Source organism: Cucumis melo, chromosome 9 (assembly GCF_025177605.1).
Source record: "Cucumis melo cultivar AY chromosome 9, USDA_Cmelo_AY_1.0, whole genome shotgun sequence".
Taxonomy (NCBI): Eukaryota; Viridiplantae; Streptophyta; class Magnoliopsida; order Cucurbitales; family Cucurbitaceae; genus Cucumis; species Cucumis melo.
The window spans coordinates 5,601,780-5,673,868 of NC_066865.1; the positions used below are offsets into that span (position 1 = coordinate 5,601,780).

Here is a 72,089-nt window from a genome sequence, read left to right on the forward strand (position 1 = left end):
CGAGCCGAGCCGCGAGCCACAAGTAGATCCGAGCCGAGCCGCGAGCCACAAGCAGATCCAAGCCGAGCCACGAGCCGAGTTGAGCCGAGTCGCGAGCCGAGTTGAGCCGAGCCACAAGCCGAGCTGTGAGCAAAGGCCAAGCCGAGCCGAGCCAAGGGTGAGCCGAGCCGAGCCGAGCCAAGGGTGAGCCGAGCCGAGCTGTGAGCCGAGGCCAAGCTGAGCCGAGCCGAGGGTGAGCCCAGCCGAGCTGTGAGCCGAGGCCAAGCCGAGCCGAGCCGAGGGTGAGCCGAGCCGAACGCCTCCAAGCCAAGACGAGCTCCCTGTTCACCGAGCCACCTAAGCCTTCCTTCCTCAACTCCAGGTCACAGTGAGTTTTTGGTAAGGATTGTTTTGATGATTTTCCATAATGTTGCTATATCCGATTCGAGTTGAATATTGGAATAAGCTTTGGTCCTATCTTCCATCCCTTGGAGGTATTAAAGAGTTGACATTTAAGTTCTCGGATTCCGCGGCAGGCTTGTTCGGAGATAGCTCTCCCTTCCTTGGGTAAGTCAATGGATGTTGCTTAGGACCATTTAAAATGACTTCTACTAGTATCATCGATTAAAACCTTCGTGTTTTCGTTTAGGTGGATCCGTTGAGCGTGGACTCGACCGAGGGGCATAACCAAGTTTCAGGTAAGGGTTTTCCTACTACTGGACCTCGGATCGAGGCTGGAAACGTAGTAATCCACAGGGGATTACACGTTAGTAACTGTACCGAATAAAAGTATTTGTGTTTGACTTTTAAGTATTGTTGCTATACTCTTGTCTAATGTAAAGGTAACGCGACCGCTAGTTGTAGCTTGTGTGCTATCGGGTGTAAGGAGTTGCTTGCGGATAGACCCCGATGCTAGATGTTCGGTATAGGGTGGTTATGTTAATGGGCTACGTTGTAGATTGGAATTTTATGTCGATGGACACTGAAGTTTACGATTAAGTACGTGGTAGTCATTGGTCTGGTCATTGATCACGGAGTTTGGTCGGGAAGGACGGTGAGTCCGATTTTGATTGATTAGTAGACTGGGTCTACGGGTTATTAATGGTGTGCGTATTGGAAATGCGTATAGCAACTGCGGGTGTAGTTGTTTAAACCTATACTATCTGACTGGCAAAGCCTATGGCGGAACTGTAATATGAATGTTGTTGGGGTATGACTGCTGTAGACGGTTTAGTATGGACTGAGGGGTAACGGTTAGCTTCATCCATGGGGTAGTGTGCCTTACGGATATGTGCATCCTTCGGGAGCACTAGACTGATATGTGCATCCTTCGGGAGCACTAGACTGATATGTGCATCCTTCGGGAGCACTAGACTGATATGTGCATCCTTTGGGAGCACTAGATTGATATGTGCATCCTTCGGGAGCACTAGACTGATATGTGCATCCTTCGGGAGCACTAGACTGATATGTGCGTTCTACGGAACCACTAGACTGTTATGTAGGATACCCCTGAATAGGAAGTTAACTGTTGTTCCCTAACGGGCCCAGTAGTGGGTCCCTTACTGGGTATGTTTATACTCACCCCTTTTCTCTTCTTAAACTTTTCAGGTAAGGGCACAGCGAGGGGCAGACTGACGAGAGGCAGGAAGGACGCGTGAAGGCCATATGGACGCGTCTGGTTTTCTTATTGCTTCCGCTATGTATTTTGTTAGAATATTTGGTTTGTGATTTTGAACTGATGACTTGAGCTTTTATTTGAAACTTTTGTGACTGTGATTTAAAATAGGGTCCGAAACTTTTTTTTTGTTTTGTAATGTTTCTAACGTTTTTAATGAATCGTAACCGGTCCGTTTTGAATTTTGTGTTTTGGGGTCGAGTCTTAGCACTGAGTAGTGACCTTAGCTTAGTCCGGAAAGTTGGGTCGTTACAGTTGGTATCAGAGCCTAAGTTTTAGGTTCTGTAGACTAACTTATAATGTGAGTCTGTGTTTTGTGTCCTTATGGCTAAAACGATCCTTGCCACTCGTCAGGTACGCTCTCATGAAAGTATATGTATAACTCTATATGCATTACCTTACCTAAGTTAAACTGCAAAGTTAATTACCATTTATGACTAAAGGGATCATTGGTGGTTGTTAGGGAAATGCCATCAAGAAGAGGTGCACGTAGGGGTGGCCGAGGAGGCCGAGGAAGGGGAGCAGGACGCGTTCAGCCTGAGGTGCAGCCTGTAGCCCAAGCCACTGACCCGGCTGTGCCAGTTACTCATGTGGATCTAGCTGCCATGGAGCAGAGGTTTAGGGATTTGATTATGCAGATGCGGGAGCAGCAGCAGCCTGCCCCGCCAGCTCCAGCGCCAGCTCCAGCACCGGCTTCTGCTCCAGTACCAGTTGCGCCCCAGGTTGTGCCGGATTAGTTGTCAGCAGAGGCTAAGCACCTGAGGGATTTCAGGAAGTATAATCCCACGACATTCGATGGGTCTTTGGAGGACCCCACCAGGGCTCAGCTGTGGTTATCGTCTTTGGAGACCATATTCCGATACATGAAGTGCCCTGAGGATCAGAAAGTTCAGTGTGCTGTTTTCATGTTGACTGACAGAGGTACTGCATGGTGGGAGACTACAGAGAGAATGCTAGGTGGTGATGTGAGTCAGATCACGTGGCAACAGTTCAAGGAGAGTTTCTATGCGAAATTCTTCTCTGCTAGTTTGAGAGATGCCAAGCGGCAGGAGTTCCTGAACTTAGAGCAGGGTGACATGACAGTGGAGCAGTATGATGCGGAGTTTGACATGTTATCTCGCTTCGCTCCCGAGATGATAGCGACCGAGGCGGCCAGAGCTGATAAGTTTGTTAGAGGCCTCCGACTGGACATTCAGGGTTTGGTCCGAGCTTTCTGACCCGGTACTCATGCCGAGGCACTGCGCCTGGCAGTGGATCTCAGTTTACAGGAGAGGGCTAACTCGTCTAAGACCGCTGGTAGAGGTTCAACATCGGGACAGAAGAGGAAGGCTGAGCAGCAGCCTGTTCCAGTGCCACAGCGGAACTTCAGATCAGGTGGTGAGTTTCGCCGCTTCCAGCAGAAACCTTTTGAGGCAGGGGAAGCTGCCAGAGGGAAGCCGTTGTGTACCACTTGTGGAAAGCACCATCTGGGCCGTTGCTTATTCGGGACCAGGACTTGCTTTAAGTGTAGGCAAGAGGGCCATACAGCTGATAGATGCCCGTTGAGACTTACGGGGAACACGCAGAATCAGGGAGCAGGTGCTCCACATCAGGGTAGGGTCTTTGCTACCAAAAAGACTGAGGCTGAGATTGCAGGCACGGTGGTGACAGGTACGCTTCCAGTATTGGGGCATTATGCCTTAGTTTTGTTTGATTCGAGATCGTCACATTCTTTTATCTCTTCCGCATTTGTGTTGCATGCCCGCTCTGAGGTAGAGCCTTTACACCATGTTCTATCAGTATCTACTCCTTCCGGGGAGTGTATGTTGTCGAAGGAAAAGGTGAAAGCATGCCAGATTGAGATAGCAGGCCATGTGATTGAAGTAACGCTGTTAGTCCTGGATATGCTCGACTTTGATGTAATCCTGGGTATGGATTGGTTGGCCGCTAACCACGCCAGCATAGATTGTTCCCGTAAGGAGGTAACGTTTAACCCTCCCTCGATGGCCAGTTTTAAATTTAAGGGAGAAGGGTCAAGGTCGTTGCCTCAGGTAATCTCAGCCATCAGGGCCAGTAAACTGCTCAGTCAGGGTACGTGGGGTATCTTAGCGAGCGTGGTGGATACTAGAGAGGTCGATGTATCCCTGTCATCAGAACCGGTGGTGAGGGACTATCCGGATGTCTTTCCTGAAGAACTTCCAGGGTTACCTCCGCACAGAGGTTGAGTTTGCCATAGAGTTGGAGCCGGGCACGGTTCCTATATCCAGAGCCCCTTACAGAATGGCCCCCGCAGAGCTGAAAGAACTGAAGGTGCAGTTACAAGAATTGCTTGATAAGGGATTCATTCGACCGAGCGTGTCACCTTGGGGTGTGCCAGTTTTATTCGTTAAGAAGAAGGATGGATCGATGCGTCTATGCATGGACTATAGGGAGTTGAACAAGGTAACCGTAAAGAACAGATATCCCTTGCCCAGGATCGACGATCTATTTGACCAGTTACAGGGAGCCACAGTGTTCTCTAAGATTGATCTTCGGTCGGGATACCATCAGCTGAGGATTAAGGATGGTGATGTACCGAAGACAGCATTTTGTTCTAGGTATGGACACTACGAGTTTATTGTGATGTCTTTTGGTTTGACGAATGCTCCGGCAGTGTTTATGGATTTGATGAACAGAGTGTTTAGGGAGTTCCTAGATACTTTTGTGATCGTTTTTATTGACGATATCTTGATATACTCCAAGACGGAGGCCGAACATGAGGAGCATTTACGTATAGTTTTTCAAACACTTAGGGATAATAAGTTGTATACAAAGTTCTCGAAATGCGAGTTTTAGCTGAAGCAGGTGTCCTTTCTTGGCCACGTGGTTTCTAAGGCTGAAGTCTCTGTGGATCCAGCTAAGATAGAGGCAGTAACCGGTTGGACCCGACCTTCCACAGTTAGTGAGGTTCGTAGCTTTCTGGGTTTAGCAGGTTATTATCGACGGTTTGTGGAGAACTTTTCTCGTATAGCTACTCCTCTTACTCAGTTGACCAGGAAGGGAGCTCCTTTTGTTTGGAGCAAGGCATGTGAGGACAGTTTCCAGAACCTTAAACAGAAGCTAGTTACCGCACCGGTTCTTACTGTACCTGATGGTTCTGGCAGTTTTGTGATTTATAGTGATGCTTCCAAGAAGGGTTTGGGTTGTGTTTTGATGCAACAAGGTAAAGTGGTCGCTTATGCTTCTCGTCAGTTGAAGAGTCATGAGCAGAACTACCCTACACATGATTTAGAGTTGGCAGCAGTGGTTTTTGCCTTGAAAATATGGAGGCATTACTTATATGGTGAAAAGATACAGATCTTCACGGATCATAAGAGCTTGAAATACTTCTTTACTCAGAAGGAATTGAATATGAGACAGCGAAGATGGCTTGAGTTAGTGAAGGATTACGATTGTGAGATACTGTATCATCCAGGCAACGCAAATGTGGTAGCTGATGCTCTTAGTAGAAAGGTATCACATTCAGCAGCACTTATTACCCGACAGGCCCCGTTGCATCGGGATCTCGAGCGAGCTGAGATTGCAGTGTGAGTGGGGGCAGTCACTATGCAGTTAGCCCAGTTGACGGTACAGCCGACTTTGAGACAAAGGATCATTGATGCTCAGGGTAACGATCCTTATTTGGTTGAGAAACGTGGCCTAGCAGAGGCAGGGCAAGCGGTTGAGTTCTCCATATCCTCTGATGGTGGACTTTTGTTTGAGAGGCGCCTCTGTGTGCCGTCAGATAGTGCGGTTAAGACAGAATTATTATCTGAGGCTCACAATTCCCCGTTTTCCATGCACCCAGGTAGTACGAAGATGTATCAGGACCTGAAGCGGGTTTATTGGTGGCGTAACATGAAGAGGGAGGTAGCAGAATTTGTTAGTAGATGCTTGGTGTGTCAGCAGGATAAGGCACCAAGGCAGAAGCCGGCGGGTTTATTACAACCCTTGAGCATACCGGAATGGAAGTGGGAAAACGTGTCCATGGATTTCATTACAGGACTGCCGCGAACTCTGATGGGTTTTACAGTGATTTGGGTTATGGTGGACAGACTTACCAAATCACCGCACTTCGTTCCAGGTAAATCCACCTATACTGCTAGTAAGTGGGCACAGCTGTACATGTCTGAGATAGTGAGATTACATGGAGTGCCAGTGTCGATTGTTTCTGATAGAGATGCCCGTTTCACTTCCAAATTCTGGAGGGGTTTGCAGACTGCTATGGGCACGAGGTTAAATTTTAGTACAGCTTTCCATCCACAGACTAACGGTCAGACTGAGTGTCTGAACCAAGTCTTAGAGGATATGTTGCGAGCGTGTGCATTGGAATATCCAGGTAGCTGGGACTCCCACTTGCATTTGATGGAATTTGCTTATAACAAAAGTTATCAGGCTACTATTGGCATGGCACCATTTGAGGCCTTGTACGGCAAATGTTGTAGATCCCCGGTTTGCTGGGGTGAGGTGGGTGAGCAGAGATTGATGGGTCCTGAGTTAGTTCAGTCTACTAACGAGACGATACAGAAGATTAGATCACACATGCATACCGCTCAGAGTAGGCAGAAGAGTTATGCAGATGTAAGGTGGAAGGATCTTGAGTTTGAGGTAGGGGACAAGGTGTTCTTAAAGGTAGCACCTATAAGAGGTGTCTTACGATTTGAAAGGAGGGGAAAGCTGAGTCCCCGTTTTGTTGGGCCGTTTGAGGTTCTGGAGCGGATTGGCCCTGTAACTTATCGCATGGCGTTGCCACCATCACTCTCGACAGTTCATGATGTGTTTCATGTCTCTATGTTGAGGAAGTACGTACCAGATCCATCCCATGTAGTGGATTACGAGCCACTAGAGATTGATGAAAACTTGAGCTATACTGAACAACCCGTTGGGGTGCTGGCTAGAGAGGTGAAAGTATTGAGGAATAGAGAAATTCCTTTGGTTAAAATCTTATGGCGGAATCACCGGGTGGAAGAGGCTACATGGGAGCGAGAAGATGACATGAGGTCCCGTTACCCCAAACTGTTCGAGGAATAAAACTTTCGAGGACGAAAGTTCCCTAAGGAGGGGAGAATGTAACGCCCTGAATTTTCGAGGTAAAATTTTTGTCATATTATGTAATCTTTCGGAAATTTAAAATTTTTGTAAAATGATAAAATAATAATATAATATTAATTATATTATTATTGTTAGGTATTATTATTTAATATTATTATAATCATTTAATATTAATATTTTATTATAAATTATTATTGTTTTATTTAATATATATATATATATATATAAATAATTTTTTTTAAAAACCCTAAGCGCGCGCGGCACACCCCCCCTCGTCCGTTTTCGTTTTCTCCTCCTTGCGCCGCCGCCCTCCCTTCTCTTTCGGTTTCTCCTTCTTCTTCGTTCTCTTCTCGTCCGACGCCGCTGCCGTCTCCCAGTTTCCTCTCTTCCGAATTCGCAGTCGCCATCCAATCTCTCCGTCTCCCTCTCTCTGAGGTGGTACCGTTTCGTCTCCGTCGTCAGAATCTCACCGCTCAAGCTTTCGTCCGCCGCGGCCATCCATTTTTGAACTCCCTCTCGATCTCATGCACAGGGCGCCGCCGTGCGTCCTTCATTCCACCGTGTCCGCCGACGCCCTATCATTCTCCGCCGCGTGGAAGCGGAGCCGGTCGTCGGACTCCTCCAAGCCGCGGAGCGTTTCCGTCGTCGAACGCCGAAGACCGATGTTCGTGCTCGCCCCGGTTTCAAGCTGACCCAACCCGCGATTCAAGCTGCAGATCCGAGCCGAGCCGCGAGCCACAAGCAGATCCAATTCGAGCTGCGAGCCGAGCCGCGAGCCGAGTTGAGCCGAGCTGCGAGCCGAGTTGAGCCGAGCCACAAGCCGAGCTGTGAGCCGAGGTCAAGCCGAGCTGAGCCGAGGGTGAGCCGAGCCGAGCTGTGAGCCGAGGCCAAGCCGAGCCGAGCCGAGGGTGAGCCGAGCCGAGCCGAGCCGAACGCCTCTAAGCCAAGCCGAGCTCCCTGTTCACCGAGCCACCTAAACTTTCCTTCCTCCACTCCGGGTCACGGTGAGTTTTCGGTAAGGATTGTTTTGATGATTTTCCATAATGTTGCTATATCCGATTCGAGTTGAATATTGGAATAAGCTTTGGTTCTATCTTACATCCCTTGAAGGTATTAAGGAGTTGACGTTTAAGTTCTCGGATTCCGCGGCAAGCTTGTTTGGAGATAGCTCTCCCTTCCTTGGGTAAGTCAACGGATGTTGCTTAGGACCATTTAAAATGACTTCTACTACTGGACCTCGGATCGAGGCTGGAAACGTAGTAATCCACAGGGGATTACACGTTAGTAACTGTACCGAATAAATGTATGTGTGTTTGACTTTTAAGTATTGTTGCTATACTCTTGTCTGATGTAAAGGTAACGCGACCGCTAGTTGTAGCTTGTGTGCTATCGGGTGTAAGGAGTTGCTTGCGGATAGACCCCGATGCTGGATGTTCGGTATAGGGTGGTTATGTTAATGGGCTACGTTGTAGATTGGAATTTTATGTCGATGGACACTGAAGTTTACAATTAAGTACATGGTAGTCATTGGTCTGGTCATTGATCACGGAGTTTGGTCGGGAAGGACGGTGAGTCCGATTTTGATTGATTAGTAGACTGGGTCTAAGGGTTATTAATGGTGTGTGAATTGGAAATGCGTATAGCAACTGCGGGTGTAGTTGTTTAAACCTATACTATCTGACTGCAAAGCCTATGGCGGAACTGTAATATGAATGTTGTTGGGGTATCACTGCTGTAGACGGTTTAGTATGGACTGAGGGGTAACGGTTAGCTTCATCTATGGGGTAGTGTGCCTTACGGATATGTGCATCCTTCGGGAGCACTAGACTGATATGTGCATCCTTCGGGAGCACTAGACTGATATGTGCATCCTTCGGGAGCACTAGACTGATATGTGCGTTCTACGGAACCACTAGACTGTTATGTAGGGTACCCCTGAATAGGAAGTTAATTGTTGTTCCCTAACGGGCCCAGTAGTGGGTCCCTTACTGGGTATGTTTATACTCACCCCTTTTCTCTTCTTAAACTTTTCAGGTAAGGGCACAGCGAGGGGCAGACCGACGAGAGGCAGGATGGACGCGTCTGGTTTTCTTATTGCTTCCGCTATGTATTTTGTTAGAATATTTGGTATGTGATTTTGAACTGATGACTTGAGCTTTTATTTGAAACTTTTGTGACTGTGATTTAAAATAGGGCCCGAAACTGTTTTTTTTTTTGTTTTGTAATGTTTCTAACGTTTTTAATGAATCGTAACCGGTCCGTTTTGAATTTTGTGTTTTGGGGTCGAGTCTTAGCACTGAGTAGTGACCTTAGCTTAGTCCGGAAAGTTGGGTCGTTACAAATATGGATTTGAGAAAGTCAAGAACCAGGTTCTTCTTCAAGTAATGTCTCTATATCTTCAGTGCAAAGACTACTACTGCCAACTCTAAATCATAGGTAGGGTAATTCTGCTCATGGCTCTTTAACTGTAAATCATAAGCAACTACCTTACCTTGCTGCATCAGAACAGAACCGAAACCTTTCTCAGAAGCATCACTGTAAATCATAAAACTCCCTGTACCATCAGGTACAGTAAGAACCGGTGCAGTAACGAGCTTTTGTTTAAGGTTCTGAAAACTATTCTCATAGGCCTTGCTCCAAACAAATGGAGCTCTTTTCCTGGTAAACTGAGTAAGGGCAGTACCTATATGAGAGAAGTGCTCCACAAACCATCTGTAATAGCCTATATCTTTAGGAAACCAGAATGTTTAAGGTTTTAATACTCGGTTGGGTTGTTGGCAGGCCGAGAAGAATTAAACCGAACTTATAGACCAAGAATCTAGCCCAAGACTGTGAGTGATAAAACCAACTTTGAAATATTTTCCATAATTGTTATTATGATTGAATGCGATAAATGTTTATTTACGAAGCCATGAAAGGTATTTGAATTTCATGACTATTTTCAAGTATACATTTGGAGACTAGATTTCTTAAAGAAATTTATGCTAGCACGTAGATATTAAATGTTTGGAGAGTATTTAAACCACAATATTTTAAGCAAAGCATAAATTAGTATGAAGTTTTGTTTTAAGAACTACAATTTTCCACGAAAGAGCTGAGTAAAGTTCGAGCTTTGTGTAAAATTTATAAGCAGGTATGTTTTAATATTTTATGATGATTTATGAAATTTTCATTAACTACATGACTGAGATCTTGAGCCTGAGGCTAGAGATTACCGTGTGCACACTGGTTAGATTTCGTTGTTGACGTTGAGTGTACTCCGTAACAACGATGCTGTCGTGAGTGCTGGGCGGGCCCCACTACATCGTAGTGCTTGTAAACGTTGTTGTACTAGGTGTACCCTACACAACGTAGATTCGTCATGTTAGTTAAAATGCTTCGATATACTTGATATGCCTTGCTAGATTTCAATGATGAACATGCTGAGTATTTAAGGAAGCTATTCTTACTATTACACATTTACATTTACGACTTGTATAAACAGATTTATATGTGTAAAGTTTTCACGTGCTCTTATCTTTAAATTCATAGTTTTAAACTGAGTCACTCACTGAGCTCCATAGCTCACCCTTTCCAAAATGTTTTACCCATTTTCCAGGTAGAGATCGACTTCCCGGTGCCTGATAGACTGCCTTAGTCTGCGGAAGCTTCATTATCGATTGCCAGTACGTGTTTTGAGTTGGGCATAAAGTCTGTTGTGTTGTGATGTATTCACACCCTTGTATGTTATAGATACTCCATAGTTTGTATAAGCTTTAGGAGCTGTAGTTGTGTAAATTTTGTTGGTTATATTTTGATTAAGGTGTCTTTAGGTTTACTCGTGAAATTGGTAAATTTTGAGGTACACTTCATGTATGTGTTTGACTAGCTGTGTTTGACTAGCCTAGGATCCGATGTGTTTTGTGGCATGTACAATGGTTTATATACTAGATTGGCAAGTTCATCACATGAAAGTTTTAAGCAGAGTCGACAGATACAGGTACAGAATAACGTTGTACGTCGGCTTCATGCCATCTTTCGGTCTAAGGTAGCAGGTAGTCCGGGAGGGGGTGTGACAACTTGGTATCAGAGCAGTTTGCTCCATGGGAATTAAGGTAGAGCGGTTAGCTCTAAGAAGAAACTGGAAAGTAAATAATTGAACGTCAAGTTAGCTTAAAGGGAACTAGTGGAGTATGGTCTAGGTAAGGGTAGAAGTGAGTCCAATTATTATTAATACGTGAGTAGACATTTAGTATCATGCATTTGAGTTAAGTATTTATAGTATGTCTAATGTGTTGACATATTATAGGAGTCATGCCACCACGTACTGGTAGACGACGCCGGCAGAATCAGGACGGGATGCAAGGTCCTACCCAAGGTCCATCTGTAGGGGAATCTAGTACCCTAGGAGTTCGAGGTGGTGCAGGAAACGAGCAGTTTGCGAGAACAACACAGGAAATAGGAAGGACAGATAGAGCAGAGCCTAGTGATCCAGAAAAGGCATACGGAATTGAACGGCTGAAGAAGTTAGGGGCTACAGTGTTTGAAGGTTCCACAGATCCAGCTGATGCAGAGAACTGGTTGAATATGCTTGAAAAGTATTTTGATGTGATGAATTGTCCTGAGGAGCGAAAGGTTAGATTGGCCACATTTTCGTTGCAAAAAGAGGCTGAAGGATGGTGGAAATCTATATTAGCAAGACGCAGTGATGCACGTGCTTTAGACTGGCAGACTTTTAGAGGCATATTCGAAGATAAGTATTATCCCAGCACATACTGCGAAGCCAAGAGGGATGAATTTCTGGGGTTGAAACAAGGATCACTTTCAGTGGCTGAGTATGAGAGGAAGTATACCGAGCTATCACGGTATGCTGACGTTATTATAGCTTCTGAGAGTGACAGGTGCCGAAGGTTTGAAAGAGGGTTGCGTTTTGAAATACGTACCCCAGTTACAGCCATTGCTAAGTGGACGAATTTCTCTCAGTTAGTGGAGACTACCCTTCGTGTGGAGCAGAGTATAACAGAAGAGAAATCGGCAGTGGAGCTTAGTCGTGGGACTTCAACAGCTAGTGGATTTAGAGGCCGTGAGCAGTGGAGGTTCACGCCTGGGATAAATATTTCAAGCCGTCAAGATTTTAAGAATCGCTCTGGAGGCCAAGCATCGAGGAACGTGAGTTATGGTAGTGTTTTTCAGAGACAGAGCCAGAGAATACCTAGTCAACCCATTAGATCAACAGTAAGATCGCAACCAGGTCAGGAGTCCATTGCTAGTACCGTCAGGCGAATACCATGCACGAGTTGTGGCAGGAACCATCGGGGTCAGTGTTTGGTAGGTGCTGGTGTATGTTACCAGTGCGGACAGCCAGGACATTTCAAGAAAGATTGTCCGCAGTTGAACATGACAGTTCAGAGAGATCAGGGAGTTGGGTCCCAGACAATTGAGCAATCGAGAGTTTCAGTGGTTCCAACAGAGGGCACCAGTGGTGCAAGGCAAAGGGGAGTTGTTGGAAGACCGAGGCAACAGGAAAAAGTCTATGCTATGACTCAACAAGAAGTAGAGGATGCACCAGACGTTATTACTGGTACGATTCTTATTTGTAATGTACCTGCAGATGTTTTATTTGATCCAGGTGCTACGCATTCCTTTGTTTCTAGTATATTTCTGACTAAGTTGAATAGGATGCTAGAGCCTTTATCTGAGGGGTTAGCTATATACACTCCAGTTGGTGACGTTTTACTTGTTAATGAGGTGTTACGTAATTGTGAAGTTTTAGTAGAAGGTATCAGTTTGCTAGTGGACTTGCTACCACTAGAGTTGCAGAGGTTAGATGTAATTTTGGGAATGGATTTCTTATTTGCTCATTATGCATCTATGGATTGCCATAAGAAGGAAGTGGTTTTCAGAAAACCAGGCTTTGCTGAAGTGGTTTTTAGAGGTATGAGGAAGGCCGTTTCTAGAAGTCTAATCTCAGTTTTGAAAGCTGAGAAATTACTGTGGAAGGGTTGCACAGCGTTTCTTGCACACATCGTAGTAGTGCAGAGAGAAAAACTAAAGCCAGAAGATGTTCCTGTGGTGAAAGAGTTTCTTGATGTATTTCCAGATGATCTGTCCGGTTTGCCACCTGATAGAGAGATTGAGTTCACCATTGAATTATTACCAGGAACAGCACCTATTTCACAGGCCCCGTATAGAATGGCTCCAAGCGAGCTAAAAGAATTGAAGATGCAGTTACAGGAACTAGTTGACAAGGGATACATCAGGCCTAGTGTTTCACCGTGGGGAGCACCAGTGCTTTTTGTGAAAAAGAAAGATGGTACCCTCAGATTATGTATTGACTATAGAAAGTTAAACAAGGTTACAATACGTAACAAGTATCCTTTACCACGCATCGATGACTTATTTGATCAACTAAGGGGAGCAACGTTGTTCTCTAAGATTGACTTAAGGTCAGGATACCACCAGTTGAAGGTTAGAGAATCAGATATTGCTAAGACAGCATTTAGAACGAGGTATGGGCATTATGAGTTTCGAGTTATGCCATTCGGTTTAACGAATGCGCCAGCGGTTTTCATGGATCTCATGAACAGGATCTTCCATCGGTATTTAGATCAGTTTGTGATTGTGTTCATTGATGATATATTAGTTTACTCAGTTGACAGAGAATCTCATGAGGAACATCTGAGGATTGTTCTACAGACTCTACGTGAAAAACAGTTATACGCTAAGTTCAGCAAATGTGAGTTCTGGTTGGAACAGGTAGTATTTTTGGGGCATGTAGTTTCAGCAAAAGGAGTTAGTGTCGATCCACAAAAAGTAGAAGCGGTTGTCAATTGGGAAAGACCAATTAGTGCGACAGAAGTACGTAGTTTCCTGCGTTTGGCAGGATACTATAGGCGTTTTATTGAGGATTTCTCTCGATTGGCATTGCCTTTGACCGCTTTGACAAGGAAGAATGTTAAGTTTGAGTGGTCAGATAAATGCGAGCAAAGTTTTCAGGAATTGAAGAAAAGACTAGTTACAGCACCTATTTTGGCACTTCCTGTAACAGGGAAGGACTATTTTATTTATTGTGATGCTTCAAGGCTAGGATTAGGTTGTGTGCTTATGCAAGATGGGAATGTAATAGCTTATGCTTCAAGGCAGTTGAAGGAGCATGAGTGTAATTACCCTACCCATGATCTTGAGCTAGCAGCAGTTGTTTTAGCACTAAAAATCTGGAGACACTATTTGTTCGGGGAAAAGTGCCATATTTTCACAGATCATAAAAGTCTGAAGTATATTTTTGATCAAAAAGAGCTAAATCTGAGACAAAGGCGATGGCTAGAACTGATTAAAGATTATGATTGTACTATAGATTATCATCCAGGTAAGGCCAACGTAGTAGCAGATGCATTAAGTAGGAAGTCAAGACTTCCGAAGAGTGCCTTGTGTTGTATTCGAGTAGCTTTGTTGAATGAGTTAAGAGAATCCAAGGCAGTAGTAACTACAGAGGATTCAGGAAGTCTCTTAGCTCAATTTCAGGTTCGGTCTTCTCTAGTAACTGAGATTGTAAGAAGACAGTCAGAAGACAGTAATTTACAAAAGAAGTTTGAGAAATCCAAGAAAGGCTTAGAGGTGGAGTTTGAGCTGAGAACAGATGGAGCCATTGTTAAACAAGGAAGATTATGTGTTCCGAATATCAGTGAGCTTAAGAATGCTTCTCTAGAAGAAGCTCACAGTTCAGCTTACGCTATGCATCCAGGTAGCACCAAGATGTACATAACTTTAAAGAAGACTTATTGGTGGTCTGGAATGAAGCAAGAGATAGCTGAATATGTTGATAGATGTTTGATTTGTCAACAGGTTAAACCAGTAAGACAGAGGCCAGGAGGATTTCTTAATCCTTTGCCAGTGCCAGAGTGGAAATGGGAGCATATTACTATGGATTTTCTATTTGGATTACCTCGTACATCTAGTGGACATGATGGTATATGGGTAATAGTAGACAGACTCACCAAGACGACACAATTTATACCGATTAAAATGACAACTACGTTAGACCAACTAGCGAGATTATATGTTGATAAGATTGTGAGTCAGTATGGAGTACCAGTGTCCATAGTTTCAGATAGGGATCCGAGGTTTACTTCTAAATTTTGGCCTAGTTTACAGAAAGCAATGGGAACAGGGCTAAAGTTTAGTACATCATTTCATCCCCAAACAGATGGTCAGTCCGAGAGGACCATCCAAACTTTAGAGGACATGTTGAGAGCATGTGTCCTACAACTTAAAGGAAGTTGGGATACCCACTTGCCACTTATGGAGTTTGCTTATAATAATAACTATCAGTCTAGTATCGGTATGGCACCATATGAAGCCTTATACGGGAGACCATGCAGAACTCCTGTGTGCTGGAATGAAGTGGGAGAGCGGAAGTTAGTAGGTCCTGAGTTGGTTCAAATTACGACAAACAATATTAAGTTGATCAGAGAAAATCTGAGGAAAGCCCAAGATCGACAGAAAAGTTATGCGGATAAGCGACGAAGAAACCTAGAATTCCAAGTTGGAGATCAAGTTTTCTTGAAATTATCTCCATGATGAGGTGTTATTCGTTTCGGAAGAAAAGCTAAGTTAAGTCCTAGATATATTGGGCCATATCAGATAACGGAACGAGTGGGACCAGCAGCGTATAGACTTGAGTTGCCAATAGAACTTGCACGAATACATGATGTTTTCCATGTATCCATGTTAAGAAAATATATACCAGATCCATCGCATGTGTTGCAAGATCAACCAGTTGAATTAAAAGAAGATTTGAGTTATGTTGAAGAACCAGTTCAGATTCTCAACAGAAAGGAACAAGTTTTGAGAAACAAAACGATTCCACTCATAAAAGTTTTGTGGAGACATCATGGAGCGGAGGAGGCAACTTGGGAACCAGAATATCAGATGAAGAAGAGCTATCCGATACTTTTCAGTTAAGGACATTCTAAATTTCGAGGACGAAATTTTCTAAAGGGAAGGTAAGTTGTAAACCCGATATTTTCTTGGTTTAATTTCTTTAAATGTGGAAAAAAAAAGAAGAAAAAATGGAAATTAAGTGTAAATATAAATATATATATTTATATATTAAATAGTTTTATTAAATTAATTAAAGAAAAGAAAGAAAAGAAAGGACAAAAAGAAGAAAAGGAGAAGAAAATTTCATTTTCTCTTTTCTTCTTCTTCTTCTCTTCCCTTCACCGCCAAGTTTGAAGACATCCAAGTTCCCTTTATTTTTTTGTTCTTTTTCCTTCTTCAATTTGCCGAGAACTTCTAAGAGAGAGTTTGGAAGAAGAAGAGAAATTTTACTAGAATTTTTAAGATGAAGAAGAGGAGGAGAACTCAAGCAAAGTGTATCAATGGCTGAATTTTAGTTCATTCTGCACATCACTGGTTTTTAATTCGGTTTGAACTCTTCAAAAGGAATTAAGAGGTGAGAATTACATTTACTGAAATTTAACTCATTTTTAAACAAACTTTATGAAGAACGATGGAGCAAATTCGGATTTTCATTTGGTGCTTTTTGATGAAGAAAACAGGGCAGTTGGTTTTCACTCGAAATCAGGAGGTCTCTAGTTTTTCTTGTATTTCAGAGTGTATCGGTGGAGTTAGAATTTCTCTTTGGTATGGTTGGAAAGCTTATTCAATTTACTACAACTTTCATGAAGAAATTGTAAACCAAAAACGACTAAAAATTGGTTAAATTGTAGGAACAAGTTAAAGAGGTCGTGTGCTAGCGATTCTGGAAGTGGTTCTGTTTTGTGGGTTATATGTGTTTATGCACGGGGAATCAGATTTATATGTCTTCAGGTAAGTTTTAGAGGATCTCAAAATGAAACGTTTGATATAAAGAACACTCATTTTGGTTAAGTATTGAGAAAGTTATAGTTCTTTGAAGTTTATGTTAGAAATCTGGAAATTTTAGAGAATTGTTGAAATGGGATTTTATTTCTTAAGCTTTGTTTTCGAGCGTCATCTTTGGTGCGACATGTTATGTATATCTTTAGGAAACCAGAATGTTTAAGGTTTTCATACTCGGTTGGGTTGTTGGCAGGCCGAGAAGAATTAAACCGAGCTTATAGACCAAGGATCTAGCCCAAGACTGTGAGTGATAAAACCAACTTTGAAATATTTTCCATAATTGTTATTATGATTGAATGCGATAAATGTTTATTTACGAAGCCATGAAAGGTATTTGAATTTCATGACTATTTTCAAGTATACAATTGGAGACTAGATTTCTTAAAGAAATTTATCCTAGCACGTAGATATTAAGTGTTTGGAAAGTATTTAAACCACAATATTTTAAGCAAAGCATGAATTAGTATGAAGTTTTGTTGACGTTGAGTGTACTCCGTAACAACGATGCTGTCGTGAGTGCTGGGCGGGCCCCACTACATCGTAGTGCTTGTAAACGTTGTTGTACTAGGTGTACCCTACACAACGTAGATTCGTCATGTTAGTTAAAATGCTTCGATATACTTGATATGCCTTGCTAGATTTCAATGATGAACATGCTGAGTATTTAAGGAAGCTATTCTTACTATTACACATTTACATTTACGACTTGTATAAACAGATTTATATGTGTAAAGTTTTCACGTGCTCTTATCTTTAAATTCATAGTTTTAAACTGAGTCACTCACTGAGCTCCATAGCTCACCCTTTCCAAAATGTTTTACCCATTTTCCAGGTAGAGATCGACTTCCCGGTGCCTGATAGACTGCCTTAGTCTGCGGAAGCTTCATTATCGATTGCCAGTACGTGTTTTGAGTTGGGCATAAAGTCTGTTGTGTTGTGATGTATTCACACCCTTGTATGTTATAGATACTCCACAGTTTGTATAAGCTTTAGGAGCTGTAGTTGTGTAAATTTTGTTGGTTATATTTTGATTAAGGTGTCTTTAGGTTTACTCGTGAAATTGGTAAATTTTGAGGTACACTTCATGTATGTGTTTGACTAGCTGTGTTTGACTAGCCTAGGATCCGATGTGTTTTGTGGCATGTACAATAGTTTATATACTAGATTGGCAAGTTCATCACATGAAAGTTTTAAGCAGAGTCGACAGATACAGGTACAGAATAACGTTGTACGTCGGCTTCACGCCATCTTTCGGTCTAAGGTAGCAGGTAGTCCGGGAGGGGGTGTGACAGGACATTGTTTTCAATGAATATGGACAACCCATTGGTGATGAATCGGTAGGATTGGCTTCTTTTCTTGGACCATTAGTGAGGGAGGTTGTGTCACATCCCCTCCCGGACTACCTACTACCTTAGACCGAAAGATGGCGTGAAGCCGACGAACAACGCTTTTCTGTACCTGTATCTATCGACTCTGCTTAAAACTTTAATGTGATGAACTTGCAAATCTAGTATATAAACTATTGTACATGCCACAAAACACAGCGGATCCTAGGCTAGTCAAACACATACATGAAATGTACCACAAAATTTACCGATTTCACGAGTAAACCTAAAGACACCTTAATCAAAATATAACCAACAAAATTTACACAACTACAGCTCCTAAAGCTTATACAAACTGTGGAGTATCTATAACATACAAGGGTGTGAATACATCACAACACAACAGACTTTATGCCCAACTCAAAACACGTACTGGCAATCGATAATGAAGCTTCCGCAGACTAAGGCAGTCTATCAGGCACCGGGAAGTCGATCTCTACCTGGAAAATGGGTAAAACATTTTGGAAAGGGTGAGCTATGAAGCTCAGTGAGTGACTAAGTTTAAAACTATGAATTTAAAGATAGAGCACGTGAAAACTTTACACATATAAATCTGTTTATACAAGTCGTAAATGTAAATGTGTAATAGTAAGAATAGCTTCCTTAAATACTCAGCATGTTCATCATTGAAATCTAGCAAGGCATTTAAAGTATATCGAAGCATTTTAACTAACATGACGAATCTACGTTGTGTAGGGTACACCTAGTACAACAACGTTTACAAGCACTACGATGTAGTGGGGCCCGCCCAGCACTCACGACAGCATCGTTGTTATAGAGTACACTCAACGTCAACAACGAAATCTAACCAGTGTGCACACGGTAATCTCTAGCCTCAGGCTCAAGATCTCAGTCATGTAGTTAATGAAAATTTCATAAATCATCGTAAAATATTAAAACATGCCTGCTTATAAATTTTACACAAAGCTCGAACTTTACTCAGCTCTTTCGTGGAAAATTGTAGTTCTTAAAACAAAACTTCATACTAATTCATGCTTTCCTTAAAATATTGTGGTTTAAATACTTTCCAAACATTTAATATCTACGTGCTAGCATAAATTTCTTTAAGAAATCTAGTCTCCAAATGTATACTTGAAAATAGTCATGAAATTCAAATACCTTTCATGGCTTCGTAAATAAACATTTATCGCATTCAATCATAATAACAGTTATGGAAAATATTTCAAAGTTGGTTTTGTCACTCACAGTCTTGGGCTAGATCCTTGGTCTATAAGCTCGGTTTAATTCTTCTCGGCCTGCCAACAACCCAACCGAGTATTAAAACCCTAAACATTCTGGTTTCCTAAAGATATACATAACATGTCGCACCAAAGATGACGCTCGAAAACAAAGCTTAAGAAATAAAATCCTATTTCAACAATTCTCTAAAATTTCCAGATTTCTAATATAAACTTCAAAGGACTATAACTTTCTCAATACTTAACCAAAATGAGTGTTCTTTATATCAAACTCTTAATTTTGAGATCCTCTAAAACTTACCTGAAGACATATAAATCTGATTCCCCGTGCATAAACACATATAACCCTTAAAACAGAACCACTTCCAGAAACGCGCGCACACAACCTCTTTAACTTGTTCCTACAATTTAACCAATTTTTAGTCGTTTTTGGTTTACAATTTCTACATGAAAGTTGTAGTAAATTGAATAAGCTTTCCAACCATACCAAATAGAGATTCTAACTCCACCGACACACTCTGAAATACAAGAAAAACCAGAGACCTCCTGATTTCGAGTGAAAACCAACTGCCCTGTTTTCTTAATCAAAAAGCACCAAATGAATATCCGAATTTGCTCCAACGTTCTTCATAAAGTTTGTTTAAAAATGAGTTAAATTTCAGTAAATGTAAATCTCACCTCCTAATTCCTTTTGAAGAGTTCAAACCGAATTAAAAACCAGTTATGTACAAAATGAACTAAAATTCAGCCATTGATACACTTTGCTTGAGTTCTCCTCCTCTTCTTCAACCTAAAAATTCTAGTAAAATTTCTCTTCTTCTTCCAAACTCTCTCTTAGAAGTTCTCTGCAAATTGAAGAAGGAAAAAGAAAAAAAATAAAGGGAACTTGGATGTCTTCAAACTCTTGGCGGTGAAGGGAAGAGAAGAAGAAGAAGAAAAGAGAAAATGAAATTTTCTTCTCCTTTTCTTCTTTTTGTCCTTTCTTTTCTTTCTTTTCTTTAATTAATTTAATAAAACTATTTAATATATAAATATATATATATATATATATATATATATATTTATATTTACACTTAATTTCCATTTTCTTTTTCTTTTTTTTTTTCCACATTTAAAGAAATTAAACCAAGAAAATATCGGGTTTACAGGTTGTACCAATGAATCTTGAGAATTGGCTAAAACTACCAACAAGATTGAAAGTAGTGTTATGGAAATCTATCCAGGTATTAAGTTACTTTATTTTTCTCTAATAAGTTCATTACTTTATTAAGTTGCATTATTTTTCATTTCTAACTCTTTTATACTTCAGTCAAGGTACAATGTGGAAGATTGGCAAAAAAAGTTTTTCTTCCAAAAGATGGGTAGATTATGGAGGGCTGGAAAATCTCGTTTAGTAAAATAAATTCGAGATACCCCAACAAAGGATGCAATTTTGAAGCTAATGCCTGATAATTTACAATCTGTAGATGATTGGATGGATTTTGTGTGTTAGAAGACTAGTGCAACCTTCAAGGTACGTAAATCTCTACTTCAAAACATATACACTTACATTTGATTATTATTAATTTTTGTGAAGTTTGAATGTATTTTATTTGAGTAGTTGAAAAGTGAAAAGTACAAAGCCATGAAGAAAAAGCAACTCCCACAAACATGTAGTAGAAAAGGGTATGCTCATTTGGCCGAAGAGATGGTAAAGTTTGTTACTATACTTCAATTTTGCTTTCGTATCGTATATGTGGTTTCATTGTATAAATCTCATTTTGTAGAGAAAAAGTAGTTCGGATCCATCTTCGGTCACAAGGGTTGCATTATGGACTAAAGCACACAAAAGGAAGGATGGATAACCGATGAATTCACAAGTTGCCGAGACACTTGTATGTCTTCATTGCAATTTGTGTTCGCATTCTTAGACTTGATTATCGTTGTTGAATCTTGTGGTATCTTAATTATATATGTTGTTGGGTCTTTCTGTGTGCAGGAATCTTTAGCTTTTCTAATGATTTTTTATATTCAACCAAATATCGTGTTTGCTTACATTTAACCTTCTTTTTTTTAATCTGATAACTTTGGTTACTTTGATGCAACCAAATATTGTGTTTGCTTAGCTTGTGTATAATTTTCTTACAAATGAAAGGTGTACAATCTGGTAAAGAGTTTTGTTCTATTTTTTCTTTTTGGTTAATTCCTTTGGCTACACTGTAATAGCATTGTCGTTCAGATGGTGTCATTGTGAAGGTAGTCTGGAAATGTTCTGATGATGTCATGATCTGATTTGTCTTTAGCTTGTAACTCATGAAATTATTACAGCATAATACTGGATTAAATTTATCAAGTACCTGTTTCCATGTGTTTTTAGTAAGTGTATTAATGATGAAATTGTTGTTTTCCTTTTTTAACTGTGTCGTTTTTTTGCCTTTTAATGACGTCAACCTTTTAGCTTTTAAGTAGAGGAACTACTCTTTCATTATACTAGCTAAGTTTAGTTTTTCTAATTTCTTACAGTGATGAAAAAGACCTACAATTTAGTTCTTCTAATTTCATTATACTAGCTAAGTGTATTAAGATCATGTAACGCCCCAGTAGATAGAGTTCCATTGTTCACCTCAATAATATATATTTTTCTTTTTTAAATTCAAAAGTTGTTATGGAATATGACCATCTTGACCTTACACTTAATTAAGGGTAAAGTTTTCCTTGGTTGATTATTTTAATTATTAAAGTCTAAGGATGAAATAAATTAATTAATTGTGAAGTAACAAATTAATTAATGCTTTGGAAAGGGTCAAATGTGGATTTAATGAATAGAGAGAGAGGAGGGTTGCTATTGGATTAAAAGAAGAAAAGAAAGTATTTTGTGTGGGTTTTATTTAATTTTTTTATTTTTTGATTCTTTTAAAAAGAGGGCTTTGGGAGGCGTGAAACTCATCACCTTCCCAAGAAAACCCTAGCCCCACTTTGCTCCCACCATAGCCGCCCCCACTCTCCTCGCCGCCGCCGATCGATCGCCGCACGCCACCGAGCCGACGCCGTCCTCCCAGCAGCGTCGGAGATCTGTCCAAGCCGATCCGCGCACGTCGAGCGTCCGCCGCACAGCCGTCTCTCGCAGCCGTCGCCCGAAGCCGAACCACCCACGCGTCTACAAGCCGAAGCCGTGTCGGCCAGCCGAAGCCGAGTCACGCCGCTTCGATCTGAGGCAGAGCAGCCGAGCCGCGTCGCGTCGCTCCGATCAGGCGCTGAGGAGCCGCAGTCGATCCGTCAGCCAGCCGCGTCCTACCGAGTCGCCGAGCAGCCCAGCCGGATCGTGCGCCAGCCGTCGCGTGAGCCGCTTCCTGTCGAGTCGTCGAGCAGCAGCAGTCGACGGTAGTCAGCCGCGCGCCTCCAGCCGTCGAACCCGAACCCGGAACTGCTCCACGCCCGCTCATCCGAACCCAAACCCGACACCGCTCCACGCCCGCTCGCCCGAACCCGAACCCGCGTCCGTGCCCACACGTGCCCAGCCCTCTCCACGTGCAAGCCGCGCCGCGTCGCCTGCACTGCAAGCCGAGCCGCGCCTCCTTGCTGTCGCAAGCCGAGCCGCACGCGCAAGATCCCTGCGCCAAGCCGAGCCGAGCCGGTCCCTCTTCTCTTTCCAGCCGAGCCGCCAAGCCTAATTTGGCTCCTTCCATCTAATTTTTGGTAATTAAATTAATTATTTTGGCATTTTCCAGTAAGACTCAATGTTTTTGGACACTAAATAATTTAATTTGGAATTAAATTAAATTATTTTCCTTAAGGGACGTCTTGGACCAAGTAACTGCTGCAGCGTGGGATTTCTTCAGTAGGGGCTCAGCATTGCAACCTCTTTCTAGGGTAAGTCATTTCACTGAGTTTTGAACGTTAGTCGTTGATGACTTAATTACGAATTTTGGCGTACTAAACAGTTAGGACCGTGTTGCTTGGAAAGCACACTTGCCTCGCGGTTAGAACTCGCCAAGTAAATCTCCAGGTAAGAGATTTCTACTACTAGATCCATGTTTAGAGTTATGAGGTCACGTATACCTTCAATTGTGCATGTTGAGGACTAGACTGTACGATGCATGAAATCAATGATAGTATGATGCAAATGATGATACGGTTATATTTTAGCATGTTGTTGTGATGATGAGAACTGTTATGGCTGTACGACGGGTGTCGAGATGGAGAGTGTAATGATGATTTATCTGTTATGTTATATGATGACGCCATGTGTATGTATACTGCGATTAGGGTACCTGTTAGCTTAACCTGTTAGAGTCGTACCTGCATGGGTGTCCTTCGGGATCACCACCTATTTAGGACTGTGCGGTCCGACGGGACACCAGTCTAGCATGGATATAGATATGACTCGAGTGACTCGATGGGGTCCTCGCATCCCGATTGTCCTAGGTGTCCCCCGGGGCACCGAAGACTAGAGTTACGTTCCTACGGGAGCGCATGTTGCACGTGTTCGGGAACGTGCCAGAGATTGGGTACCAGTTACAGGACTCTGACAGGAAGCTAACAGGCACCTAGTGGGACTAGTAGTGGGTCCCTTACTGAGTATTTTGTACTCACTCTTTTCATGTCATGTTTTCAGGTAGAGGACGAGGTAAGGGCAAAGGCAAGCTGGCGAGCGACCAGAAATGACCGTGGCGAGCCATAGGGATTTCTGCTTCCGCCTATTCTTGTTTTTGACTTTAGTACCTGAGTTTGAGTATTCTTCACTATTTACCATTTTTGTAGATAGGGCTCGAGTAGGACGTTAGAACGAAACATCATTTTTTGCATGTTACCTTGTTGGATTTTCATAAATAAATTTCTAAAACCTTATGCGTTTTTACTAAATTTTGTCCTAAACCACTTGTTCTATATTTAGTAATGACTTTGACTCAGTATAAGGGATTGGGTCGTTACAGTTGGTATTAGAGCACAGTGTTTTAGGTTCTGTAGACTGACCTACGACGTAAGTCATTGTTTTGTTTTGGTTTTACTTCACCCTATGGCTATACGGTCCTTCGGCACTCGCCAGGTATGTCTAAAGCCTTGCTAATGTTAAGATTACAATTTTGCCTGAATAGACTAGACCTAGAGATAGGTGTGTTAAGTCCTTGTGGTGAAAAGTTTTGTTGGTGAATTTTAGGGAGAATACCGCCACGTAGAGGTGCACGCCTAGGAGGTGGTAGAGGAGGCAGAGGAGCCGGTCGTGGCCAGCCGGAGGCGCAACCTGCTGCACCGGCGGTCGACCCTAACGCACCGGTCACCCAAGCGGATCTCGCCGCGATGGAACAGCGTTATCAAAACATGCTGCAAGCTGCTTTGGCGCCTTTCCTCGCCGCCCAGCAGAACCAGGCCGCCCTTGTTCAGGCCCAGACCGTCGTTCCTCCAGCCCCTGAGAAAGCTCAACCCGTGCCAGTTCAACTGTCGGCCGATGCTAAACACTTACGGGACTTTAGGAAGTATAATCCTAAGATCTTTGACGGATCCATGGACAACCCCACAAAGGCCCAAATATGGTTGACGTCCATAGAGACTATCTTCCGGTACATGAAGTGCCCAGAAGACCAGAAACTGCAGTGTGCAGTTTTCTTCTTGGAGGATAGGGGCACCGCCTGGTGGGAGACTGCTGAGAGAATGCTGGGGGGCGACATCAGCAAGATAACTTGGGAGCAGTTCAAGGAGAACTTCTATGCTAAGCTCTTCTCTGCCAACGTGAAGCACGCCAAGCTGCAAGAGTTCCTAAACTTGGAGCAAGGCGATATGGCGGTGGAGCAGTACTACGCCGAGTTCGACATGCTGTCCCGTTTTGCTCCCGATGTGGTAAGGGATGAGGCTGCCAGGACAGAGAAATTCGTTAGAGGACTCAGGCTAGACCTTCAGGGCATTGTCCGAGCTCTCTGGCCAGCCACGCATGCTGATGCACTACGTATAGCACTGGATTTGAGCCTGCATGAGAGAGCTGATTCGTCTAAGGCTGCCGGCAGAGGGTCAGCCTTTGGACAGAAGAGAAAGGTGAAGACGCAGCCTGACGTAGTACCGCAGTGAACTCTGAGGTCAGGAGGTGTCTTTCAGAGACACCGACGGGAGCTTGCAGCAGTCGGGAGGACTCTGAGAGAGCTACCCGCTTGTACTACCTGTGGGAGAGTCCACGAAGGACGTTGCTTGGCTGGAAGTAGAGTCTGCTTGAGGTGCAGACAGCCGGTGCACACTGCTGATGTGTGTCCTCGGAAACCCTTTGAGACGACACCGCCCCAGCCTTCTGCTTCCGAGCAGGGGAGAGTTTTTGCCACTACCCGGTAGGAGGCCGAGCGAGCTTGTACAGTGGTGACAGGTACGCTCCCAATTTTGGGGCATTATGTTTTGGTACTATTTGACTCTGGGTCATCCCACTCGTTTATATCCTCTGTTTTCGTTCAGCATGTGGGTTTGGAGGTAGAACCTTTGGGTAGTGTTTTGTCTGTTTCTACTCCATCTGGGGAGGTCCTATTGTCCAAAGAACAAATAAAGGCATGTCGGGTAGAGATAGCGAATCATATGTTAGACGTGACCTTACTAGTGTTTGACATGCAGGATTTTAACGTGATTCTAGGCATGGATTGGCTGTCAGCCAACCATGCAAATATAGACTGTTTTGTTAAGGAAGTTGTCTTTAACCCTCGCTTTGGGCTAGTTTCAAATTTAGGGGGGCAGGCATGGTATGTATACCCAAGGTCATCTCAGCCATGAAGGCTAGTAAACTACTCAGCCAGGGTACTTGGGGCATCTTGGCAAGCGTAGTGGATATTAGAGAGCCAGAAGTTTCCCTATCTTCCGAACCAGTAGTAAGGGAGTACCCTGACGTTTTCCCCGACGAACTCCCAGGACTTCCGCCTCCCAGGGAGGTAGACTTCGCCATCGAGTTAGAGCCGGGCATTGCCCCTATCTCGAGGGCCCCATACAGAATGGCTCTAGCCGAGCTAAAAGAGTTGAAGGTCCAGTTATAGGAGTTGTTGGACAAAGGCTTCATCCGGCCCAGTGTGTCACCTTGGGGAGCCCCAGTGTTGTTCGTGAAGAAGAAGGATGGGTCGATGCGCCTTTGTATTGACTACCGAGAGCTGAACAAGGTGACAGTTAAAAATCGCTACCCCTTGCCCAGGATTGATGACTTGTTCGATCAGTTGCAGGGAGCCGCTGACTTTTCCAAGATCGACCTGCGGTCAGGCTATCACCAGTTGAGGATTAGGGACGGTGACATTCCCAAGACGGCCTTTCGTTCGAGGTACGGACATTACGAGTTCGTTGTGATGTCTTTCGGCTTGACTAACGCTCCTGCAGTGTTCATGGATTTGATGAACAGGGTGTTTAAGGATTTTCTAGACTCGTTCGTCATAGTCTTCATTGATGACATCTTGATTTACTCTAAAACTGAGGCTGAGCACGGGGAGCACTTGCACCAGGTTTTGGAGACTCTTCGAGCCAACAAGTTGTATGCCAAGTTCTCCAAGTGTGAATTCTGGTTAAGGAAGGTGACGTTCCTTGGCCACGTGGTTTCCAGTGAGGGAGTTTCAGTGGATCCAGCAAAGATTGAAGCGGTGACCAACTGGCCTCGACCATCCACAGTTAGTGAAATTCAAATTTTCTGGGCTTGGTAGGTTACTACAGGAGGTTCGCGGAAGACTCCTCACGTATAGCCAGCCCGTTGACCCAGTTGACCAGGAAGGGAACCCCTTTTGTCTGGAGCCCAGCATGCGAGAGTAGCTTTCAGGAGCTCAAGCAGAAGCTGGTGACTGCACCAGTCCTGACAGTGCCCAATGGGTCGGGAAACTTTGTGATCTATAGTGATGCCTCCAAGAAGGGACTGGGCTGTGTCCTGATGCAGCAAGGTAAGGTAGTTGCTTATGCTTCCCGCCAGTTGAAGATTCATGAGCAGAACTACCCTACCCACGACTTGGAGTTGGCAGCTGTAGTCTTTGCACTGAAGATATGGAGCCACTATCTGTACGGTGAGAAGATACAGATTTACACCGACCATAAGAGCCTGAAGTACTTCTTCACTCAGAAGGAGTTGAACATGAGGCAGAGGAGGTGGCTCGAGTTGGTGAAAGACTATGACTGCGAGATCTTGTACCACCCAGTAAAGCAAATGTAGTGGCTGACGCGCTGAGTAGGAAGGTTGCACATTCAGCAGCGCTAATCACCAAGCAGACCCCCTTACTCAGAGATTTTGAGAGAGCCAAGATTGTAGTCTCAGTAGGTTAGGTTACCGCACAGTTGGCTCAGTTGTTAGTTCAGCCATTCTTGAGGCAAAAGATCAGCGCTGCTCAGCTAAATGATCCTTACTTGGTCGAGAAGCGTCGTATGGTAGAGACAGGGCAAGGTGAGGACTTCTCAATATCCTCTGACGATGGCCTTATGTTTGAGGGACGCTTGTGTGTGCCGGAAGACATCGCAGTCAGGACAGAGCTTTTAACTGAGGCTCACAGTTCCCCGTTTACCATGCACCCTGGGAGTACGAAGATGTACCAGGACTTAAGGAGTGTCTATTGGTGGAGGGGCATGAAGACAGAAGTGGCCGACTTTGTCAGCAGGTGCTTGGTGTGCCAGCAGGTGAAGGCACCTAGACAGTGTCTAGCCGGGTTGTTGCAACCCTTGAGTGTGCCAGGGTGGAAGTGGGAGAGTGTGTCGATGGATTTTATTACGGGACTGCCCAAGACCCTAAAGGGCTATACAGTGATCTGGGTTGTTGTCGACAGACTCACGAAGTCGGCCCATTTCGTGCCAGGGAAATCCACTTATACTGCCAGTAAGTGGGGGCAATTATATATGACAGAAATCGTGAGACTACATGGAGTACCCGTATCCATCATTTCAGACAGAGACGCTCGTTTCACATCGAAGTTCTGGAAAGGACTTCAACTTGCATTAGGTACGAGGTTAGACTTCAGCACGGCATTCCACCTTCAGACTGATGGTCAGACAGAGAGATTGAACCAGATTTTGGAAGACATGTTGCGGGCCTGCGTGCTAGAGTTTTCAGGAAATTGGGACTCTCATCTGCATCTGATGGAGTTTGCCTATAATAACAGCTACCAGGCTACTATCGGTATGGCACCGTTTGAGGCTCTGTATGGCAAGTGCTGTAGATCTCCTGTCTGCTGGGGCGAGGTTGGAGAGCAGAGGATGCTAGGCCCCGGGTTAGTGCAGACTACCAATGCAGCCATACAGAAGATCCGAGCTCGTATGCTGGCAGCACAGAGCAGACAGAAGAGTTATGCTGATGTACGACGTAAGGATCTCGAGTTTGAAGTGGGAGACATGGTCTTTCTGAAGGTAGCACCTATGAAGGGTGTTCTGAGGTTCGTAAAGAAGGGGAAGCTGAGTCCACGCTTCGTAGGGCCGTTTGAGATACTGGAGCGGATTGGCCCCGTGGCTTATCGCTTGGTGCTACCCCCATCTTTTGCTGCAGTGCATGACGTATTCCATATCTCCATGCTGAGGAAATATGTCGCAGACCCAACACATGTGGTGGACTTCGAGCCACTACAAGTCAGCGAGAACTTGAGCTATGAGGAGCAGCCTGTCGATGTTTTGGCAAGGGAGGTCAAGAAGCTTCGTAGTCGAGAAATTCCACTAGTCAAAGTCCTTTGGCAGAACCATGGAGTGGAAGAGGCCACGTGGGAGAAAGAAGAGGACATGAGGGCTCTGTACCCCGAGCTGTTCGAGGATTAGAACTTTCGAGGATGAAAGTTCCCTAAGGAGGGAAGGTTGTAACGCCCCAGTAGATAGAGTTCCATTGTTCACCTCAATAATATATATTTTTCTTTTTTAAATTCAAAAGTTGTTATGAAATATGACCATCTTGACCTTACACTTAATTAAGGGTAAAGTTTTCCTTGGTTGATTATTTTAATTATTAAAGTCTAAGGATGAAATAAATTAATTAATTGTGAAGTAACAAATTAACTAATGCTTTGGAAAGGGTCAAATGTGGCTTTAATGAAGAGAGAGAGAGGAGGGTTGCTATTGGATTAAAAGAAGAAAAGAAAGTATTTTGTGTGGGTTTTATTTAATTTTTTATTTTTTGATTCTTTTAAAAAGAGGGCTTTGGGAGGCGTGAAACTCATCACCTTCCCAAGAAAACCCTAGCCCCACTTTGCTCCCACCATAGCCGCCGCCGATCGACCGCCGCACGCCACCGAGCCGACACCGTCCTCCCAGCCGCATGGGAGATCCGTCCAAGCCGATACGAGCACGTCGAGCGTCCGCCTCACATCCGTCTCTCGCAGCCGTCGCCTGAAGCCGAACCACCCACGCGTCTACAAGCCGAAGCCGTGTCGGCCAGTCGAAGCCGAGTCACACCTCTTCGATCCAAGGCAGAGCAGCCGAGCCGCGTCGCGTCGCTCCGATCAGGCGCTGAGGAGCCGCAGCCGATCCGTCAGCCAGCCGCGTCCTGCCGAGTCGCCAAGCATCCCAGCCGGATCGTGTGCCAGCCGTCGCGTGAGCCGCGTCCTGTCGAGTCGTCGAGCAACAGCAGTCGATGGTAGTCAGCCGCGCGCCTCCAGCCGTCGAACCCGAACCCAGAACCACTCCTCGCCCGCTCATCCGAACCCGAACCCGGAACCGCTCCACGCCCGCTCGCCCGAAGCCGAACCCGCGTCCGTGCCCACACGTGCCGAGCCCTCTCCGCGTGCAAGCCGCGCCGCCGCCTGCACTGCAAGCCGAGCCGCGCCTCCCTGCTGTCGCAAGCCGAGCCGCACGCGCAAGATCCCTGCGCCAAAGCCGAGCCGAGCCAGTCCCTGTTCTCTTTCCAGCCGAGCCGCCAAGCCTAATTTGGCTCCTTCCATCTAATCTTTGGTAATTAAATTAATTATTTTGGCATTTCCCAGTAAGACTCAATGTTTTTGGACACTAAATAATTTAATTTGGAATTAAATTAAATTATTTTCCTTAAGGGACGTCTTGGACCAAGTAACTGCTGCCGCGTGGGATTTCTTCAGTAGGGGCTCAGCATTGCAACCTCTTTCTAGGGTAAGTCATTTCACTGAGTTTTGAACCGTTAGTCGTTGGTGACTTAATTACGAATTTGGGCGTATTAAACAGTTAGGACCTTGTTGCTTGGAAAGCACACTTGCCTCGCGGTTAGAACTCGCCAAGTAAATCTCAAGGTAAGAGATTTCTACTACTAGCTCCATGTTTAGAGTTATGAGGTCACGTATACCTTCAATTGTGCATGTTGAGGACTAGACTGTACGATGCATGAAATCAATGATAGTATGATGCAAATGATGATATGGTTATATTATAGCATGTTGTTGTGATGACGAGAACTGTTATGGCTGTACGACGGGTGTTGAGATGGAGAGTGTAATGATGATTTATCTGTTATGTTATATGATGACGCCATGTGTATGTATACTGCGATTAGGGTACCTGTTAGCTTAACCTTTTAGAGTCGTATCTGCATGGGTGTCCTTCGGGATCACCACCTATTTAGGACTGTGCGGTCCGACGGGACACCAGTCTAGCATGGATATAGATATGACTCGAGTGACTCGATGGGGTCCTCGCATCCCGATTGTCCTAGGTGTCCCTCGGAGCACCGAAGACCAGAGTTACGTTCCTACGGGAGCGCATGTTGCACGTGTTCGGGAACGTGCCAGAGATTGGGTACCAGTTACAGGACTCTGACAGGAAGCTAACAGGCACCTAGTGGGACTAGTAGTGGGTCCCTTACTGAGTATTGTGTACTCACTCTTTTCATGTCATGTTTTCAGGTAGAGGACGAGGTAAGGGCAAAGGCAAGCTGGCGAGTGACCAGAAGTGACCGTGGCGAGCCATAGGGATTTCTGCTTCCGCCTATTCTTGTTTTTGACTTTAGTACCTGAGTTTGAGTATTCTTCACTATTTACCATTTTTGTAGATAGGGCTCGAGTTGGACGTTAGAACGAAACATCATTTTTTGCATGTTACCTTGTTGGATTTTCATAAATAAATTTCTAAAACCTTATGCGTTTTTACTAAATTTTGTCCTAAACCACTTGTTCTATATTTAGTAATGACTTTGACTCAGTATAAGGGATTGGGTCGTTACAGTTGGTATTAGAGCACAGTGTTTTAGGTTCTGTAGACTGACCTACGATGTAAGTCATTGTTTTGTTTTGGTTTTACTTCACCCTATGGCTATACGGTCCTTCGGCACTCGCCAGGTATGTCTAAAGCCTTGCTAATGTTAAGATTACAATTTTGCCTGAATAGACTAGACCTAGAGATAGGTGTGTTAAGTCCTTGTGGTGAAAAGTTTTGTTGGTGAATTTTAGGGAGAATGCCGCCACGTAGAGGTGCACGCCGAGGAGGTGGTAGGGGAGGCAGAGGAGCCGGTCGTGGCCAGCTGGAGCGCAACCTGCTGCACCGGCGGTCGACCCTAACGCACCGGTCACCCAGGCGGATCTCACCGCGATGGAACAGCGTTATCAGGACATGTTGCAAGCTGCTTTGGCGCCTTTCCTCGCCGCCCAGGAGAACCAAGCCGCCCTTGTTCAGGCCCAGACCGTCGTTCCTCCAACCTCTGAGGAAGCTCAACCCGTGCCAGTTCAACTGTCGGCCGAGGCTAAACACTTACGGGACTTTAGGAAGTATAATCCTAAGACTTTTGACGGATCCATGGACAACCCCACAAAGGCCCAAATGTGGTTGACGTCCATAGAGACTATCTTCCGGTACATGAAGTGCCCAGAAGACCAGAAACTGCAGTGTGCAGTTTTCTTCTTGGAGGATGGGGGCACCGCCTGGTGGGAGACTACTGAGAGAATGCTGGGGGGCGACGTCAGCAAGATAACTTGGGAGCAGTTCAAGGAGAACTTCTATGCTAAGTTCTTCTCTGCTAACGTGAAGCACGCCAAGCTGCAAGAGTTCCTAAACTTGGAGCAAGGCGATATGGCAGTGGAGCAGTACGACGCCGAGTTCGACATGCTGTCTCATTTTGCTCTCGATGTGGTAAGGGATGAGGCTGCCAGGACAGAGAAATTCGTTAGAGGACTCAGGCTAGACCTTCAGGGCATTGTCCGAGCTCTCTGGCCAGCCACGCATGCTGATGCACTACGTATAGCACTGGATTTGAGCCTGCATGAGAGAGCTGATTCGTCTAAGGCTGCCGGCAGAGGGTCAGCCTTGCGACAGAAGAGAAAGGTGGAGACGCAGCCTGACGTAGTACCGCAGCGAACTCCGAGGTCAGGAGGTGTCTTTCAGAGACACCGACGGGAGCTTGCAGCAGCCGGGAGGACTCTGAGAGAGCTACCCGCTTGTACTACCTGTGGGAGAGTCCACGGAGGTCGTTGCTTGGCTAGAAGTGGAGTCTGCTTCAGGTACAGACAGCCGGGGCACACTGCTGATGTGTGTCCTCGGAAACCTTTTGAGACGACACCGCCCCAGCCTTCTGCTTCCGAGTAGGGGAGAGTTTTTGCCACTACCCGGCAGGAGGCTGAGCGAGCTGGTACAGTGGTGACAGGTACGCTCCCAATTTTGGGGCATTATGCTTTTGTACTATTTGACTCTAGGTCATCCCACTCGTTTATATCCTCTGTTTTCGTTCAGCATGTGGGTTTGGAGGTAGAACCTTTGGGTAGTGTTTTGTCTGTTTCTACTCCATCTGGGGAGTTCCTGTTGTCCAAAGAACAAATAAAGGCATGTCGGGTAGAGATAGCGAATCATATGTTAGACGTGACCCTACTAGTGTTAGACATGCAGGATTTTGACGTGATTCTAGGCATGGATTGGCTGTCAGCCAACCATGCAAATATAGATTGTTTTGGCAAGGAAGTTGTCTTTAACCCTCGCTCTGGGGCTAGTTTCAAATTTAGGGGGGCAGGCATGGTATGTATACCCAAGGTCATCTCAGCCATGAAGGCTAGTAAACTACTCAGCCATGGTACTTGGGGCATCTTGGCAAGCGTAGTGGATATTAGAGAGCCAGAAGTTTCCCTATCTTCCGAACCAGTAGTAAGGGAGTACCCTGACGTTTTCCCCGACGAACTCCCAGGACTTCCGCCTCCTAGGGAGGTAGACTTCGCCATCGAGTTAGAGCCGGGCACTGCCCCTATCTCGAGGGCCCCTTACAGAATGGCTCCAGCCGAGCTAAAAGAGTTGAAGGTCCAGTTACAGGAGTTGCTGGACAAAGGCTTCATCCGGCCCAGTGAGTCACCTTGGGGAGCCCCAGTGTTGTTCGTGAAGAAGAAGGATGGGTCGATGCGCCTTTGTATTGACTACCGAGAGCTAAACAAGGTGACAGTTAAAAATCGCTACCCCTTGCTTAGGATTGATGACTTGTTCGATCAGTTGCAGGGAGCCACTTTCTTTTCCAAGATCGACCGGCGGTCAGGCTATCACCAGTTGAGGATTAGGGACGGTGACATTCCCAAGACGGCCTTTCGTTTGAGGTACGGACATTACGAGTTCGTTGTGATGTCTTTCGGCTTGACTAACGCTCCTGCAGTGTTCATGGATTTGATGAACAGGGTGTTTAACGATTTTCTAGACTCGTTCGTCATAGTCTTTATTGATGACATCTTGATTTACTCTAAAACTGAGGCTGAGCACGAGGAGCACTTGCACCAGGTTTTGAAGACTCTTCGAGCCAACAAGTTGTATGCCAAGTTCTCCAAGTGTGAATTCTAGTTAAGGAAGGTGACGTTCCTTGGCCACGTGGTTTCCAGTGAGGGAGTTTCAGTGGATCCAGCAAAGATTGAAGCGGTGACCAACTGGCCTCGACCATCCACAGTTAGTGAAATTCAAAGTTTTCTGGGCTTGGCAGGTTACTACAGGAGGTTCGTGGAAGACTCCTCACGTATAGCCAGCCCGTTGACCCAGTTGACCAGGAAGGGAACCCCTTTTGTCTGGAGCCCAGCATGCGAGAGTAGCTTTCAGGAGCTCAAGCAGAAGCTGGTGACTGCACCAGTCCTGACAGTGCCCGATGGGTCGGTAAACTTTGTGATCTATAGTGATGCCTCCAAGAAGGGACTGGGCAGTGTCCTGATGCAGCAAGGTAAGGTAGTTGCTTATGCCTCCCGCCAGTTGAAGATTCATGAGCAGAACTACCCTACCCACGACTTGGAGTTGGCAGCTGTAGTCTTTGCACTGAAGATATGGAGGCACTACCTGTACGGTGAGAAGATACAGATTTACACCGACCATAAGAGCCTGAAGTACTTCTTCACTCAGAAGGAGTTGAACATGAGGCAGAGGAGGTGGCTCGAGTTGGTGAAAGACAATGACTGCGAGATCCTGTACCACCCTGGTAAAGCAAATGTAGTGGCTGACGCGCTGAGTAGGAAGGTTGCACATTCAGCAACGCTAATCACCAAGCAGACCCCCTTACTCAGAGATTTTGAGAGAGCCGAGATTGCAGTCTCAGTAGGTGAGGTTACCGCACAGTTGGCTTAGTTGTCAGTTCAGCCAACCTTGAGGCAAAAGATCATCGCTGCTCAGCTGAATGATCCTTACTTGGTCGAGAAGCGTCGTATGGTAGAGACAGGGCAAGGTGAGGACTTCTCCATATCCTCTGACGATGGCCTTATGTTTGAGGGACGCTTGTGTGTGCCGGAAGACATCGCAGTCAGGACAGAGCTTTTAATTGAGGCTCACAGTTCCCCGTTTACCATGCACCCTGGGAGTACGAAGATGTACCAGGACTTAAGGAGTGTCTATTGGTGGAGGGGCATGAAGACAGAAGTGGCCGACTTTGTCAGCAGGTGCTTGGTGTGCCAGCAAGTGAAGGCACCTAGACAGTGTCTAGCCGGGTTGTTGCAACCCTTGAGTGTGCCAGGGTGGAAGTGGGAGAGTGTGTCGATGGATTTTATTACGGGACTGCCCAAGACCCTAAAGGGCTATACAGTGATCAGGTTGTTGTCGACAGACTCACGAAGTCGGCCCATTTCGTGCCAGGGAAATCCACTTATACTGCCAGTAAGTGGGGGCAATTATATATGACAGAAATCGTGAGACTACATGGAGTACTCGTATCCATCATTTCAGACAGAGACGCTTGTTTCACATCGAAGTTCAGGAAAGGACTTCAACTTGCATTAGGTACGAGGTTAGACTTCAGCACGGCATTCCACCCTCAGACTGATGGTCAGACAGAGAGATTGAACCAGATTTTGGAAGACATGTTGCGGGCCTGCGTGCTAGAGTTTTCAGGAAATTGGGACTCTCATCTGCATCTGATGGAGTTTGCCTATAATAACAGCTACCAGGCTACTATCGGTATGGCACCGTTTGAGGCTCTGTATGGCAAGTGCTGTAGATCTCTTGTCTGTTGGGGCGAGGTTGGAGAGCAGAGGATGCTAGGCCCCGAGTTAGTGTAGACTACCAATGCAGCCATACAGAAGATCCGAGCTCGTATGCTGACAGCACAGAGCAGACAGAAGAGTTATGCTGATGTACGACGTAAGGATCTCGAGTTTGAAGTGGGAGACATGGTCTTTCTGAAGGTAGCACCTATGAAGGGTGTTCTGAGGTTCGTGAAGAAGGGGAAACTAAGTCCACGCTTCGTAGGGCCGTTTGAGATACTGGAGCGGATTGGCCCCGTGGCTTATCGCTTGGCGCTACCCCCATCTTTTGCTGCAGTGCATTACGTATTCCATATCTCCATGCTGAGGAAATATGTCGCAGACCCAACACATGTGGTGGACTTCGAGCCACTACAGATCAGCGAGAACTTGAGCTATGAGGAGCAGCCTGTCGAGGTCTTGGCAAGGGAGGTCAAGAAGCTTCGTAGTCGAGAAATTCCACTAGTCAAAGTCCTTTGGCAGAACCATGGAGTGGAAGAGGCCACGTGGGAGAAAGAAGAGGACATGAGGGCTCTGTACCCCGAGCTGTTCGAGGATTAGAACTTTCGAGGACGAAAGTTCCCTAAGGAGGGAAGGTTGTAATGCCCCAGTAGATAGAGTTCCATTGTTCACCTCAATAATATATATTTTTCTTTTTTAAATTCAAAAGTTGTTATGGAATATGACCATCTTGACCTTACACTTAATTATGGGTAAAGTTTTCCTTGGTTGATTATTTTAATTATTAAAGTCTAAGGATGAAATAAATTAATTAATTGTGAAGTAACAAATTAATTAATGCTTTGGAAAGGGTCAAATGTGGCTTTAATGAAGAGAGAGAGAGGAGGGTTGCTATTGGATTAAAAGAAGAAAAGAAAGTATTTTGTGTGGGTTTTATTTAATTTTTTTATTTTTTGATTCTTTTAAAAAGAGGGCTTTGGGAAGCGTGAAACTCATCACCTTCCCAAGAAAACCCTAGCCCCACTTTGCTCCCACCATAGCCGCCGCCACTCTCCTCGCCGCCGCCGATCGACCGCCGCACGCCACCGAGCCGACGACGTCCTCCCAGCCGCGTCGGAGATCCAGCCAAGCCGATCCGCGCACGTCGAGCGTCTGCCGCATAGCCGTCTCTCGCAGCCGTCGCCCGAAGCCGAACCACCCACGCGTCTACAAGCCGAAGCCGTGTCGGCCAGCCGAAGCCGAGTCGTGCCGCTTCGATCCGAGGCAGAGCAGCCGAGCCGTGTCGCGTCGCTCCGATCAGGCGCTGAGGAGCCGTAGCCGATCCATCAGCCAGCCGCGTCCTGCCGAGTCGTCGAGCAGCCCAGCCGGATCGTGCGCCAGCCGTCGCGTGAGCCGCGTCCTGTCGAGTCGCCGAGCAGCAGCAGTCGACGATAGTCAGCCGCGCGCCTCAAGGCGTCGAACCCGAACCCGGAACCGCTCCATGCCCGCTTATCCGAACCTGAACCCGGAATTGCTCCACGCCCGCTCGCCCGAACCCAAACCCGCGTCTGTGCCCACACGTGCCGAGCCCTCTCCGTGTGCAAGCCGCGCCGCGCCGCCTGCACTGCAAGCCGAGCTGCACCTCCTTGCTGTCGCAAGCCGAGCCGCACGCGCAAGATCCCTGCGCCAAGTCGAGCCGAGCCGGTCCCTGTTCTCTTTCCAGCCGAGCCGCCAAGCCTAATTTGGCTCATTCCATCTAATTTTTGGTAAACAAATTAATTATTTTGGCATTTACCAGTAAGACTCAATTTTTTTGGACACTAAATAATTTAATTTGGAATTAAATTAAATTATTTTCCTTAAGGGACGTCTTGGACCAAGTAACTGCTGCAGCATGAGATTTCTTTAGTAGGGGCTCAGCATTGCAACCTCTTTCTAGGGTAAGTCATTTCACTGAGTTTTGAACCGTTAGTCGTTGGTGACTTAATTACGAATTTTGGCGTACTAAACAGTTAGGACCTTGTTGCTTGGAAAGCACACTTGCCTCGCGGTTAGAACTCGCCAAGTAAATCTCCAGGTAAGAGATTTCTACTACTAGCTCCATGTTAAGAGTTATGAGGTCACGTATACCTTCAATTGTGCATGTTGAGGACTAGACTGTACGATGCATGAAATCAATGATAGTATGATGCAAATGATGATATGGTTATATTATAGCATGTTGTTGTGATGACGAGAACTGTTATGGTTTTACGACGGGTGTCGAGATGGAGAGTGTAATGATGATATATCTGTTATGTTATATGATGACGCCATGTGTATGTATATTGCGATTAGGGTACCTGTTAGCTTAACCTGTTAGAGTCGTACCTGCATGGGTGTCCTTTGGGATCACCACCTATTTAGGACTGTGCGGTCCGACGGGACACCAGTCTAGCATGGATATAGATATGACTCGAGTGACTCGATGGGGTCCTCGCATCCCGATTGTCCTAGGTGTCCCCCGGGGCACCGAAGACCAGAGTTACGTTCCTACGGGAGCGCATGTTGCACGTGTTCGGGAACGTGCCAGAGATTGGGTACCAGTTACAGGACTCTGACAGGAAGCTAACAGGCACCTAGTGGGACTAGTAGTGGGTCCCTTACTGAGTATTTTGTACTCACTCTTTTCATGTCATGTTTTTCAGGTAGAGGACGAGGTAAGGGCAAAGGCAAGCTGGCGAGCGACCAGAAGTGACCGTGGCGAGCCATAGGGATTTCTGCTTCCGCCTATTCTTTTTTTTTACTTTAGTACCTGAGTTTGAGTATTCTTCACTATTTACCATTTTTGTAGATAGGGCCCGAGTAGGACGTTAGAACGAAACATCATTTTTTGCATGTTACCTTGTTGGATTTTCATAAATAAATTTCTAAAACCTTATGCGTTTTTACTAAATTTTGTCCTAAACCACTTGTTCTATATTTAGTAATGACTTCGACTCAGTATAAGGGGTTGGGTCGTTACATTATACTAGCTAAGTTTAGTTTTTCTAATTTCTTACAGTGATGAAAAAGACCTACAATTTAGTTCTTCTAAAGTTACAAAACAGTAGGTAAAAGTTACAAAACAGCAAGCCAAAATACCTACAGTCCACTAAGAATTATGTTACAACAACTTAAATCTTTAATAAAACAGTAGCTTAAAACAGTAGCTTAGATCTTTAATAAAACAGCAGCTTTAAACAGTAGCTAAAAGTTACAGCAGCTTAGATCTTTAAGAATTGTTAAGGTCTGTTTGTTATGCTCTTTTTTTTTGGGGGGGGGGTTAGATAGAATTTATTTTAAACCTTCAACGAAGATGTTAGATAGAATTGTTGAACATCACTTTGACTAAGCATAATGTTAGATATGTGTTTATATATTGCTAGGAGCGTATTGAACAAACTGAGGCTAAGACGACAGTTTCAACAACAAACATGGTTGATGATGCTTTGAGTAAAGTTCTTGGCCCCGATCGTTGTCACGTAAGAGGATTTGGGTTTGGCGTGACTTGTAAACCCGATATTTTCTTGGTTTAATTTCTTTAAATGTGGAAAAAAAAAGAAAAAGAAAATGGAAATTAAGTGTAAATATATATATATATATATATATATATATTAAATAGTTTTATTAAATAAAGTAAAGAAAAGAAAAAAAAAGAAAGGATAAAAAGAAGAAAAGGAGAAGAAAATTTCATTTTTTCTTTTCTTCTTCTTCTCTTCCCTTCACCGCCAAGATTTTGAAGACATCCAAGTTCCATTTTTTTTTTCTTTTTCCTTCTTCAATTTGCAGAGAACTTCTAAGAGAGAGTTTGGAAGAAGAAGAGAAATTTTACTAGAATTTTTAGGTTGAAGAAGAGGAGGAGAACTCAAGCAAAGTGTATCAATGGCTGAATTTTAGTTCATTCTGCACATCACTGGTTTTTAATTCGGTTTGAACTCTTCAAAAGGATTTAAGAGGTGAGATTTACATTTACTGAAAGTTAACTCATTTTTAAACAAACTTTATGCAGAACGTTGGAGCAAATTCGGATATTCATTTGGTGCTTTTTGATGAAGAAAACAGGGCAGTTGGTTTTCACTCGAAATCAGGAGGTCTCTGGTTTTTCTTATATTTCAGAGTGTATCGGTGGAGTTAGAATCTCTATTTGCTATGGTTGGAAAGTTTATTCAATTTACTACAACTTTCATGAAGAAATTGTAAACCAAAAACGACTAAAATTCAGTTAAATTGTAGGGACAAATTAAAAAGGTCGTGTGCGCGCGATTCTCGAAGTGGTTCTGTTTTGAGGGTCATATGTGTTTATGCACGGGGAATCAGATTTATATGTCTTCAGGAAAGTTTTAGAGGATCTCAAAATGAAGATTTTGATATAAAGAACACTCATTTGGGTTAAGTATTGAGAAAGTTATAGTCCTTTGAAGTTTATGTTAGAAATCTGGAAATTTTAGAGAATTGTTGAAATAGGATTTTATTTCTTAAGCTTTGTTTTCGTGAGCGTCATCTTTGGTGCGACATGTTATGTATATCTTTAGGAAACCAGAATGTTTAGAGTTTTAATACTCGGTTGGGTTGTTGGCAGGCCGAGAAGAATTAAACCGAGCTTATAGACCAAGGATCTAGCCCAAGACTGTGAGTGACAAAACCAACTTTGAAATATTTTCCATAATTGTTATTATGATTGAATGCGATAAATGTTTATTTACGAAGCCATGAAAAGTATTTGAATTTCATGACTATTTTCAAGTATACATTTGGAGACTAGATTTCTTAAAGAAATTTATGCTAGCACGTAGATATTAAATGTTTGGAAAGTATTTAAACCATAATATTTTAAGCAAAGCATGAATTAGTATGAAGTTTTGTTTTAAGAACTACAATTTTTCACGAAAGAGCTGAGTAAAGTTCGAGTTTTGTGTAAAATTTATAAGCAGGCATGTTTTAATATTTAAAGATGATTTATGAAATTTTCATTAACTACATGACTGAGATCTTGAGCCTGAGGCTAGAGATTACTGTGTGCACACTGGTTAGATTCCGTTGTTGACGTTGAGTGTACTCCGTAACAACGATGCTGTCGTGAGTGCTGGGCGGGCCCCACTACGACAAAGATGATGGGAGTGTTGGGCGGGCCCCACTACATCGTAGTGCTTGTAAACGTTGTTGTACTAGGTGTACCCTACACAACGTATGTTCGTCATGTTAGTTAAAATGCTTCGATATACTTGATATGCCTTGCTAGATTTCAATGATGAACATGCTGAGTATTTAAGGAAGCTATTCTTACTACTACACATTTACATATGCGACTTGTATAAACAGATTTATATGTGTAAAGTTTTCACGTGCTCTTATCTTTAAATTCATAGTTTTAAACTGAGTCACTCACTGAGCTTCATAGCTCACCCTTTCCAAAATGTTTTACCCATTTTCCAGGTAGAGATCGACTTCCCGGTGCCTGATAGACTGCCTTAGTCTGCGCAAGCTTCATTATCGATTGCCAGTACGTGTTTTGAGTTGGGCATAGAGTCTGTTGTGTTGTGGTGTATATACACCCTTGTATGTTATAGATACTCCACAGTTTGTATAAGCTTTAGGAGCTGTAGTTGTGTAAATTTTGTTGCTTATATTTTGATTAAGGTGTCTTTAGGTTTACTCGTGAAATCGGTAAATTTTGAGGTACACTTCATGTATGTGTTTGACTAGCTGTGTTTGACTAGCCTAGGATCTGCTGTGTTTTGTGGCATGTACAATAGTTTATATACTAGATTGGCAAGTTCATCACATGAAAGTTTTAAGCAGAGTCGACAGATACAGGTACAGAAAAGCGTTGTTCGTCGGCTTCACGCCATCTTTCGGTCTAAGGTAGCAGGTAGTCCGGGAGGGGGTGTGACATGACTCGTTCAAAACTATCTCTTTTGTCTCAACAAGACCACAAGTATAAGGTTCTTGAAAAAGAATATTTGAAGATGAAGGAAGAAATGGTAGAAATGAAAACAATGAAAGATGAAATGATTGAAATGAAAGCACTTATGTTATCTTATTTAAAGAAACAGGTATTTCTTTTTTTCTTTTACTAACTTAGATTCTTTTTTTTTCTCGTAGTAGTTAATTATATTTTTGGTTTCATATGTGATTATCATAGACTGAACCAACTGAGGAACTTTCAAATGCTACTACAAGTGTGCTTAAGCGACTAAATATTCCTCCAATGCCTTCTCCATCGGTAAATTTATTTGTAATAGGATGAAAATTGTTTATGATGTCATTATCTTCTTATTCTAGTATCTCATATTTGTCTTTTGACAGAGTATCAATAACAACAGTCAAACTAAGTGCAAGTTATTAGATTGGTATGGCTCAGGAGAGATTGTTACTGAAGGAAGATGGTCTTCTAATGATCCAACTGCTCTGGTCCATCATGTTCCTATTGGTCCACATGCGATTAGAGTATGGGTTGATGTAGCAAAGAAATCAAACGCATATTTGTGGAGGCCAACATCAGAAATGACATGTATTGAAGAAGCTTTGGGAAGTACATTTGCATGGCCATCTGATAAAGTGATCATTAGTATGTTGTCTAATTCTAATATTTTTTGTCTACATTTGTTAAAGATTTTCTATACTTGTTTAATTAATATATGTTTTATAATTTTATGTAGGTGATGAAATGGAGTCGTCTTCACCAGAGGACTAAAGATTGTACACTTATGACCAACTTTGCTTGTAGACTTATGATGAACTTTATTTGTATTTTGAGGGTTAATTTGTGTGGTTCATACATTATTTACTAATATGTGTATTTTGATTGTCAATGTGTATGGTTGGTACATTTAGAATGACTACATTGTTTGGTAATTTTAATACATTATGAATGGTTTTATAGATTTTTGAGAACAATGTTACCTGTATTTTGATTGAAAACGATTAAATAGCATTATTACAGCTGAAAATACTATATTATAACTCAATATTATAGCTACAAATACTATATTATAGTTGAAAATTATAGCTATAAATACTATACTGTCGAAAAAGGCTATTATAGTTGAAAATTATAGTTATAAACAATATACTATAGCATCGAGAAAATGCTATTATAGCTGAAAATTATAGTTATAAATACTATACTATAGCATCGAAAAAAGGCTATTATAGTTGAAAATTATAGTTATAAATACTATAATATAGCGTCGAAAAAGGGTCATTACATCTTAAAGATAGCACATTATTTAAGCTATATTAACTTATTATAGCTCTAACGAAAAACGCTATCAAATGTTTTTATAGCAACGTATATAAGCTATATCTTCAAACTCTATGATAGCACTAGTTATAGCTTCGAAAAAATGCTATAAAAAGCCCCAGACTTTTAATAACATGGGATGTCAGGACTCTCGAAAAACGCTATAAAATGTCTATTATAGCGTTTTTCGTTAGCTATCGTTTATGTTACTTCTTGTAGTGAGCATGCTCTGAGGTTCGATTGGAGCCCGAGCAGGAGCTGACGGGGCCGACTGCTGCGATACCCGCGTTTGTATAATCAAATCTCTAAATCTTTGCTCTATGGCAGCAAGGTCTGCATGAGTGATCGTGCAGCAGGTTTGGTAGCTTGAGCTACAAGCTGCATTTCAGGTTGGACACGTCCTGCTCCCCTTCCTCGACCTCCACGGCTACCCCTACGAGTACCTCTTCTTGGCAGCATTTTCCTAATAACCACCACTGACTCCTTTAGTCCCAAACAATAATTCACTTTGTAGTGTAACTTAGGCAAGGTCATACATATAGAGTTGTATATATAATTCATGAAAGCGTACTTGACGAGTGGCGAAGGATCGTTTTGGCCATAGAGACACAAAAACATAGACTTACATCGTAAGTCAGTTTACAAAACCTAAAACTTAGACTCTGATACCAGTTATAACGACCCAACTTTTCAATCTAAGCTGAGGTCATTACTTATTGCTAAAACTCAACATCCAATGTAAAAACTTAATAAAAACCTTGTTCAAAATTTCACTTAAAACTTCATAATATAATAAAATCTTCTTTGAGCCCTATTTCAAATAAATTTCATATCATTTACTATGTTTAAATCTCGTTTTTTTAGTCCAATAGTAAGAGCCACTTCCAAACCTTGAAGAACGTCCAAGGTAATGAACCCAATTAATCCAACAACTTATTTCGACAATGAAAAAGAAATCGGCTAAGGAAAACACTACAGAATTCACAATTTCTCCCTTACCAAACACTAGCTCATGTGGCTGCAAGGAGGAGTGGCTCGCGGCAGCTTGGCTTGGGAGGCAGCTTGGTGCACGTGGCTGAAGAAGACAGAAAATTAGCTAGAGTCAGGTGCGTGACTCGAAGAAGAGCGACGGGGTGGCTGGTTTTCGTCGGACGACATGCGAGAAAGGCCAATGATGCAATCGATGGGCTTCAACGACGGAGACAAGCGTGACAGAGAAGAAAACGGAGCTGCAGCAGGTGACATGATCCAGATCTCAAAGGCGGCGACACGACCTTCACGCAGATAATTTACTTTATTTTATTAATATAACTATTATTTTATTACCAAGATAATTTACTAATAATAATAATAATAATATAGCTATTATTTTATTACCAAGATAATTTACTAATAATAATAATAATATAAACTGACGAGGGGTAAGAAGGGTGCGTGAAGGCCATATGGACACGTCTAGTTTCTTTATGCTTCCGTTAACGCATTTGTTAATTTCTACTTCTTTTGAGAATTAAATGGAGTCATGGTTAGAACATTTGATTGGTTATTTTGTTTTGATGATTTTGTGAACTACATTTTGGAACTTTTGGGAACGTGATTTAAAATAGGGCCCGAAACTATTTTTGTGATAGTTCAAATGTTTTAATAAATCGTAATAGGTCTTTTATGAGTTGTGTGTTTTACTATCGAGTCGCAGCAGTACGTAGTGACCTCAGCTTAGTTCGGAAAGTTGGGTCGTTACAGTTGGTATCAGAGCCTAAATTTTAGGTTCTATAGACTGACTTATGATAGGAGTCTGTGTTTTGTGTCCCTATGGCTAAAACGATCCTTTGCCACTCGTCAGGTACGCTTTCATGAAATTATATGTATAACTCTATATGCATGACCTTACCTAGGTTAACCTGTGAAGTTAATTATCGTATGAGACTAAAGGAATCGTTGGTGGTTGTCAAGAAAATGCCGCCAAGGAGAGGTGCGAATATAGGTGGCCGAGGAGGCCGAGGAAGGGGAGTAGGACGTGTCCAGCCTGGAGTACAGCCTGTAGCTCAAGCTATCAACCCTACTGCATCAGTTACTCATGCGGACCTCATTGCTATGGAGCAGAAGTTCAGGGATTTGATTAGGCAGATGCGGGAGCAGCAGCAGCCTGTCCCGCCAGCTCCTGCTCCGACTCCAGTTGTGCCTAGGGCGTGCGAGATCAGTTGTCGGCAGAGGCCAAACAGTTGAGGGATTTTAGAAAGTACAACCTCACGACATTAGATGGGTCTTTGGAGGACCCCACCAAAGCTCAGATGTGGTTATCCTCTTTGGAGACTATATTTCGGTATATGAAGTGCCCTGAGGATCAAAAAGTTCAGTACGTCGTTTTCATGTTGACAGAAAGAGGCACTGCCTGGTGGGAGATGACAGACGTACTGCCTGGTGGGAGACGACAGAAAGGATGCTAGAAGCAGTTCAAGGAGAGTTTCTATGCGAAATTCTTCTCTGCCTGTTTGTGAGATGCCAAGCAGTAAAAGTTTTTGAACATGGAGCAGGACGATAGGATAGGGGAGCAATATGATGCAGATTTTGATATGTTGTCCTGTTTCGCTCCTCAGATGATAGCGATCGAGGCTGCCAGAGCCGATAAGTTTGTCAGAGGTCTCAGGCTAGATACCAGGGTCTTGTTCGAGCCTTTCGACCAGCCACCCATGCTGATGCACTGCGCTTGGTAGTGGATCTCAGTTTACAGGAGAGGGCTAACTCGTCCAAGGTTACAAGTAGGGGTTTGACTTCAGAACGGAAAAAGAAGGCTGAGCAGCAGCCTATTTAAGTGCCACAACGAAACTTCAGATCAGGTGGAGAGTTTTGTTGTTTTCAGCAGAGATCTTTTGAGGTAGGGGAAGCTGCCAGAGGGAAGCCTTTATGTACCACTTGTGGGAAGCACCATCTGGGCCGTTGTTTGTTTTGGACCAGGATTTGCTTCAAGTGTAGGCGACAGATGCCCAATGAGACTTACCAGGGTTGCACAGAATCAGAGAGTAGGTGCTCCACATCCAGGTAAAGTCTTTGCTACGAAGAAGACTGAGGCTAAGAGAGTAGGCACTGTGGTGACAGGTACGCTTCTAGTGTTGAGGCATTATGCCTTAGTTCTGTGTGATTCTGGTTCGTCACATTCTTTTATCTCTTATGCTTTTGTGTTGCATGCCCGTTTATAGGTAAAGCCCCTATACCATGTTTTATCAGTATCTACTCCTTTCGGAGAGAGTATGTTGTCGACAGAAAAGGTGAAAGCATGCCAGATTGAGATAACAGGTCATGTGATAGAAGTAACGTTGCTAGTTCTTGATATGCATGACTTTGATGTAATTCTGGGTATGAATTGGCTAGCTGCTAACCATGCTAGCATAGATTGTTCCTGTAAGGAGGTAGCGTTTAACCCTCCCTTAATGGCCAGTTTTAAGATCAAAGGAGAAGGATCAAGGTCGTTTCCTAAGGTAATCTCAACTATGAGGGCCAACAAACTGTTTAGTTAGGGTACTTGGAGTATCTTGGCCAGTGTGGTGGATACTAGAGAGGTTGACGTGTCCTTGTCATCAGAACCAATGGTGAGGGACTATCCGGATGTTTTTCTCGAAGAACTTTCAGGATTACCTCCTCATAGAGAAATTGAATTTGCCATTGAGCTGGAACCTAGTACGGTTCCTATATCTAGAGCTCTATACAGAATGGCCCTAACAGAGTTGAAAAAGCTGAAAGTGCAGTTGCAGGAGTTGCTTGACAAAAGCTTCATTCAGCCGAGTGTGTCACCTTATGGTGCACCAGTTTTATTTGTTAAAAAGAAGGATTGATCGATTCGCCTATGTATTGACTACAGAGAGTTGAATAAGGTAACTGTTAAGAACAAATATCCCTTGCCCAGGATCGATGATCTGTTTGACCAGTTACTGGGAGCTACAGTGTTCTCTAAGATTAACCTTCGGTCAGGATATCATCAGTTAAGGATTAAGGATAGTGATGTATCGAAGACAACCTTTCGTTCCAGATATGGACACTATGAGTTTATTGTGATGTCTTTTGGTTTGACGAATGCTCCAGCAGTGTTTATGGATTTGATGAACAGAGTGTTCAGGGAGTTCCTAAACACTTTTGTGATCGTGTTCATTGACGATATTTTTGTATATCCCAAGATAGAAGCAGAGCACAAGGAGCATTTACGCATGGTTCTAGAAACCCTTTAAGCTAATAAATTGTATGCAAAGTTCTCAAAATGTGAGTTTTGGTTGAAGCAGGTATCCTTTCTAGGCCACGTGGTTTCTAAAGCTAGTGTTTTTGTGGATCCAGCTAAGATAGAGGCAGTCACTAGTTGGCCCCGACCTTCCACAGTTAGTGAAATTCGTAGCTTTCTGGGTTTAGCAGGTTATTACCAATGGTTTGTGGAAAACTTTTCCCGCATAGCTACTCCTCTTATCCAGTTGATCAGGAAGAGAGCTCCTTTTGTTTGGAGCAAGGCCTGTGAGGACAGTTTTCAGAACCTTAAACTGAAACTTGTTACTACACTTGTTCTTATTGTACCTGATGGTTCAGGGAGTTTTGTTATTTACAGTGATGCTTCTAAGAAAGGTTTGGGTTGTGTTCTGATGAAGTAAGGTAAGGTCGTCGCTTATGCTTCTCGTCAGTTGAAGAGTCATGAGCAGAATTACTTTACCCATGATTTAGAGTTGGAGCGGCAGTCTTTGCACAAAAGATATGGAGACATTACTTGTATGGTGAGAAGATAAAGAACTTTACGGATCATAAAAGCTTGAAATACTTCTTCACTCAGAAGGAATTGAATATGAGATAGCGAAGATGGCTTGAATTAGTAAAGGATTACGATTGTGAGATATTGTATCATCCAGGCAAGGCGAATGTAGTACCTGATGCTCTTAGTAGAAAGGTATCACATTCAGCAGCACTTATTTCCCGATAGGCTCCGTTGTATTGGGATTTTGAGAGGGCTGAAATTGCAGTGTCAGTAGGGGCAGTCACTTCGCAGTTAGCTCAATTGTCGGTGCATCCAACTTTGAGACAGAAGATCATTGTTGCTCAGAGTAATGATCCTTACTTGGTTGATAAGCGTTGCCTAGCAGAAGCAGGGCAAGCTGTTGGGTTCTCCATATCCTCTGATGGTGGGCTTTTGTTTGAGAGGTGCCTTTGTGTACCAACACCCAGGTAGTACAAAGAAGTATCAGGACCTGAAACGAGTTTACTAGTGGCGTAATATGAAGAGAGATGTGGCAGAATTTGTTAGTAAATGCTTGGTGTGCCAACAGGTTAAAGCGCCAAGGCAGAAACCTGCAGGTTTATTACAACCCTTGAGCGTACCGGAATGGAAGTGGGAAAACGTGTTCATGGATTTCATTACAGGACTGCCTAGAACTCTGAGGGGTTTTACAGTGATTTGGGTTGTTGTTGACAAGCTTACCAAATCAGCACACTTCATTCCGGGGAAATCCACTTATACTGCTAGTAAGTAGGCACAGTTGTACATGTCTGACATAGTGAGACTACATGGAGTGCCAGTGTGGATTATTTCTGATAGAGATGTCCGTTTCACTTCCAAGTTCTGGAAGGGTTTACAGGCTGCTATGGGCACAAGGTTAGACTTTAGTACAGCTTTCCACCCACAGACTGATGGTCAGACTGAGCGTCTGAACCAAGTTTTAGAGGATATATTGCGAGCTTGCGCATTAGAATTCCCAGGTAGTTGGGATTCTTACTTCCATTTAATGGAATTTGCTTATAATAGCAGTTTTCAGGCTACCATTGGCATGGCACCGCTTAAGGCCTTGTACGGCAAATGTTGTAGATCCCTTGTTTGCTGGGGTGAGGTTGGTAAGCAAAGATTGATGGGTCCTGAGTTAGTTCAGTCTACGAATAAAGCAATACAGAAAATTAGATCACGTATGCAGACCGCACAGAGTAGACAAAAGAGTTATGCTGATGTGAGACGAAAGGATCTTGAGTTTGATGTGAGAGACAAAGTATTCTTGAAAGTAGCACCTACGAAAGGTGTCTTACGATTTGAAAGGAAAGGAAAGTTGAGTCCCCGTTTTGTTGGGTCGTTTGAGATTCTAGAGCGAATTGGCCCTGTGGCATATCGCTTCGCGTTGCCGCCATCACTCTCGGCAGTTCATGACGTGTTCCATGTTTCTATGTCGAGGAAGTATGTGACAGATCCATCCCATGTAGTGGATTACGAGTCATTAGAGATCGATGAAAATTTGAGATATTCAAAACAACCAGTTGAGGTGTTAGCTAGGGAGGTAAAGATGTTGAGAAATAGAGAGATCCCTTTAATTAAAGTCTTATGGCGGAATCACAGGGTTGAAGAGGCTACATGGGAGAGAGAAGATGACATGAGAGCTCGTTATCCAGAATTGTTTGAGGAATAAAACTTCCTTAAGGAGGGAAGAATGTAACGCCCCAAAATTTCGAGGCAAGTTTTAACTTTTTATGTTAATTTTTGGGAATTTAAAATTTTGGGCGTTAATTTTTGTTGGGTTTAAAAAAAGTGAAGGGTATAAATTTTTAATAGTACATTATAATAAAATATAATAATAATAATAATAATAATAATAATAATAATAATAATAATTATATATTATTATTATTATTATTATTATTATTATTATATTATATTATATTATATTATATTATATTATATTATTATTATTATTATTATTATTATTATTATTATTATTTATTAGATATCGTATGTAAATATGGTAAGTGATTAATATTCAAGTAGTAAATTTATATGTTATAATTGCATTAGTTGTTAACATAATAATTGTTTTTCATTATTTATCTAACTTGATGGGTGTAACGCCCCAAATTTTGAGAAAATTAATTTTTTTATCTTAAGTGTAATTTTGAATTTTTGGGTGTTATTTAAATGTTGAAGATTTTATCTTATGGAGATTTGATTCTATTGGGTATTTGAAAAATATCTAATTGTTGTTAAGTTGGAATTTATGTTTGTTTTGGTTGGTTAAATTAGTGATGATTAATTACATTGGTTGTATAATTAATTGAGTTCAAAGATAAAATAATTATGTTATGAGGGTAATTATACTATGTGGATAGTATTGTTATGTAAGGATAATTGTTTTAGAGAAGTTTTGTGTCGAGAGAGAGAAATAAATTTAAAATAATAATATAATGGAAAATATAATTATTATTTGGTAAAAGATAATTGTTTGTTTTGAAATAAAATAAGGAATAGGAAAAATGGAAAATAATAATAGTTTTTATTATTATTTAATAGCCCTTGGGAACTTCAACCATCTTCTTCATTGGAAAAAAAGAGAGAGAAAAGGAAACCCTAAATTCTTAAAAACCCTAGCCAACGCCGCCATGACGTCGCCGCCTTGTTCGTTCGATCGCCGCCAGGAGTGGATCGCGAGCCATCCTATTCATCTTCTTCATCACCAACCGTCAGCCTCTGCTGTTGTCTCAACGTGGAACCCGACTCGACCCTCATCGTAGCAGCCATCCACCCGAGCGTTCCGTCATTCGTTTTTGCCCCATCATAGCCGTGGCCGTCAGCTGTCGTTGATTAGTCGATCCCCTCCATTTGTCATCCGGTTGCATTACTCGAGTCGTGCAGGTCGCTCCGCCAGCCACACCGTCGTCGCGCGTCAGCCATAGCCTACCCGAGCCGATTCGATCTTAACCCGAACCACGTACGTGTTTGAGTCGCACCTTCCAGCCATTTGAGCCGCGCCAGCAGCCCCAGCCACTCGTCCCGCTCGAGTCGAGCCCACGCGCATGCCTGGAGCCGACTCCACCACAGTCGAACCGCATCTCTCCATCCGTGAGCCGCTCTGCCTTCCAGCCGAGCCTCCAAGCCATTTTTAGCCACATGATCATTTTTATCTCTTTCCACCTATTCTTTTTTGTAAGCTTTGGTTGGGTTTTTGGTACACCCAACTTAGATAAATTTTTGGACCTAAATAATTTAATTTGGATTAAATTAAATTATTTCTCTTAAACGACAGTTTGGACCAAGTGATTTTGGAGCGTGGGATTTCTCCAGTTAAGGGCTTATTCGTTGCGACCTCGACCTCAGGACGTCGCTGCTTGGAAAGCGTGATTTTGCTGTAGATTTCGACTAACCTAATCTCCAGGTAAGAGATTCTACTGCTAGACTCTCGAGTTTAATTAAAAGAGACCGCATGTATGAATGGTTATGTACTGATGATGGTTAGCTATAGAACTTGAGGTTACAGTAGAAACTAATATTGTAATTTTGACTACAGAATGATTATGTGTTAGAGTTGTTAATGCATTGATGTTATCAACTACATTTTATTGATACAATATTGTGAGTGAGGATGATATGACATGATATGATAGGATTTGTATGGTATGACATGTTTTTGCATGAGATGCTATGATGTGATTTGATGATATGCTATGTGCATGGTATGGATAGGATGTATGTTAGCTTTACCTATTAGAGTCGTACCCACATGGGTGTCATTCGGGATCACCACTCTTTTAACGACTGTGTATTCTAACGGGATCACCAGTCTGACATTGACATTGACACAGACATGATTTGAGAGATCCGACGGGATCGCTCACACTTATGACTGCGTAGTCTGACGGGATCACCAATCTGACATTGACATTAACATAAACATAATGTGAGTGATTCGACGGGATCACTCACAGCCTCATCATCTTAGGTGTTCGCTTGGGTTCACCAAAGACAAACTTGTTCCTATGGGATCAAAGATTGCATGTGTTCGGAAACGTGCCGGTTCAGGGGTACCACTCTTCAGGACTCTAATAGGAAGTTAACAGGCACCTGACGAGACTAGTAGTGGGTCTCTTACTGAGTATTTTATACTCACTCTTTCCATTTCTATATTTTTTCAGGCAGAGGCAGAGGTAAGAGCAAAGGCAAGCTGGCAAATGACCAGAAGTGACCGTGGCGAGCCATAGGGATACATTTGCTTCCGCTTTATGTCATAGTTCGGATCTTAGTGTTTGCATTTTATCTTATTCTTTATTTGTTATTTTATTTCTTTAAAATTAGATAGGGCCTGAGTTATGATTTTATTTTTATACTTATTTCTAATTACATTTGTTTATGCTTTTAAATGAAAAATTCGAGGTTTTGTTTTATTTTTTTTATCTTAATTTTACAAATTTTATTTATCTTTTAAATTAGTAATGACTTCGAATTAGTATAAGGAGTTGGGTCGTTACAATGGGTATTTTTACAAATAAATTAACAATTGATAATTAATAAAAATAAAAAAGAATAATCAATAAATTATTCATCAACAAGGGTCCTCATTTAAAGAAAATAATTGAATTTAATTTTTTCCGCTAAATACCTAAGCTCGATACTTAGTTTTATTAGGCATATGTGTTAGAGTGTCAAGAGATTGAAATGATTGGTATTTAATACAATTATTTTTAATATTTAGGTAATAACTTTTTAAAATATAATTTAGGTAATAAATTTATACCAAACGATTACAATATTTATCAACATAATAGTGAAATTTATTAGGTATACTAGTGCTTCGTGTATGATTGGGTAATTTATTTGCCACAGATTTGGGCGACAAAATTTTTCTGTCATTAAGCGTTTTGAGGACTGAGGTGTCCTGGAATTTGGAGTAGGTGTTAAAAAGGGGAAAGGCCCTGTATATTTTAAAAAGTGGTAGGCGTTAAACATTTCCGAACCCATGGGTTTGGTTTCTTAATCCAAGAATTTTATTCCAAGTGTCCAAACATGAGTTTGACTTTAAATGTCAAACCCGCCTAATTCCTAATTCCAAATCCATATTAAAATTGTTTTGTTTGATTCATGTTTTATTTTTTTTTTGAAGAGTATAAGTAACTTAGTTTATAAATATTAATTTAACATTTTAGCACATATGCAAATCTTTCGCGTAAAATATAATTTAGTGATAATCTTCACATATGTTAATGAAACCATATGCACGATATTTAAAGTTTTTAAACTATCAGATAAAATAGAAATTATGTCGAAATAAAAATATTCAAATTAAGACTTTAATAACTAAAGAAAATGTATTAAAGCTAGCTTTTGTTATTTCACTTAGTATACAAAATAAAATGTTGAAGCTCCAAGAATATGAATGTGTAACTTTATTCTTTTATAATTTTTTTTACTATGTATCTTCATTTCATATTGAATCCAATGAATTGGGTATTACTGATTATTCTAGCAAGAGGGGAGGGTAATTCCACATTGAGAGATGATTTTTTTGGTGGCAGGAGATTGTAAATAAGATTGGAATGTTGGATTTTTTTTGTATTGAGAATAACATGATCTATGCTTCCTCAGCATGTCACAACAAGATGATGATGGTGTTGTTGACATAGTGTATGCCCATCGACATACTCTCATCTCATCTTGGTCGCATGCTGCTGCATTTGCCAACTGAGCTTCTTTTACAAATATGGCCAACAACAGTACTAAAAAGAAAAAACTTGTGATGGAAGGAACTTTATTCATTCTAGATGGTTTTAAAGCAACATTAATATGTTGTGAACGAAAAAATTATTGAATTCTATTGGGTAAATGCTTCAAGAATTATTTTATAGGCTCATATCCAGGAATGGTCATTTTTCCTTTTAAGAAAAACTATTTTCTCCAACTTTTTGGCCATTTATGTGCTATGTATTTTTGGAGTATTTGTTATCTGTTTTGTTTTTCTAGATAATTAGTATTATTTTTTAGTTGTTAATTAGCTTATTTTAGTTATTTGGTTATAAACATTGCACTACCCACATAAATCTTGATTCATTCCTAAAGCCTAAAGGGTTGTGTTTGGTACCTGGTTTAACACTGTGGCGTTAGGATTACTTAACCCTAACCCACGTTTGGTAGTAGGGTTATGGAAACCCTAGTTTTAGGGTTTCCAAAAACTCGATTTTGCCCTCCCTCCACTTCCCCATTCAACGCGTCTTCACCTTGTTTCTCTTTCATTCGGTTGAAAATTCTACCTCTCCACTTCCCCACACAACGCGTCTTCACCCATCCCTTCAACCCGTGTTACCTTTTCGATTTCTCTTCAATCGCCAAACCCTACTTGCGTTTCTTCTTCTTTCTTCTTCTTCTTCTCCATGTTTCTCTTTGATTCCGAGTTGAAATCGATGTGTATAGTGTCAGACGACTTAATCCCCCTTTGATTTTTTACGTTATTATTCCTCTTCTTCTCCGCATTTGTGTGTTTTCCTTTCCACGACACCGTTACCGTATCTATATCTCTGTTCACCTTCTCTCTCACTCTCCGGAACACTTGACGAATTTGTTAAAGGCTTGGCCAAAAGGTTTTGCCTCCGAATTCATTTGAATTTTTTATTGTGAGGTTTCGTTGTCCAGTGGGGAGTATTAGTTGCCTCTGAAATCGTCAATCACATGTTTGATCGATGTTTTCCATTGACATGCATGTTAAGGTTTACAAAATTGGAACTCGCCTTGCTGCTCCACTTGCCGATTTGCCCATGGTTGTTCCTGTTGCCGATTTCTCTTTGCTTTCACTGATTTCGGACCGATGCTACATGCCACACCCATTTTTTATAGCATTCGGTGAGCTTGGCGCATGGTAGGGAGGTATATTTTCTATTTTGTGAACTTTTTTTTAATAAAAGTCGATGATGAGTATATCCTTTTTAGGATTTCTGAATTCTTTTCCGCACGCTTCATATTGTTTGCATTTTGTTATTTTGTTTATTTTTTATACTTCATAGTTCATAATTTATTTCCTTGTTACCTATTTCTGTGTAATCTAAGTATGAAGTATGTTTTCGGTTCCCTAATTTGATTGACTGTGCAACTAAATTATTTTTACCTTTGTTTGTTCTTGTTTGAGCTGTCTGATTATGTCCTTCTTCCATTGTAATTTTCCTTTTTTGTCATGATGTACTTTCTTCCTTCTTTTGTGTATTTCTATAGTTAGTAGCTATTGTCATAAATTTCTATAGTTAGTAGCTATTGACAACCTACCCCTTCTATGCTAAAAATGCTAGGTTCCAATGGATAAGGTTTGACCACATGTGTGACTTTTGTATGCCTTCACACTGTCATTTGTAGAGATTACCTTTTTTTCTTTTTGTGTTTATTAAATCCATAATAACTTCTCTCATCCACCCTTATATATTCACCTTTCCTCTTTTGTTTCCTTCACTTGCATCTTTTCACTTCTATTGCTCACTTCCTTTATCATTAGCTACTTTGTTTTTGGTATGTAATTTGTTTCTTTCCATTTTTCCTTCATTATCCATCATTTTCTACCCTATGATTGTATGACTTTCCCATGCACTTTGTTTGTTCCTATTGTTTTTTCTATATTATTAGGAACCTTCCATGAATACTTGCCTTCTCTTTTTATGGTATGCTGGATGAAAATATACATACTCTTACCTAACTTCAAATATGTTCACTGATGTTTCAACCACTATGTATCGTGTCTTAATATGCTTACGTGTCTTTACTTGAAGCGATGCATTTTTTTGTGGTTCCTTGCATGTTGTCTGTACCTTATATTTTTTCTTCTAATTTCCTTTGTTTTGTGTTGTTTTCCTCACCTTATTAATGTTTCCACTACTATGAAATCTGGTTCACATTTTGTAACCGGTTTCATGACTCTGAGGCTCGTAACAAACTTTTTCAAAATATATTTAATACGTTTTACTGTTTTTTACATATTATATTTTGGTATCCTCAAATACAAGGCATTCGTCCACGCAAAAGGTATGTATCGAAAGTTTTTTTGTTATTTTTTTCCTTTAGTTTGGGGTTTTTTAAATTATGTGTATGCTTTTTGCCGTTTGTCGTTTCGTAACGTCTTCAATTTATTTCACAGAATAACACCGGTTGTATTGGAATTTATGTCCTAAAATTTGTACTTTGTTATTTGATTCAATAAAATATATTATTGAATGCTATAATCTAATAACCAATAAATTAAGGTCCCAAGGCTATTTTACTGAGTTTGTCAATACACTTGAACTTTATGTAGAGACATAAACATGGATTAAGTTCGAGTTAATAGCCCAAATAGTCTATAGTGTATGAATAAGGTTGGGCGCCTTATTTTGGAAAAACACTATGGTTGTGGCCCGCTCCATAGTTAGTACAAACGATGTAATCCTGAATCATTCACGTAGAGACATGAGAGTGGGGCATCCTATGTAAATGGTTTACATAAGACTAGAACCACAAAATAGTCACTTTTAGTTATAACACCGTAACCTATATAAACTGACTATTTTGATTATGATGACCTAGGTAACTTGATCTTAATTCTGAGCTAACTATGAACTTCTGTTCATTCGGTAGTATCCTTAGATCTGCATAGGTGAGGGCAACTCATCATTGCTGGCCCAATAAACCTCTCATTTCAAGGATAAGACTGAGTGGATAGCTAAGGACATAGGGTGCAAGACGAAATTCACTCCTACCCACTTCTGGGATGGTAGATAGGTTGTTCCCTTAAGGACTGAATCCAAGTCTTGAACAAGAGGCCTTCTCATTGGCCCGAGAAGGATTTAGGTTTATAGGTTGGACCTTAAACCAATTGTTCAATAGTGGATCGGTGAGTCTTAAGGAGCAAGATGTAATCTTAGGGGTAAAACAGTTTTTTGACCCAACCAAGATTATGAACAACCTGTGAAGGATTAACTTACTCATGATGGTTATATCAGGTGGACAGAAATATATTTATAGTTAGGGGAGTGCAACTAAAAGTCTTTAGTGGAATGATTCTTTAGTTAACGAATGTTGATTAAGCTTGGTCTAAAAGAGTTTAGCCAGTTAATCTCGAATCGTTGGAGCCCATGATCTATAGGTCCATTATGTTTCCCTACTAGCTCATATGGATTCAACTAAGAACAAAAATGTTGAAGTAACTCGAATTGTTCGAACTAAGAAAAGAGAGAGAAATCAAAAAATATATAAGATATAAGTCGGTAGATATAAACTTTAACCTTTGTATTTAAATATGATTTAAATAAATATGAATATAGATTCATATTTAGAAGCTTGGAAAGTTTTGAAACGGTCAAAGTTGTAAAAGTCAACATCTTGATTTTTGACTTAAAAGTCAAAACTTTGACCGAAATTTATATTCAAATATGATTTGAATTTTAGAAAAATGAATGCGGATTCATACTCGGGAGGTTACAATTAGTCAAGACGGGTAAAATAGCAAAAAGTCAAAGAGTTGACTTTTGACTAAGAAAAGTCAAAGTTTGATTTTGACTTAATTTGTCAAATGACCAAATTACCCTTTTGACTAATTTCTTAATTAAAAGTTAGTGGGAAATGTGGCAGCTTCTTGTAAATTAGAAGCCATTAATTCCATTAAATAGTGAATGGATTAATTAGGTGTTGAGATTATATGAAATAATTTGCATGCAATGTACATGTAAGTTTTATATATAAACTTCTCATTACAAAATGAGAAGATGATGATGATTCATATAAAAAACAACCTAAATGATACACCTACCTCCATCTTTCTCGCAAAAGATTGACTTCACAAAAACGAGTCCCACAACTCGGTTCTTGGTCTTGGATTAGTAGGTCAACTTAGTGGTTGTCCGTTGCTCGTGATTTTCAGGCAAAGAAGTTTTTTAGAACGAAGAAGAAGTTGTGAACTACAAAGGTAAGCTCATCGTTTACCTTTTATACTCTTCGTTTAGGTCTATTGTGTAGTAATTGCATGTTAATTTCTAAATCGTTTAGATGCATATAGAGTAATGCTTGATCTTTTCCTCCGCTGCTGCATGCTCTTGTGTTTCTTTTTCTAGCAAGTTGTAGATACCATATTTTGGCCATTTATTTTTATTTTTTTATATTTACTTTACTTTATTTTATTTTATTTTATTTTATTTTATTACTTTATTTTTTTATTAAATTAAGTTGATTTGAATTTGAAGTTATTTATTTAAAAAAAAAAAAGGAAAAAAGAATATAATAATTAATTCTCATTATCTCCTTCATGTTTTCTCTCAACCACTTCCTCCACAAGTCCCACGATTTTTTCCCTCTCCCTCTTCACGATTCTTCCCACCTTCCCACTCTCACAAACACGATCCTTCTGAACCTGCCTTCTTCTCAGCAGTCTAAAAAATACTATCATCTCAGTGCCCTATAAAAACAAATGAGAAGATTTTCTTAGAAAAAAAAAGAAAAAGAAAAGGAGGTTTTCTGGGAGAAGGGGAGATCAGTTAAAAGGGTTAAAAGAAAAGCAAATTATGCCTCTGCTTTTTAATTTTGTTTTGTTTAGGTCATTTGAAAATTGTTGCATCAAATTACCTCTTCTCTGTGTTTCAATTTCGTTAGCTTTTTTTAGGTTTAAGCCATTTTATTTAAATTTGTTAAATTTAGGGTTTAATTTGGTTGTTTTTACTGTTTATTAAATATGTTGATATTAATTGATTAAATTTGTTGAATGGCAGAATGCTTATTTAACCACCTGCATATTATTTCTCAAACTATATATATTTCTAATGGAGTATATTATTTCCAATATTTGATTTTCCAACATGTGGATATTATCTTCAACTTGTATTATTTGGCAACCTATATTATTCGTTATATTATTTGCCACATTTTCCAACTGCCTTATACTGTCTTATTTTCCAATATGTAATTCTCCTATTTCCTATTATTATTATTATTATTATTATAAATTTGAGATGGGAAAGAGTAATGTTTATTTATGGATTTTATGGTTAAAATTCCATAAATACATGAGATTTCTCAAATTTTAAAAATTAATTAGTAAATTATATTTAAACAAAAGGGAAACTTGTGTAAATGTAACAAAACACCAAAGTATTTACGGCCCGTGTAACAAATCAAATTTAACCATGCATGTATATGATTAGTCTAGGATTCCCTGTGTTGTGTGCATGTATAATAGTTTTATTAGGATTATGCCCTAGTTTATATATGTGTTTATTGTACTCATGTATATATATACTCTTCTCTCATTATAAAATTCTAACTTACTTGGAGTTTTACTCCAAGTGGGAGTTTGTTGGAATTTGTGTCCTAAAACTCGTACTTTGTTATTTGATTTAATAAATTTTATTATTGAATGCTATAATCTTCAAACCAATAAATTAAGGCCCCAAGGCTATTTTACTAAGTTTGTCAAATACACTTGAATTTTATGTATAGACATAAACATGGATTAAGTTCAAGTTAATAGCCCAAATAGTCTATAGTGTATGAATAAGGTCGGACGCCTTATTCTAGATAAACACTATGGATGCGGTCTGCTCTGTAGTTAGTACAAACGATGTAATCCTGAATGGTTCATGTAGAGACATGAGAGTTGGGGCATCCTATGTAAATAGTTTGCATAAGACTCGAACCACAAAATAGTCACTTTTTGTTATAACACCGTAAACTATAAAATGGCTATTTCATTTATGATGACCTAGGTAACTTGATCTTAATCCTGAGCTAACTATGAACTTCTATTTATTTGGTAGTATACTTAGATCTGCATAGCTGAGGGCAGCTCATCATCGCTGACCCAATAAGCCTTCCATTTCAGGGATAAGACCAAGTGGATAGCTAGGGACATAGGGTGCAAGACGGAATTTACTCCTACCCACTTCTGGGATAGTAAATAGGTTGTTCCCTTAAGGACTGAATCCAAGTCTTGAACAAGGGGCCCCACCTTCTCATTGGCCCGAGAAGGATTCAGGTTTATAGGTTGACCCTTAAACCAATTGTTCAATAGTGGATTAGTGGATCTTAATAAACAAGATGTAATCTCGGAGGTAAAACGATATTTTGACCCAGCCAAGATTACGAACATCCTGTGAAGGATCAACTTACTCATCATGGTTATATCAGGTGGACAGAAATATATCTATAGTGAGAGGAGTGCAACTAAGAGTCTTTAGGGGAATGACTCTTTAGTTAACGAATGTTGATTAAGCTTAGGCTAAAAGAGTTTAGCCGGTTAATCTTGAATCGTTGGAGCCCATGATCTATAGGTCCATTAGGTTCCCTTACTAGCTCATATGGATTCAACTAAGAACAAGTATGTTGAAGTAATTTGAATTATTCGAATAAAGATAAGATAGAAAAACTGACAAATTTATAAGATATAAGTCGGTAGAAATAAACTTTAAGTTTTGTGTTTTAAATATGATTTAAAGAAATATGAATATAGATTCATATTTAAAAGCTTGAAAAGTTTTGAAACAATCATAGTTTTAAAAGTCAACATGTTGACTTTTAACTTTGAACTTTGATCGGATTTATATTCAAATATGATTTGAATTATAGAGAAATGAATATGGATTCCTACTCGGGTGGCTAGAATTAGTCAAGACGGGAAAAATAGTTAAAAGTCAAAAAGTTAGACTTTTAACTATGAATAGTCAAAGTTTGACTTTGACTTAATTTGTCAAATGACCAAAATGCCCCTTTGACTAATTATTCTATTAATTAACGGTTAATGGGAAATGTGACAGATTATTGTGAATTTGAAGCCACTAATTCTATTAAGAATTAATGGATTAATGAGGTGTTGAACATATATGAAATAATTTGCATGTAATTTGCATGAAGATTTCATATAAAACATTTCTCATTGCAGAATGAGAAGAGGATGATGTTCTACTGAAAACCACCTAAACGATATACTACCTTTTCTCTCTTAAAGTTTTACTTCACAAAACCGAGTCCCACAACTCTATTCTTAATCTTGAGCATAGTAGGTCAACTTGGTGGTTGTCCTGGTCGAGAAGAAAAAGGATAAAAATTCAGAACAATAAAAGGTAAGTTCATCGTTTACCTTTTATGCTTTTCGTTTAGGTCCATCGCATAGCATGTGCATGTTGCCTTCTAAATCGTTTAGATGCATATAGAGTAAAGCATGATCCTTTACTTTCGTTGCAGCATGTCTCTTATTGCTTTTCCATCAAGTTTATATGCTTGATTGGCAAGTTCATCACATTAAAGTTTTAAGCAGAGTTGACAGATATAGGTTAAGAAAAGCATTGTCCGTCGGCTTCACGCCATCTTTCTGTCTAAGCTAGCAGGTAGTTCGGAAGGGGGTGTGATAGATGGTGACTCTGAACCTTTTAAATATTAAAGATTAAATGATTGAGGATGTCGGCCGCTCTGCATCGCAATCACGTTGCGACAGTTTGGCAACTCTACTGGGGACTTTTGAATAATGTGTAAGAGAGTCGAGTCGTTACACTTTTTATCTTTTATTATTATTCTATTATAATTCATTGGTTCACTTAACTATTTATTTATTTTTAATTAATTTATATGGAATATTTGTACTATTTTTATTGGTAAATTTATTTTAAAATTGTTATCATGCATTCTACACATACTCATAAGCCCTCTACACGGGTTACAACCTTTTAAGATTAAAATTGAGGATGAAGTAGTGTTGACCTTCAAGGGGTTTCGACTCCCGTGCAAGCACATGAAAAATTCTCGCTCAGATTAATTCTTTGTTATTTCCTAAAATAATATTGGAATAAATTTGAGAGTCTTTCCCTTTTAGGAGTTTAGATGATACCAGCACCATGACATTGTCTTTTTGCATATTTTTTATTTGAAAGTTAAACTGTCTAAATTATCTTTATTTTTATTTTTTCTAAACAAAGTTTTGCATTTTTCTAAAAATTTTTAAATCATACATATTTCTTTTTTTTTAAAAAAAAGGATTCAATCACAATATTTATTTGTTAGGAAAATTTGATTTAAATCAATATTTATCCTAGTTGTTGAGTTGTTGGCTTTAATCATACATCCTTTAAAGGAGAGTAGTGTTTACCTTGTAAAGGTACATGAAAACCTTTATATTTTCTAAAATTAAATAAATATTTTTTTCTAAAAAAGAATAATAAGGAGAGTAGTGTTTACTTTCCATTACGACCCTCATACAAGTGCATGAAAACCTTATTTACTTTTTCTTTCTTCTTTATTTTCTTTTTTTATTTTATTTATTTATTATTATTTATTATTATTATTTTATTTTTTATTTTTATTTTATTATTTTTATTGTTTTTGTTTTTGTCTTTATTTATCCTATTTTATTTTGTGCAAAGTGAAATGACAATTTTTTCTTTTTGTCTTTCTCTTTATCATAATTGTGCAAAAGAAACAGTTGTGAAACACCAAGATGTCCAATATCTCGATGCATTCATCTTTTGAGTCTAAGTTTGATGAACCAAGTGATGTTTCTAAATGGGCTAAAGAGATGCAACAAAAATTTGAGGATGGTATAAACAATTCTTCTCAAGTATCAGTATGATCCAGGTGCCAACTCTCTTTTACACAAAATGATTTAGCGAACCTACAAATGATTTGGGAAGCATTGTCACCTCAACGTAGATTCATGTTCTCGAAGAATTATGAACATATAGCAGGGTTGATGTATATACTGGTGAATTATTTTGCCTTAAGAGTCATAATTAATTTTTGGGATCTAACATATGGTTGTTTCACGTTTGGGTCATGTGATTTACTGCCAACCATAGAAGAATATCAAGCTATGCTTAGCATGCCTGAAAAAGAAAGGGAAATTGTTTATTTCTTTAACCCTAAGCAAATAACAAAAAGGACCTTGTCAAAGTTTTTAGAAACTGTCCATGCCACAGAAATTAAAAAGCATATAAAAGTTAATTGTGGGGAAGAGAATGTGTCATTTGATGATCTAATAAAGATGACGCAAACATACGTTGATGAAGACAAAGGTCTTACACTCTTGGCATTATGCATTTAAGGAGCGGTGATTTTTCCTAAAGTAGAGGGTTATGTTGATGGGAAAGTGATCAGATTGTTATTTGAAATAGAACAAGGAGTCAATCCTATTAAACCTATATTGATTGAAACTTTTCCATCTCTTAGCTATTGTAGAAATAAAGGGGAAGAAAAATTGAATTGTTGTGTTCCTTATTTATATATTTGGATATATAGTCATATCAAATTTCCCATAGAGTTTAGATGTCCAAGGTTAGATTTTAGTAGTCCATGGAACTTAATATGCAACACAATTAGTGAGTTTGGTATTGCAGTTTGGGATCCAACATATCCAAGGAAGGAGGCTTGGTTGTCTTTCTTTGCAAAACTGACTTCTGAAAATGACATATGGAAGGTTTAATGGATGCCTTTGAACGCGGTGATATATAGATGTGGAGATTTTCACAGTGTGCCTTTGTTGGGACTATGGGGAGGGGTTAACTATACACCATTGTTAGTTTTGCATCAGGTGTGGCTCAAACAGTTTATACCACCAACTCATAATCTACAAGAGTCTGACTTTTCATACGATCTTGAAGATTGTCAAGGGAAAAAACGTCGAGCAATATGTGCATGGAAATCTGTAAGTAAGATAAAAAAACAAAGGACATTACGAAGGAGTTACTAATGGGTACGAGGCATGGAAAGCAAACAGAAGGAAGAATATACTAGTTATCTCAAGGGAGGTAGTTAAAAGGGGAAAAGAGACAAGCTTTAAACAACCAAATCAGTGGATTGAGAAGAGCATAGAACTAGAAGAGAAAAATCGACTGTTAGAGCAAGAGAACAAGAAACTTCATAAAGAGACAAGTCAATGGATGGATCATGTGACTTATTTGCCAAACAAACTCGAAAAACACAAATAAGTAACAGTGGGGTCAGAAGATGAATATATTAAAGATTTAGAAAGTAGGAAGGAATATTTTCTCGAGCTTGTCAATGATTTGAATACATCAATTGGAAAACGAAAAACACAAATAATGGATTTGGAAGCACACAATCACTCTTTGCGTCAAACTGTTGATAACCTACATCTGAAGATGGTCAAGCGCTCTAAAGAGTATGAGATACTGAAAAATTATGTCGATTCCTTACACTATCAACTTACTGCATTTCAAAATTCAAGTGAGAGGATAGTGCAAGAATATGAGTCATTGAAGACGGATTACATGCAAATGAAGTTTGATTATGATCTGCAAATGAGAGATTTCCAAGTGCTAGTGGAACGTGTAGATTAGACTATTGAATTTCTCATAATGGTGTCCAAAAGAGCAAATGGTTTTGCAGAATGAGCAGCAGATTTAAGGGTTAATTTTTTCTCAATGCAACCTCATGCAGATGATCTAAATAGATTTTTGAAGATGATATGCAGAGAACTCAGACATTTTGGTTGTTTTCATTGATTGTTCATTTTGCTATTAACAATAGGAGCGGTGTTCATTACGTTTTGTTTGTTTCTAGTTTTAGTTTGATTTCTTTTATTCTATCAAGTTTACATTATGTTTGTTTGATTTTATTAATGTATTTGAATTTTATACACTAAGATTTGTTTCTCTCTCTCTCTTTCCCCTATTCTCTTTTACTTCAATTATTTTATTTTATTTTTTATTTTTATTTTTTTAAAAAAAGAAAATATAGCTCGTCCTACTCCAATTCGCCATCCTTACAATACTAGGTATAAAAGTCGAATCATGGAAGAACAAGATAAGGACATGGATAAAATGAGACAAGAGATTAATAATCTTAGGGAACAAGTTTCAAAAATACTAGATTTGCTTTCAATGGGAAAAGGAAAAGTCGTTGTAGATAAAACACAATCAAGCAATCCAGTTCAAGACACCGATGATCCCATTTATCCTCTAGGATTCACTCCATGCCACAAGAATGTTCCGCAGTCTCAAACCACTCAACACTATGTTGCTACGGATCTGTTGTATGTTGTTCCACCTCTTGTCCTAGGTATAGAACATTTGGAAGCTCAAGCTAAAATTCAAGACATGGGACAAAACGAGAACGCTCTAGCTAAGCAAAAGCTAAATGTTTTGGAAGAAAGGTCGCGAGCAATTGAAGGGACTAATGTCTATGGAAATATAGATGCAACACAATTGTGCTTGGTACCAGGCTTGATCATTCCAGCAAAGTTTAAAGTTCCTGAATTCAATAAATATGATGGATCATCGTGTCCAAGGAGTCATCTTATAATGTACTATAGAAAGATGGTGGCGCATATTAATAATGATAAATTGCTAGTCCATTGCTTCCATGATAGTTTGACTAGTCGACCTAGTCGATGGTATATTCAATTAGATAATGCACACATTAATGTTTGGAAGGACTTAGTTGATGCATTTCTAAAGCAATACAAACAGAACATTGATATGGCTCCAGACCGTTTAGACTTGCAACGGATGGAGAAGAAGAGTTCGGAAAGCTTCAAAGAATATACTCAACAATGGAGAGATATGGCTGCGGAGGTTCAACCACCGTTAATAGACAAAGAAATGACATCTATGTTTATGAATACCTTGCGGGCTCCATTCTATGATCGAATGAGTGGTAATGCATCAACAAATTTTTCTGACATTATTGTTATTGGCGAAAGAATTGAATATGGATAAAGCACGAGAAGTTAACAGAAGCTACAAATGAATATGGTGGAATAAAGAAAGGAACAATATCTAAGAAGAAAGAAGAAGAGGTTCATGCAATTGGTTTTCCTAATTCAGGGAAGCACAAATCAATTTTTTGTTAGAGAAAATATGAGCAAAACTTTCTATCATATATAAGCAATATTTCTCATATCCCTTATAATAGCTATGTACTAACCCATACCTTTTCTGAAACTCTAAAACCCGTTAACTCAAATTCTCCTCGACCATTTGTACAAGGTCAAGGTAGCAAAACCAATTCAGATACATGGCGGTTTGATCCAATTCCCATGACTTATACAGAGCTTTTACCTCAGATAATTTAAAATCGACAGTTAGCTCCTATTCCAATGATTCCTATACAACTTAATTACCCAAAATGGTATGATTCAAATGCTCGATGTGATTATCATGCTGGAGGAACAAGACACTCAACTGAAAATTGTTTGGCTTTGAAAAGAAAAGTGCAATATCTAGTTAATGCTGGATGGTTAAGCTTAAAAAATCTAGTGAGAAGCCGAATGTCAATGAAAATCCACTGCCTAATCATGAAAATCCAAAAGTGAACGCTATGGATGGTCTTGTTGAAAAGTGAAAAAATGAAGTCCATAAGATAATGATGCCTATGGAAGCACTTTTTAAAGGTCTTTCTGAAGCAAGATATGTTAGTCAGGAATATCTAGACACCGAGAAAAGATATAAAGGATATGATCAAAGCAGACATTGTATATTTCATAAATGAGTTGCAGGCCACGTTGTCTAACAGTGCCAAAAATTTAGATCCAAAGTACAATAACTTATGGATTCAAAGATACTAACGGTATATAGAGGACAAGGAATAGATGAGATGAAAGACAACAAAATATGTGCTCTAATGGATGAAGTTTAAGAAAAGGAAGATTCCTTTTTACCAAGACCTTTGACAGTCTTTTATTAAGAAAGTTGTAATGAGTCAACCTTCTATAATCCTAAAAAACTCACGATCCAAGTGCCGAGTCTTTTCAAATTTAAAGATCTAAAAGTAATGCCATGGCGGTATGCTTGTCAAGTCATAACAGGTCCTTCAGTTGATAACATTACAAGAATCAGCGGGATAACCAAAAGTGGAAGATGCTACAAACCAGATAATTTAACAGTCCCTTAAGACAGTCTAATACTGGAGCAAGGTAGGAAAAATGAGAAAAGAAATGTGAAGGAGTATTGCAAAGAGCAAGATATGGAGATGCCTATTATTGCAAAAGATATAAAATACAAAAAGCTTGTCATGGATTAGGAAGGCACATGTCAAACATGACATTTCAGTGGAAAAGTTCAGTGGTATTATTCGAAATATTACATCTTCAAATTCCATAGTCTTCACAAATGACGAAATTCCTCCTAAAGGCTTAGGCTATACAAAAGCACAGTATATTCAAGTAAAGTGTAAAGACTACGTTATTATAAGAGTTTTAGTGGATAACGGATCAACTCTCAGTCTAATGCCTAAATCTACAATATTGAAGCTTCCCGTGGACATGTCACACATAAAATCAAGTACTATGGTTGTGAAAGCTTTTGATGGGTCACGTAGAGAAGTAATGGGTGACATTGAACTACCAATTAAAATTGGCCCATGTATTTTCAATATAGTCTTTCAAGTCATGGAGATAACACCCAAATACAGTTTTTTATTAGGACGTCCTTGGATTCACTCCGCAGAAGTGGTGCCATCCACGTTGCATGAAAAATTGAAATTTATTGTTGGTAGAAAGTTGATTTGCATGATGGGAGAAGAAGATTTCTTAATAACAAAACCGGTGTCAACCTCATATGTTGAGGCGACAGAGGAAGCATTAGAGTGTTCTTTTTGCTCTTTTGAAATTGCTCATGCAACTATGATTGAAGCAAATGTAGATGACGTGATAAAGCCACACAAGCCTAAAGTTGAAGTTATGACCACTAGGATAATGGGAGGTGGAGGATATTCTTTAAATCAAAACATAGAGACACTTTTAAAAACACCAAGCAATGATGGCATGGGTTGGTTTGGGCTATAAGCCATCCATATATGACGAGATTAGGCTCTAGGAGGAAAAGAAGAAAAAGCGTTTGGTAAAGCTGGAGATGAGAGAGTTTGATCCAAGTATAAAACCTATACCAGAATTATATGATACTTTCAAGATTGCTAGTATAAGTTAGTCATCACACAACTCCGATTTGAAGGATGGTTTGTTAACGAAGATGGAGAGTTTATTGATTGCAGCAATGTAAACCCGATATTTTCTTGGTCTATTTTCTTTAAATGTGAAAAGAATAAAAGAAAAACAGAAATTATATATATATTATATGTATTTAATGTTTTTTTATTAAATAAGATAATGGGAAGAAAGGAAAAGAGCAAGTAATAAGAAAAGAAGAGAAAAATGAAGGGGTGGGTTTTGTTTTTGGTGTTTTAAAACCCACCACCGCTACACCATTTTCTTCAATTTCTGCACCAAAATTTCAAAGGGCTTTCAGGGAAGAAGGTTGAGAAAAGAAGAAGAAGAAGTTCAAAAAGTTTTGTTGAAGAAAGACAAGGGAATTGCAAGCAAAGCTTCATCCTTGGATGAAATTGATTCACACAGCACACCTCTAATGTTCTGTTGATTTCAAGCTACACAAAAAGAATTAAGAGGTGAGGGTTACATTTACTGAAAGCTACTTCATTTTCAAACAAATTTTAAGAAAAAAGTTTGAGCAAATTCGGACGTTCATTTGGGTGATTTTTTACGAAGAAAATAGGGCAGCTGATTTTCACGCGAATTCATAAGGTCTTTGGTTTTTCTTGTATAGCCGAGAGTATCGGTGGATTTAGGATCTCAAAATGAAGATTTTGATATAAATAAATCTCATATTGGTTAAGTATTGGAAGAGTTATGATCACTTGAATTTCGTGCTACAAATGTGGAAACTTCTGAGAAGTGTGTGGAGTATGGTTATTGTTTTAAAGATGGACTTCTTTAGCATTATCCTTAGCGATCCATGTTAAGCATAAAATTTGAAGATCGTAATATTTAGGTTTTTAATACTTGGTTTTGGTTGTTTGACAGGCCAGGAGGAAAATAGGTCGGATATACACATCGGAAAACTTGTCCAATACTGTGAGTGACCAAAAAAGTTTTTAAGAAATATTTTCTTTCTCCTAAATATTAATTATGATTCACTGATCTACACGTTTATTTACAAAGTATTGAAAATCATTTGAAATCCATGATTATTTTCAAGTATGAGTTTCGATAGTAGAATTCTTACTGAATGTTTATGCTAGCACGTGATTATTGAATGTCTAGAAATTATTTGAACCACTGTGTTTCAAACAAAGTATGAGTTACCAAGTTTTTTTTTTAAGAACTACAGCTTTTCACGAATAATCTAAGTAAGTTTAAGCTTTACAAAAGAAAAGGATAGCAGGCATGTTTTAATGTTTTCATACGATTTTTCTGATGTTTCTATTAACTACATGACTGAGGTGTTGAGCCCGAGGCTATATGGTACCGTGTGCACACAGGTTAGATTCCATTGTTGACGTTGAGTGTACTCCATAACAACGATGTTGTCGTGAGAGGTACATTTGACACCATTATGAGATGTACATAACTAAAATTGACATAAATGTAAAATGTGTTTAACTCATCGTCTAAAGTTGTATTAAAAAAAATTCATTCATTAGCAATCTTTTGTAAACACTTTTTGTGAAAATGTCACCCGTAATTTTTATGTCCTTAGAATAACATAATTTAATTTGAAACACACTTCACTATAACTTTTCATATAATGTTAAAAATAACTTGTAAGAAAAAAAAGTAAACTGTTTTCAAGAAGGGGCTTTACAAGTTTCAATTTGGAGTCCTAACTGCGTTTACACTGGCCCAATGTAAGATGCTCCTAACGTTGGAGCTACTAATGAACGACAATAAGCGTCTCCCACGGACACCGTACGATACTAGGCATAGAATTAGACATCTTGCATACTTTTGCATGATACACGAGTTTGATCTTGTGTGTCGACAAAGCACGCGCATGGACAGGCGAACATTCGTAATTCTATGTCATTTACTTAGGACTGTAACTGGTCTTTCATCGATAGAGATTGTTGATGTTGAGAAAATGGTTGCGATGTTCTTGCACGTCCTTGCACATGACGTGAAGAATTGCGTAATTCAATCGAAATTTGTATGGTCAGGTAAGACAGTATCTCGACATTTTAACCTCGTCTTGTTGGTTGTGCTACGACTTCACGAAGAGTTGATAAAGAATCCTGTGTTGGTAAGAAACAACTGCAATGATCAAAGTTGGAAGTGCTTCTAGGTGGGCATAATATGTGATGTATCAGTACGTGCCACTAACGTAAGCGTGTTTGTTTAAACCTACAGAATTTCATTGGAGTATTGGACGAGACGTACATAAAGGTCAACGTACCCATAGCAGATCGCCCACATTCAGAATGTGTAAGGGGGAAATTGCAACAAATGTACTAGGTGTTTGCCACACTAAAGGGGATTTCGTATACGTCCTCACCAGTTGAAAAGGATCCAGAGAGGACTTGTTGATTCTACGTGATGCCCTTGCATGAAAAAACGGACTCCAAGTGCCAACAGGTATTTACAATTTTTCATCAAACCACGACATTTTGTACTTACATAATCAAAGAGCATAAAACATTGGTTTTCGTAACATGATATTATTATTTGTGCGATGCGGGTTATCCAAACGCTGAGATATTTCTCGCCTCATATAGAAGCCAGCGGTACCACTTGCAAGAGTGTCGTGGTGCTAGAAATGTCATAACCAATGCAAAGGTGTACTTCAACATGAAGCACTCTTCCATAAGGAATGTGATTGAGCGTGCTTTCGGTGTTCTGAAGGGTCATTATGCAATACTTTGTTGGAAATTGTACTATCCCCTCCAAGTCAAGTGTTGCACCATCCTAGCATGTTACTTCCTGTACAATTTAATAGACAGAGAAATGACAAATTGCGACGACATTGACGACGTGGATGAGGTGACTTCGCGTATGCCATGACCACTGCTTTAGAAGACATTCGGTATATTGAGACCACCAAACAAGTCGTCTCAGTGTCGCAACGAATTAGCTGAAGCGATGTTCACAGAATGGTAGTTGCGTAATGCTTAGCTAAAACGATTTTAAATTACAACCCATCCGTTGTATGCTAATTTAAATGACCTAGACTCTGTATTTATTCATATCTTATGTATGTAAGCATGCTGTAAATAAATTATATGTAATAATATTGTTTCACAGTCTTTTCTGTCTCGTAAATGTGAAATTGTGAAATTACTAACCCGTTCTATGTATTTATTGTCATTTGTCATTCTCAGTATGACAAGCTCGTCCCGTGCCCCGAAGCATGTATGGACAAAGGAGGAGGAGGACACCCTTGTAGGGTGTTTAGTGGAGTTGGTGTCTATTGGGGGATGAAAATTTGACAATGCTACATTTTAGCCAGGTTACCTGGCCTAATTAGTACGCATGATGGCCAAAAAATGCATTGATGTTGTGTTTGTGCAACCACTATAATTGACTACAGAATAAAGACACTTAACCAAACATTCAAGGCCATCGCAGAAATGTGGGGGCCAGCATGCAGTGGGTTCGGCTGGAACTGTCACACCCCCTCCCGGACTACCTGCTACCTTAGACCGAAAGATGGCGTGAAGCCGACGAACAACGCTTTTCTGTACTTGTATCTATCGACTCTGCTTAAAACTTTCATGTGATGAACTTGACAATCTAGTATATAAACTATTGTACATGCCACAAAACACAGTGGATCCTAGGCTAGTCAAACACAGCTAGTCAAACACATACATGAAGTGTACCTCAAAATTTATCGATTTCACGAGTAAACCTAAAGACACCTTAATCAAAATATAAGCAACAAAATTTACACAACTACAGCTCCTAAAGCTTATACAAACTGTGGAGTATCTATAACATACAAGGGTGTATATACACCACAACACAACAGACTCTATGCCCAACTCAAAACAGGTACTGGCAATCGATAATGAAGCTTCCGCAGACTAAGGCAGTCTATCAGGCACCAGGAAGTCGATCTCTACCTGGAAAATGGGTAAAACATTTTGGAAAGGGTGAGCTATGAAGCTCAGTGAGTGACTCAGTTTAAAACTATGAATTTAAAGATAAGAGCACGTGAAAACTTTACACATATAAATCTGTTTATACAAGTCGCAAATGTAAATGTGTAGTAGTAAGAATAGCTTCCTTAAATACTCAACATGTTCATCATTGAAATCTAGCAAGGCATATCAAGTATATCGAAGCATTTTAACTAACATGACGAATCTACGTTGTGTAGGGTACACCTAGTACAACAACGTTTACAAGCACTACGATGTAGTGGGGCCCGCCCAGCACTCCCGACAGCATCGTTGTTACGGAGTACACTCAACGTCAACAACGGAATCTAACCAGTGTGCACACGGTAATCTCTAGCCTCAGGCTCAAGATCTCAGTCCTGTAGTTAATGAAAATTTTATAAATCATCTTTAAATATTAAAACATGTCTGCTTATAAATTTTACACAAAGCTCGAACTTTACTCAGCTCTTTCGTGGAAAATTGTAGTTCATAAAACAAAACTTCATACTAATTCATGCTTTGCTTAAAATATTGTGGTTTAAATACTTTCCAAACATTTAATATCTACGTGCTAGCATAAATTTCTTTAAGAAATCTAGTCTCAAAATGTATAATTGAAAATAGTCATGAAATTCAAATACTTTTCATGGCTTCGTAAATAAACATTTATCGCATTCAATCATAATAACAATTATGGAAAATATTTCAAAGTTGGTTTTGTCACTCACAGTCTTGGCTAGATCCTTGGTCTATAAGCTCGGTTTAATTCTTCTCGGCCTGCCAACAACCCAACCGAGTATTAAAACTCTAAACATTCTGGTTTCCTAAAGATATAC

General features: G+C 40.6%; 1 protein-coding gene across 6 annotated transcripts; it reads left to right on the forward strand.

The window, feature by feature from the left end:
• The first annotated feature begins 16,015 nt into the window (after positions 1–16,015).
• Positions 16,016–42,289, forward strand: LOC107992334 (uncharacterized). Of its 6 annotated transcripts, XM_051089440.1 has the most exons (6): positions 39,126–39,363; positions 39,470–39,559; positions 39,641–41,460; positions 41,550–41,630; positions 41,714–41,975; positions 42,067–42,289. In XM_051089440.1, the coding sequence occupies exons 3-6, from the start codon at positions 41,299–41,301 to the stop codon at positions 42,099–42,101; spliced, it is 540 nt and encodes a 179-aa protein (XP_050945397.1). In that variant the 5' UTR covers positions 39,126–39,363; positions 39,470–39,559; positions 39,641–41,298; the 3' UTR covers positions 42,102–42,289. The 6 variants fall into 6 exon arrangements, with proteins under 6 accessions (XP_050945396.1, XP_050945393.1, XP_050945397.1 ...); XM_051089439.1 differs by lacking the exon at positions 39,126–39,363 and adding an exon at positions 16,016–16,139 and having other exon boundaries at positions 39,630–41,460; positions 41,714–42,289; XM_051089436.1 differs by lacking the exon at positions 39,126–39,363 and adding an exon at positions 16,016–16,139 and having other exon boundaries at positions 41,714–42,289.
• The last annotated feature ends 29,800 nt before the right edge of the window (positions 42,290–72,089 follow it).

Excerpts from the sequence above, each read along its gene's own strand:
- LOC107992334 (XM_051089439.1), top strand. The coding sequence starts at position 41,299 with ATGACTCGTTCAAAACTATCTCTTTTGTCTCAACAAGACCACAAGTAT. Across the intron at positions 41,461-41,549 it reads TATCTTATTTAAAGAAACAG|ACTGAACCAACTGAGGAACT; the intron begins GTATTTCTTTTT and ends TGATTATCATAG. Across the intron at positions 41,631-41,713 it reads CTCCAATGCCTTCTCCATCG|AGTATCAATAACAACAGTCA; the intron begins GTAAATTTATTT and ends GTCTTTTGACAG.